Genomic DNA, 72,089 nt, shown 5'->3' with positions numbered 1-72,089 from the left:
TGCAGGAGGTGACATTGCACAAGCAGTTCACCAGAACTGCTTGTGCAATGATAAATGCTTGTGCAATGATGTGAGACGGACATGATATGCTACATCGTATCATGTCTGCTCGCACTATCATAAATTGGCCCCTATGTATCATCCTTATTGATTGAAAATAATCAGTCTGTAAATACTAAAAGTGTGTTAAACCATAAATTTAAAGTAAATTAAAGGGACAGTTTACTCAAACATTTTCTCCCCTTTAATTTGTTCCCAATGATCCACTTAACCTGCTGGAGTGTATTAAATTGTTTACAAGTATTTCCTTTACCCTTATATTGGCATTTGAAATAGTTTATTTAGCCTGTAGTATCCTCACCCATCCTGAAAATTTTTGGCCTCAAGGCCTAGCTGTGTTAACACAGTTGGCAGAAGAAATTACACTCCTAGTGAGTTATAGAAGAGATAAGGTAATACAATGTTATTTTTTGGTTTATGGACATATATAAGATAAAGAAGCGGGTATATGTACACAATGTGATAAAGTAATGAGATCTGATTATACCTAAAAGCTCATCCTATTTTATTAGGTTGTGGCTTCAAAACACAAAATAAGCTAATTTATATACACAAATCAGCCTTAAAAAAGCAAATCTCATACATTTTATACTCTGAAGCTGGTAAAAAAAAGTAATTGGAAACACATTAAGGGAAAAACAATTTTATAGTACAGGTGGCCCTCGTTTTACAATGGTTCAATTTACACCGTTTCAGAATAACAACTCTTTTTTCCAGTCATGTGGCTGCTATTGAAAAGCATTGAGAAGCAGTGCATTTATTAAAATAGCCAGTAGGTGGAGCTGTCCGCTTGTGTTGCAGCAAAGCCAAGCAAGCTGAAATTAATCAGTTTAACCAGACCTGAGCTATCGAGCAGATTTTAAAGGAACAAGATCTTCCTGTCTATAAATCAGTCCAGATTGGAATGCATAGAAGGAACTGTTTGCAGAAAAATGCAAGCGAAGTCTGTGTTGTGTGATTATTTTATTAGGTTTATAATGCTGTTTAGCAAATGTTTTTGTTAATTTAATTATATATTCCGTGTTGTGTGATTATTTTATTAGGTTTATAATGATGTTTAGCATTTAAAGTATTCATTTCAAAGCTTTAAAAATAATGTATTAGATGTTACTTATGACAATTTTGAGAGGGGCCTGGAACCTATCTCCCTCACTTCCCATTGACTTACATTATAAACTGGGTTTCAATTTACAACGGATTCGATTTACAACCATTCCTTCTGGAACCTAACCCTGGCGTAAACTGAGGGCTACCTGTATACTGTCCCTTTAAAGGAATGTTTTTCACCTAGCCCCCAAGGTGTTTAAATGTTTTTGTGGTGTCCTAGCCTACCTGGGATTTTCACACCTTTGTGCAAACTGCTGATTATATCACCAAAGCTAAATAACTGTTAATTGCCAGTTAATTATCTAATATTTCTATTCTCTGTTTATCTTTCAATCTAATGATCAAGTTTATTTGATCTAATTATACTAATTAAATATATGGTGTGCTCTTCTTGTGTAATTATAACTTTAATAATGTGAGAAGACTCAGTGTATATTAGTATTATAAAGTCTCTATTAACTTTTTTTGTGCTAATATTCCCAAAAAGGCCTTTACGTGTGTTAAGTACCTGTTCTCGAAATATAAACTGTGAGGTCACCAGAAACTGACTGATACAGTAGTCCACTCTTAAGGTTACAGTAAAGGACTATTCAAGTAACCTCTTTCTTCACTGTGCAAGGCAAATACTCATTTACATGCTTGACATTAAAGGGACAGTCTAGTCCAAAAAAACTTTAATGATTCAGATAGGGCATGTAATTTTAAACAATTTTCCAATTTACTTTGATCACCAATTTTTCTTTGTTCTCTTGGTATTCTTAGTTGAAAGCTTAACCTAGGAGGTTCATATGCTAATTTCTTAGACCTTGAAGGCCGCCTCTTAAGAATGCATTTTAACAGGTTTTTCACCACTAGAGGGTGTTAGTTCATGTTTTTTATATAGATAACACTGTGCTCGTGCACATGAAGTTACCTGGGAGCCATCACTGATTGGCTAAAATGCAAGTCTGTCAAAGAACTGAAATAAAGGGGCAGTCTGCAGAGGCTTAGATACAAGATAATCACAGAGGTAAAAAATATATAAATATAACTCTGTTGGTTATGCAAAACTAGGGAATGGGTAAAAAAGGGATTATCTACCTTTTAAAACAATAACAATTCTGGTGTAGACTGTCCCTTTAACTTATTGTAATCGGAATCCATCCTCATTACTGATTAACCATATGACTGCCACATGTATCTTTGCATGATGGACATACTTAATAATCACATCAGGACCCTAACATCTAGAAATGTCGTGTTTGTATTTATTTAATTTTTAATATTTGATTTAAAGCCAAACATTGACAGGATTGCTTAATCACAACTGTCATAGGAATCTATTGCAATTTCCATCCACACCACTGCTAAACAGTCTGAATGATATAGTGTGTTGGCATGATGGGCAGACTGGCACCATTTTTCTATTGCTATATGGTCACTTTAAATCTGTTAAGATGAAACATAGGGTTTTCCGCCCCTTTTTAAATGACAGACCACATTGAGTGGAGGGCTGAGTTTAGAGTTAGAGCTATTGGTAGAGATAAGGTAGGTTGAGATTTAACCCCTTGGATGCACAACCAAAGACAAAAATGATTGTAACACAGATGTAAATACGGCATTGCTGAGGCCACATTATATGTATGACAACAATGAGGACATCCATGCTTTATTATTGGGGACCATGGTAGTAAAGCAACCTCCCTGTAGCCCTGAGGGATCTTATGTGCTGATTCCACCCCAATGGGTTTTAAAGTGCAGTAGAGCATGTAAGGTAAACACAAAATTAACGCCCATAAGGCATAACATTTTTTGCCCCTATATAAGTTTTAATCTTCAGGTGATTTCTGTGATAATAATGATCACTGTGGTAATAGTAATCACCTGGTGTGAATAAATGTGCATTCATTTAAGTAGAAGCTCATGGAAGCCCATACCCTGCATGCTCAAAAAAGTTATAGAAATATACCCAGAGGCCCTAATTTATATGAGGCTAACACCTTCTTGCCTTGACTTTTCGGTTTAGAGAAAAAAACACACACACTCTATTATTTGCAACCGTGTTTATTGATTTGTAAAACAAAAAAAAATTATTTACTTTTTAAATTTTCTTTTTAATGAAGGGGTCTTTTAGTGCTTATAATAGGCCCTGCCAAGAATAAATGTGCATTTAGGGCCAGATTACAAGTGGAGCACTAATTTATTGCACGTCCGCAAACTGACAAATTTACTTGTTTGTGTGCTCACCAATAATATCCAGCCATTACAAGTTGCTGGTTATTGCTACTGAAAACTTGTGGTAGCAATTGGAGCTTATAAAATTAACCAGAGATCAGATCTCCAGTTGATTTTATAAATGTGCCCCAAATGCCCCCAAAATACAGTCAGCTAGATTACGAGTTTGGCGTTATGAGTGAAAAAGCATTGTTATGCTTCATAACCATGCTTTTTCCCTATTGCCGCTATTGCAAGTCTTGTAGGTATAGGTGTACGGCACACCTTTTTGGCCGTCACGCAACGTCAGTACCACACTTTTAAAAAAGTCCTTTTTCAATGGGACTTCCATAGCATCGGTATTACGAATTTGCCTGGGAAGCCAAGAAGTGAGCGATACACCCTATAACCACATATCCGAACTGCCATCTAAAGTCAGTAGTTATTACGTTACAAAGCTGTAGCATAAAACTCATAACTAAAGTGTTAAAAAGTACACTAACACCCATAAACTACCTATTAACCCCTAAACCAAGGCCCTCCCACATCGCAAATACTAAAATAAAATTATTAACCCCTAATCTGCTGCTGCGGACATCGCCACCAGTATTAAAATGTATTAACCCCTCTTCCGCCGCTCCCCGACAACGTTGCCACTATAATAAACCTATTAACCCCTAAACTGCCGCCCTCTCGCGTCACAAACACTACATAACCTCTGGTCTCCCACATCACTACATAAGTATATTAACCCCTAAACCTAACCCTAACGTAACCCTAAGCATAAGTCTAACCCTAACACTAACACCCCCTAACTAAATATAATTAAAATAAATCTAAATAAACCTTACAATTATTACCCAAATAATTCCTATTTAAAACTAAATACATACTTACCTGTAAAAAAAACCTAAGCGAGCTACAATATTACTAATAGTTATATTGTAGAGATCTTAGCTTTTATTTTTATTTCACAGGTAAGTTTGTATTTATTTTAACTAGGTAGACTAGACAGTAAATAGTTATTAACTATTTACTTACTACCTAGTTAAAATAAATACAAACTTACCTATAAAATAAAACCTAACCTGCCTTGCACTAAAACCTACCATTGCAATCAAATCAAATAAATTAAATTAATCAAATACAATTATCTAAATAAAAAAACCCACTAAATTACACAAAATAAAAAACGAAATTATCAAAAAAACAAAAAACAAATACTCCTAATCTAATAGCCCTATCAAAATAAAAAAGCCCCCCCCCCCCAAATAATAAAACCCCTAGCCTTTAGCCTTTAAAAGGGCCTTTTGCGGGGCATTGCCCCAAAGATAACAGCTCTTTTACCTGGCAATAAAAATTACAAACACCCCCCCCAACAGTAAAACCCACCACCCACACAACCAAACCACCAAATAAAACTCTCTCTAAATAAACCTAAGCTAACCATTGTCCAGAAAAGGGTATTTGGATGGGCATTGCCCTTAAAAGGGCATTTAGCTCTTTTGCGGTGCCCAAAACCTAAGCTAAAAATAAAACCCACCCAATAAACCCTTAAAAAAACCTAACACTAACCCCCTGACGATCCACTTACAGTTTTCGAAGGCCAGACATCCATCCTCATCCAGCCGGCGAAGTCCTCATCCAAGTGGGCAGAAGTCCTCATCAAAGCCGGCAGAAGTCTTCATCCAAGCAGGCAGAAGTCTTCATCATAGCGGCCATTAAAGCTCAATCCAATCAGCCAATAGGATTTTTTCCCCTTTAATTCCTATTTGCAGAATTCTATCAGCCAATCGGAATGTAAGGGACACCATCTTGGATGATGTCACTTAAAGGTAACTTCATTTTCCAGCGACGATCGGAAGAAGAGGATGCTCCACACTGGATGTCTTGAAGATGGACCTGCTCCACGCCGGATGGATGAAGATAGAAGATGCCATCTGGATGAAGACTTCTATCTGCTTCGATGAAGACTTCTGGCCGCTTGGATGAAGACTTCTGCCCGCTTGGATGAAGACTTCTGCCGGCTTGGATGAGGACTTCTGCCCGCTTGGATGAGTACTTTGCTGGCTGGATGAGGATGGATGTCCGGTCTTCGAAAACTGTAAGTGGATTGTCGGGGGTTAGTGTTAGCTTTTTTTAAGGGTTTATTGGGTGGGTTTTATTTTTAGCTTAGGGTTTGGGCACCGTAAAAGAGCTAAATGCCCTTTTAAGGGCAATGCCCATCCAAATGCCCTTTTCAGGGCAATGGTTAACTTAGCTTTATTTAGATAGGCCTAGATTTGGAGTTTGGCGTTAGCCATGAAAACCAGCGTTAGAGGCTCCTAACGCTGGTTTTAGGCTACCTCCGGTATTTGGAGTCACTCAAAATAGGGTCTAACGCTCACTTTTCAGCCGCGACTTTTCCATACCGCAGATCCCCTTACGTCAATTGCGTATCCTATCTTTTCAATGGGATTTTTCTAACTCCGGTATTTAGAGTCGTGTCTGAAGTGAGCGTTAGAGCTCTAACGACAAAACTCCAGCTGCAGGAAAAAAGTCAGTAGTTAAGAGCTTTCTGGGCTAACGCCGGTTTATAAAGCTCTTAACTACTGTACTCTAAAGTACACTAACACCCATAAACTACCTATGTACCCCTAAACCGAGGTCCCCCCACATCGCCGACACTCGATTAAATTTTTTTAACCCCTAATCTGCCGACCGCCACCTACGTTATACTTATGTACCCCTAATCTACTGCCCCTAACACCGCCGACCCCTATATTATATTTATTAACCCCTAACCTGCCCCCCACAACGTCGCAGCCAGCTACCTACAATAATTAACCCCTAATCTGCCAACTGCAAAGCGCCGCCACCTACGTTATACTTATGTACCCATAATCTGCTGCCCCTAACACCGCCGACCCCTATATTATATTTATTAACCCCTAATCTGCCCCCCTCAATGTCGCCTCCACCTGCCTACACTTATTAACCCCTAATCTGCCGAGCAGACCGCACCGCTATTATTATAAAGTTATTAACCCCTAATCCGCCTCACTAACCCTATAATAAATAGTATTAACCCCTAATCTGCCCTCCCTAACATCGCCGACACCTAACTTCAAACATTAACCCCTAATCTGCCGACTGGAGCTCACCGCTATTCTAATAAATGTATTAACCCCTAAAGCTAAGTCTAACCCTAACACTAACACCCCCCTAAATTAAATATAATTTAAATCTAACGAAATAAATTAACTCTTATTAAATAAATTATTCCTATTTAAAGCTAAATACTTACCTGTAAAATAAATCCTAATATAGCTACAATATAAATTATAATTATATTATAGCTATTTTAGGATTAATATTTATTTTACAGGTAACTTTGTATTTATTTTAACCAGGTACAATAGCTATTAAATAGTTAAGAACTATTTAATAGCTAAAATAGTTCAAATAATTACAAAATTACCTGTAAAATAAATCCTAACCTAAGTTACAATTAAACCTAACACTATACTATCAATAAATTAATTAAATAAACTACCTACAATTACCTACAATTAACCTAACACTACGCTATCAATAAATTAATTAAATACAATTCCTACAAATAAATACAATGAAATAAACTAACTAAAGTACAAAAAATAAAAAAGAACTAAGTTACAAAAAATAAAAAAATATTTACAAACATAAGAAAAATATTACAACAATTTTAAACTAATTACACCTACTCTAAGCCCCCTAATAAAATTACAAAGCCCCCCAAAATAAAAAAAATGCCCTACCCTATTCTAAATTACTAAAGTTCAAAGCTCTTTTACCTTACCAGCCCTGAACAGGGCCCTTTGCGGGGCATGCCCCAAGAAGTTCAGCTCTTTTGCCTGTAAAAAAAAACATACAATACCCAAGCCCCCCAACATTACAACCCACCACCCACATACCCCTAATCTAACCCAAACCCCCCTTAAATAAACCTAACACTAAGCCCCTGAAGATCTTCCTACCTTGTCTTCACCTCACCGGGTTCACCGATCTGTCCAGAAGAGCTCCTCCGATGTCCTGATCCAAGCCCAAGCGGGGGGCTGAAGAGGTCCATGATCCGGCTGAAGTCTTCATCCAAGCGGGGCAGAAGAGGTCTTCCATCCGATTGAAGTCTTCATCCAAGCGGGATCTTCTATGGTCATCCATCCGGAGCGGAGCGGCAGGATCCTGAAGACCTCCGACGCGGAACATCCATCCTGGCCGACGACTGAACGACGAATGACGGTTCCTTTAAATGACGTCATCCAAGATGGCGTCCCTCGAATTCCGATTGGCTGATAGGATTCGATAGGATTAGGGGTTAATCCTATTTATTATAGGGTTAGTGAGGCGGATTAGGGGTTAATAACTTTATAATAATAGCGGTGCGGTCCGGTCGGCAGATTAGGGGTTAATAAGTGTAGGCAGGTGGAGGCGACGTTGTGGGGGGCAGATTAGGGGTTAATAAATATAATATAGGGGTCGGCGATGTTAGGGCAGCAGATTAGGGGTACATAGGGATATTGTAAGTAGCGGCGGTTTACGGAGCGGCAGATTAGGGGTTAATAATAATATGCAGGGGTCAGCGATAGCGGGGGCGGCAGAATAGGGGTTAATAAGTGTAAGGTTAGGGATGTTTAGACTCGGGGTACATGTTAAAGTGTTAGGTGCAGACGTAGGAAGTGTTTCCGCATAGCAAACAATGGGGCTGCGTTAGGAGCTGAACGCGGCTTTTTTGTAGGTGTTAGGTTTTTTTTCAGCTCAAACAGCTCCATTGTTTCCTATGGGGGAATCGTGCACGAGCACGTTTTTGAGGCTGGCCGCTTGCGTAAGCAACTCTGGTATCGAGAGTTGAAGCTGCGTTAAATATGCTCTACGCTCCTTTTTTGGAGCCTAACGCAGCCTTTATGTGGACTCTCAATACCAGAGTTATTTTTATGGTGCGGCCAGAAAAAAGCCGGCGTTAGCTACGCGGGTCGTTACCGACAAAACTCCAAATCTAGGCCATAGAGTTTTATTTGGGGGGTTTGGTTGGGTGGGTGGTGGGTTTTACTCTTGGGCTGTGTTTGTAATTTTTATTGCCAGGTAAAAGAGCTGTTATCTTTGGGGCAATGCCCCGCAAAAGGCCATTTTAAGGGCTATTGGCAGTTTAGTGTAGGCTAGGGATTTTATTATTTTGGGGGGGCTTTTTTATTTTGATAGGGCTATTAGATTAGGAGTAATTCATTTTTTTGATAATTTTGTTTATTATTTTGTGTGATTTAGTGTTTTTTTTGTAATTTAGATAATTGTATTTGATTAATTTATTTGATTTGATTGCAATGGTAGGTTTTAGTGTAAGGCAGGTTAGGTTTTATTTTACAGGTACATTTGTATTTATTTTAACTAGGTAGTTAGTAAATAGTTAAATAACTATTTACTAACTAGTCTACCTAGTTAACCCCTTAACGACGCAAGTCATACAGGGTATGTCGCACACAACCTGGTCTTAAAAGACCAGCGACGTACCCTGTACGACATTAGGGGTTTAAAGCGTCTGGAAGCGATCCTGCTCGCTTCCAGCCGCTTTCCGGTTATTGCAGTGATGCCTCGATATCGAGGCATCCTGCAATAACACCCCTTGGCCATCCGATGCAGAGAGAGCCACTCTGAGGCCCTCTCTGCACAGGACATCGATGGCCGGTATCATTGGTGGGTGGGAGCCAACTTGGGAGGCGGGTGGGCGGCCATCGATGGGCCGGGTAATGTAGAGGGGGGCGGGATCGGGGCCGATGGGGGCGCACACGGGAAGCGGCGGTTGGGCGCGTGCACGGTGCGGGAGCGGGTGGGAACCGCTACAATACAGAAAATCTATTGTTATAAAAGTGGGGAAAAAGTTGTAAGTTTAAGAAATAAATAAATCCAAGCTATCTAGGAGGGGGTTGGTGTTTGGTGGGGGGGGAGCTACACTACAGAAAAGGGGAAAAAATAAAAAAAGCTACTATTTTATACTAAACTGGGTACTGGCAGACAGCTGCCAGTTCCCAAGATGGCGCCCATTAGGGCAGAGGGGGAGGGTTAGAGAGCTGTTTGGTGGGGGATAAGTCAGGTTGGGGGCTAAGGGGGGGTACTACACAGCAGCATATGTAAATAAAAAAAAAAAAGCCTAAATATACCTTTTATTTTAGTACTGGCAGAGTTGCTGCCAGTACTTAAGATGGCGGGGACAATTGTGGGGTGGGGGAGGGAAGAGAGCTGTTTGGGAGGGATAAGGGGGTCTGATGTTTCAGGTGGGAGGCTGAGCTCTACACTAAAGCTAAAATTAACCCTGCAAGCTCCCTACAAGCTACCTAATTAACCCCTTCACTGCTAGCCATAATACCCGTGTGATGCTCAGCGGCATTTAGCGGCCTTCTAAGTACCAAAAAGCAACGCCAAAGCCATATATGTCTGCTATTTCTGAACAAAGGGGATCCCAGAGAAGCATTTACAACCATTTGTGCTATAATTGCACAAGCTGTTTGTAAATGATTTCAGTGAGAAACCTAAAATTGTGAAAAATTTTTTTTTTTTAATTTGATCGCATTTGACGGTGAAATGGTGGCATGAAATATACCAAAATGGGCCTAGATCAATACTTGGGGTTGTCTACTACACTACACTAAAGCTAAAATTACCCCAAAAAGCTCCCTACATGCTCCCTAATTAACCCCTTCACTGCTGGGCATAATACACGTGTGGTGCACAGTGGCATTTAGCGGCCTTCTAATTACCAAAAAGCAACGCCAAAGCCATATATGTCTGCTATTTCTGAACAAAGGGGATCCCAGAGAAAAATTTACAACCATTTATGCCATAATTGCACAAGCTGTTTGTAAATAATTTCAGTGAGAAACTGAAAGTTTGTGAAAAAATTTGTGAAAAAGTGAACTATTTTTTTGTATTTGATTGCATTTGGCGGTGAAATGGTGGCATGAAATATACCAAAATGGGCCTAGATCAATACTTTGGGTTGTCTACTAAAAAAAAAATATATACATGTCAATGGATATTCAGGGATTCCTGAAAGATATTTGTGTTCTAATGTAACTAGCGCTAATTTTGATAAAAAAATGGTTTGGAAATAGCAAAGTGCTACTTGTATTTATGGCCCTATAACTTACAAAAAAGCAAAGAACATGTAAACATTGGGTATTTCTAAACTCAGGACAAAATTTAGAAACTATTTAGCATGAGTGTTTTTTGGTGGTTGTAGATGTATAACCGATTTTGGGGGTCAAAGTTAGAAAAAGTGTATTTTTTCAATGTTTTTCTCATATTTTATATTTTTTTATAGTAAATTATAAGATATGATAAAAATAATGGTATCTTTAGAAAGTCCATTTAATGGCGAGAAAAACGGTATATAATATGTGTGGGTACAGTAAATGAGTAAGAGGAAAATTACAGCTAAACACAAACACTGCAAATATGTAAAAATAGCCTTGGTCCCAAACGGACAGAAAATGGAAAAGTGCTGTGGTCATTAAGGGGTTAAAATAAATACAAACTTAACTGTGAAATAAAATTAAAACCTAAGATAGCTACAATATAACTATTAGTTATATTGTAGCTAGCTTAGATTTTTTTTTACAGGTAAGTTTGCATTTAGTTTTAAATAGGAATTATTTAGGTAATAATTGTAAGTTTTATTTAGATTTATTTTAATTATATTTAAGCTGGGGGGTGTTAGGGTTAGGGTTAGACTTATGCTTAGGGTTACGTTAGGGTTATGGTTAGGTTTAGGGGTTAATATATTTATGTAGTGTTAGTGATGTTGGAGGCCAGAGGTTTAGGGGTTAATAACTTTAGTATAGTGGCAGCGACATTGGGGGCAGCAGATTAATGGTTAATAAGTGTAGATAGGTGGCGGTGATGTTAGGGGTGGCAGATTAGGGGTTAATAACTGTAATGTAGGTGGCGGCGATGTTAAGGGCGGCAGATTAGGGGTTAATAACATTATGTAGGTTGCGGCAATGTTGGGGCGCCAGATTAGGGGTGTTTAGACATGGTTTTTATGTTAGGGTGTAACATCTACCAAAATGCTGGTAGTCTGAACTATAATTATGTCTTATAGAGTGGTGTAAATTGGTGAGTTGTGTCAGCAGGGAAAACAACTATATGATACAGCTACAGTTTTCCCTAGTGACTTATTATAGCCTTCTACTCACAGGCAATGTATCCACATAAATACTTGCAGATGTGAATTGATGGCACAATATAAATACCCAGCATCTACTTGGATTAATGCTAAGTATACGTAAGAAGCAAGGAAGACTAATAAATGGAAGTGAACACAGTAGGTAATATCGACAAAATTAAATATAGCAAAACGAGTGGTACTTGTGCAGCAATATACAAAATTGTAGCAGACAGCTTTGCTGATAAGGTTCAATTCAGAACACAGAAGATTAAGCAGTTTATGCACAATATTAAATAGGATCTTGCAGCAAGCTAGTAATAACGGCTGAGAGCTTATATGATACAACCTGACTGTTAGAGAGGAGTACAGGAGATCCGTTGAAGTTCCTGAGTGCTTGAGCAGTCCTGAGTAGGTTAGGAGATGGATCCTTGCTGGCAGCGTGTGTTAGAGGAGAGGAGGCAATCCGGCCGTAGCTGATGACGTCACCGGTAGGTAATTCAGCTCTCTGTGAAGACGCAGTGTAAACTGTGCAAGTAGCACAAAGATAGAGTTCAGTATTGCTAACAGGTAGCAGGAGGCTGAATAGGCAGCGAAGTGACACTGAGTACCACAACAGAATAATCCAGCAATGAGTTGCAGGAGGCGGAGCCTTAAATAGAGAGCTGGATCCGATCTTAAAGGTACAGGCTGCAGCATTAACGGAAGAATGTGACATAGGGTGTTAGGTTTAAATGTAACTTTTTCTTTTCCCCATAGACATCAATGGGGCTGCGTTACGGAGCTTTTGTTTCCGCGATCGCAGGTGTTAGGCTTTTTTTTGCCAGCTCTCCCCATTGATGTCTATGGGGAAATTGTGCACGAGCACGTCAAATCAGTGCTTGTATTTCGGTGCGGTATGGAGCTCAACGCCACCATATCGCCCGCACAAGCTTGCTTTTTCAAAACCTGTAATAGCATCGCTATAAGGAGGTGAAATACCGCCGCTTTTGTGGTGGACGTTAATTTCCCTATAGCGCTCAAAACTTGTAACCTAGCTGAGTGTTAGTTGTCTTTTACAAAAAAGAAAACTGCACTTAGCAGTTTTTGGGGGCTAAAATCGGCAGCTATGGGGTGTTAGAAAAAAATGGCACTGAAAAATGCCTTTATATTGTTGTCTATGGGAACTGTGTGTTCCCAGTAAATATATATGAAAAAAGCCAAATCTGACACAATCCATGCAAAACTCCAAAAATGAACTGGACAAAATTATTGGCACCCTCAATTTAATATTTGGTAGCACACCCCTTGGGCAAAATAACTGAAATCAATCGCTTCCTGTAACCATCAATGAGTTTCTTACACCTCTCTAATGGAATTTTGGACCACTCATGTTTCGCCAACTGCTTCAGGTCTCTCAGATTGGAAGGGTTCCTTTTCTCAACTGCTGTTTTGAGATCTCTCCAAAGGTGCTCTATGGGATTGAGATCTGGACTCATTGTTCAGTACTCTCGAGTGCTTCCTCTTAAACCATTTCTGGGTGCTTTTTGATTTGTGCTTTGGGTCATTGTCCTGCTCTAAGACCCATGACCTCTGACGGAGACCCAACTTTCTGACACTGGGCCCTACATTGCACCACAAAATTCTTTGGTAGTCTTCAGATTTCATAATGCCATGCACTCCAGTGCCCAAAGCAGCAAAGCAAACCCAAAACATCAGTGAACCTCCACCATGTTTGACTGTAGGTACTGTATTCTTTTCTTTAAAAGTCTAATTTCTTTTTCTGAAAACAGTAGAATGATGGGGCTTTACCAAAAAGCTGTAATTCTGTTGCGTCTGTCCACAGCACAATCTCCCAAAAGGATTTTGGCTTCCTCAGGTAAGTAAATTTTTCTCTTTTGTCCACGTTCAGGGAGATTAGCTACAGTGCCATGGGCTGTAAACTTCTTGACAATGTTGTGCACAGTGGACACAGGAACATTAAGATCTCTGGAGATGGACTTGTAACCTTGAGATTGTCCATGCTTTTCAACAATTTTTGTTCTCAAATCCTCAGACAATTCTTTGCTGCTCTTTCTCAGTGCATTCTCAGTGTGGCACACAAAGACACACAACAGAATTGTTAATTGATACAGGTGTGTTTAATTACAAATTACAGCAGCATCACACACTTTGAATGCAATTATTTATTACAATTTTGAAAAGGTGCCAATGACTTTGGCCTGGAATGTGTCAGATTTGGCTTTTTTTTTCTCCACTTTTCTGTGTCATACCAATACAAACAAAAGAAATAAACAAGAGAATGTCTAAACATTTGTAATTGCAACAATTTTCTGGGTGAAGTGGTGCATTATCTGAAAGAAATGCAGGGTAAAAATATTTTTGGCCATGACTGTGTATATATATATATATATATATATATATATATATATATATATATATAGGTATATATATATTAAAAAAAAAAAAAATCAGATATATGTAGAAATATTTATTTGTGAATTTGTGCAGAACATTGGAATGTGAAATATTCATATTTTCATGTTGGGTTAGCGCACAGGAGACTATGTGATCAGGTTTTTTCACAAATGTTTTTTTCCCCCACTTTTTTTCTCCATTGATTTCTATGTTAGAATAGGTTATCGCACAGGGAATATTCTAAGGTTGGCTTTTTGCGTGCATCGGGTTAGCGCAAGTGCAATACATTTTTACTTTCAACTCGTGATACCAGCACAACCTGACGTGTGCAAAAAGTTTACTTCTAGCGCAATCAGCGCTCTAGCGAAAGCTCTAAATAGCACTTCAATCTGATCACAAATAAGTCTTCCCTGATGCAATACACACCACTGTCGGCTCTCTAAGCATGTATGATGTTTGAATCTTAATCCTCTAGTCAAAGGTAACATATGTGCATATGCTGCTGAAACAGTAGTAACTTTTACTAAAAGAACCTTGCTAATGAAAGTAGCTCTTGTATTACAATTTGAAAGTAATCAGTTTTCGCTTGCATACTCACCAGACAAGCGCAAAAAGCCAGATTTAGAATATTGCACATGTGATAACCTACTCCCCCATAGAAGTCAATAGAGCAGAAAAGTAGAAAAAAAACTAAAACCCTACTTGTGCGCAAACCTGATTGCATATTCTCAAGTACACTTACCCGATATGAAAATATGTATATTTCACATTCCAATGTTCTTCACATAGCAAAATATATGTTCTATTTATTCATAAATACATATTTCTACATATATCTGATGGTATTTTGGTACAATATATATCTATACCTATATATATATATATATATATATATATATATATATATATGATTATATATAGTTATAGATATATACAGATATATATATGGAAATCAGGAGACAGCACTCACTGGTCTTGACAATACTGGATTTATTCAGTGACGTTTCGGGGAATACACCCCTTCATCAGACCAGAGTACATAGAATGAAGCAAACATTTATACTGTTCCATAAGACCCTCCCCCAGTGTGAAATTGCGCCAAAATTGTTGCCATGGCAACCACCAAGTGTCAACAAATCCCTTACAAATGAAAAACAAATGAAAAAAACAAAATATACCACAATATACCAAATAAGTGAACATTGCAACCATGTACATATACAGAGCAAGTGGGAATCATAATGCAAATGGTAGATACAATTAAAGATCAAACAGAATATCAATAGAAAAAAGTATTCAGCATAGATAGATGTTATGGATGGGCAGCAGTTAACAGGACCAATGAGCAATGCTTATAGTAAACATTTCATTACAGGCTTATACTGAGCAAGCAATATATACATATACAGGGCATACTATCCCCATCATACAGGCAGGTAGACAAGATAGCGGAACGACTATACGTAGAAATCACACTGCAGGCATACATTAGCATATATTAGCAGGGGGTGTCCAATTTGTTTTTCATTTGTATGGGGTTTGTTGACACTTGGTGGTTGCCATGGCAACAATTTTGGCACAATTTCACACTGGGGGAGGGTCTTATGGAACAGTATAAATGTTTGCTTCATTCTATGTACTCTGGTCTGATGAAGGGGTGTATTCCCCGAAACGTCACTGAATAAATCCAGTATTGTCAAGACCAGTGAGTGCTGTCTCCTGATTTCCATATTCTACACCATATTCTAGCACCCTGGCATTTGGAACTAAAGTGTTAGTGAGAGTGCACCTGCCAATACCTGCTGTATATCTAACCCTCTGGCTGCACCCACCATTGTTTACTGCATTGGACCCACCACTCAGTTGTTATTTGGAACAGTTGTGTCTTCATTTTACATTCACCACGGTGAAGGACTATTGTGTTCACTTTGCACCAAGTACTGCTACGAGCACCTAAACATCATGGAACCAAGTGGGTTAACACAGGCCACGGCTACTATTCCACCTGAGATTGAGGGTGTTGAAACTTTGTCCTTGAGTGACACAGATGCAGCACGGATATTGTTCGACACTTTATTACCAAGTAACCAAGCAGAAGATGCAATGACTGTATTTAACCAAATCATGAAACTTAAGAAAAAAGAGGTAGATTTAAAACTACACGGAATATACCTCTCTGAATACCACAGGAAAAGACTAATACCTAGGGGTTTCAGAATTAACAACGTACCCACCATTGGCAGACAGAATCCTGAGTTTTGCAAAAAGTGGTGTGCGGTCCTTAACAAATATTCCCTGGATTTAATACTACTAGTAGTGGAGGAAATTAGAAATTTGCTACAAAAGACAAAGGATGATATTAGTATCATTGAAGAGGCTAAAAGTCTGATCTTGCAACAAGATAAGTCTGAGAACTGGACTGAGAAAATAGCAACACAATTACGCGAGTATAACAACGCGCTAGTAGCCTTCAAGAATAAGAAATTGGGCTACGTTATGGACGACTATAAAGACAAAAAAGTTTACCGATGGACCTTAGGACCGGTTGAAAGAACATACTACCAACCCAGGAGACAAAGACGAATCAGGACCTATGGACACCGCCAGTTAAATACGGTGGACACAAGCTCAGGGTCGGACTCAGATGGCACCGTCAACCCACAACAAGAACAACAAAGCAATACAGGCACACAGCCTTTTTTAGGAATTACTACCCGCTCCAGAGGCAGAGGAGAAGACCGCATGTCAGAAGGGGCGGGGTATGGAGGAAGACCACCGTACCAGCGCAGGAGGAGGAGGATGTGACAGTGAACCTGAGCCAACATACCCTGAGTGAACAAGAAATAAAGGTTCTAAAGAAGGGACTATCATTTGTACCTATTACAGCTACAAATAAATTCTCCACATACATTGATACAATGAAATTCCAAAGACAATTGAAATTGGGGGATTACTTCCAAGGGAAAACATTTGAGGACCAGCCCCACTCATTTAAGAAACCAAGTTCATTTGATCCTCCCACTACTAATCCTAGTATAAGGACATACACGAGGATTATACAACAAAAACTGAATGCTGGCTGCCAGATGAAGTATAGAAACAACATGACTACCTCTGACTGGGAGGCCATAAGATCACTTACAGCTGATGATTCAATTGTCATACGCCCGGCGGACAAAGGGGGTGCGATAGTCCTACAAGACTACAAAGACTACAAAATGGAGATTGATAAACAACTGGCAGATACTGCGACTTATATGGCACTGCCCTGCGACCCGACCATTACCTACAAAGCACAGATTGATGCCCTTATTGAACATGGGGCAGAGATGAATTGGATTGACTCAAGATTACGGGACTGGATGATTACTGACTACCCAATCAGACCAATCCTGTATACACTACCTAAAATTCATAAACAACTGGACCATCCACCTGGGAGACCGATTGTCTCTGCCAGGGGTTCACTCCTTCAACCTCTGGCCACGTATATAGACTCCATTCTACAACCTATGGTGACTAATATGAGGTCATACCTGAGAGACTCCACTGCATTAATTAAAGACCTAGCTGCACTAACCGAAATACTACCAGGTGATGTTCTGGCTAGTTTGGATGTAGCAAGTCTTTACACTATTATACCTCATGAAATGGGTATGGATATCGTAAGACGAAGTCTGGAAAAACATCCCTACATTGGACCCCCGGTTGGGTTCATCATTGATTTACTAGCTCTATGCCTGAAGATGAACTATTTCAAATTTGAGAAGAGATTTTATCTCCAGTTGATGGGAACGGCGATGGGCTCCAATATGGCCCCGGCCTTCGCAAATCTCTTTATGGAACACATGGAGGAGAATGTCTTCAAGGTATATGAACATGAACAGGTACTTTTTTATAAAAGGTACATTGATGACATCATCGTGGTGTGGAGAGGTACTACAGAATCATTCCAGGAATGGGTGAGAAACCTGAATACAATGGGTGACCAGGTGAAACTGAAAGAGGTGTCAAGCTACAACGAGGTAGATTTTTTAGATCTAAGAATCTATAAAGAAGACTCTGGCCTGGGTACAACCCTGTTTAAGAAAGAAACTGACCGTAATACACTGCTGCATGCCTCCAGCTTCCACCCTAGATCTCTTATACAAGCTATTCCAAAAGCGCAGCTACTACGGGTTACAAGAAATAACTCTTCTGACATTAGAAGGAATACCCAGCTGAATGAAATGGAGGAAAGGTTCCGGAACAGGGGCTATAATAATGAACTGATTAAGAAAGCTAGAAAGGATATCACAGAGAACAGGACGAGTGTGGACCCCAAGACCAGAATAAATTTCATCACTACTTACTCCCCAGACACAAGGACACTGGGTATGACATTGAAAGAGAAATGGGACATAATTGAATCAGATGCATCATTACCATACCATGGGTATGGCCCTCCAAGAATTGGTTACAAGAGAGGGAGGAATTTAAAAGACATGCTGATGAAAACTGACCCCATTAACAGTTACAGTAAAAAAACCCGACCCACTAAAAAAGGATCATTCAAGTGCCCCAGTTGTGTGACGTGCAATTCAATGCTCCAAGGCAGTCAATTCAGACATCCTCACACGAATGAGTTGTTTAAAATTAAACATTACCTTACGTGTACCACACAATATGTGATATACATGCTAAACTGCAATTGTGGTTTATTCTACATTGGAAAAACTTCTGGTGACATAAAAAAGAGGATGGCGAATCACAGAAGTGCCATACGAGCAGCCATCGATAAGGGGAAGAGTGACCAACCCGTTGCCAGGCACTTTTTGGAGATGGGCCACACGGTATCTGATCTTAGGTTCAAGCTGATTGACCACATCCCACCGCTAAACCGCGGGGGGGACCGTGACAAGCTACTACTCCGTAGAGAGGCTGAATGGATTTATAAATTGAACACAGTCCACCCACACGGCCTTAACATGAGTATCGACTGGCATTGCTTCTTGTGACATCAGAAGACACAGGTACCACCTTTTTGTTCCCTGTAAACACTGTGTTTACTCTCTGTGGTTAGTCCACAGAAACAATTGTGGTTTACTTATCATTTGACTTATTTTTTGACTTTCTGATGTTGTCCATTGCTTTTGGATATTGTGGACATTGATTACCTGGTTTCATCCTTAAGACCCAAACGTGGGCATTTGACATTGAATTCTATGTCTATGTATATACCTGCTATCTATTGGGTTTGTTTATGTGAATACCTGTTTTAATTTTTTTTTTTTTTTGGTGTGTCATAACGGAGGTTGCCTTACATTGTGTATTTAGCCATTGGACATTTGGATATGACCGCATACTATATCTTATATATATCTTTTGTGTATTTTTTATGCATTTGGAGTATACATAGCGATCCCTTGAGTTGTGTTGTGTGTGCCTTTTTCCACCCTTGTTTTAATACAATAGGTTAATTGTTTATTTTTTAATCAATTTGGCTTTTTGTAAACTCAAAATTTGCTTTTTTGATATACTATACATGTACTTTTTTTATCCACTGTGCATGTACTCTTCTGTACAATATGCCCCCTTGATTAATTCTTCCGTTTACCATGCGGTGCTAATGGATCTACCAACTATTGATTAGCTCAATATTCCTGCATTTGACCGTGTTAGGGACTGTGTCTGTGCTATATATAGCAGATCAGTTATTTTTACTTTCCCCATATGAGTTATTTTTACTTTCCCCATATGAATTTTTACTTTCCCCATATGAATTTTTACTTTCCCCATATGAATTTACACACCGTGTAAGGGTGTCCCTTACAATCTCTGGCTATGCGTATCCAGTGATCTCTTTTTCCAGCTGCTCTTGCTGCTGTCTTTAGCTGTTTGTTGCCTGTTGACAACATAGGGGCTTGTCTCCTCTAACCAATTAACTTTCACATAGCGATAGCCTTAGGGGCGTTGCTTAATTACGATACGCATGTGCAGTACTCCAAGCTTTTTGTATCTCCGGTAACACACACAACTCTCAGCGGAACTATATCCCTCTAAACCCATCAGGTATTTATCTTCTCCTTATCTGTATGCATAAAGTGTTTTACTGGTTACTCCATGTTCATGTGCCTTGATAGCCCCTCTTCCTGCCAGCGCTACATTGATACTAATGAGATAAGTCCCAATACATATACCTTGGACACCCCCTGCTAATATATGCTAATGTATGCCTGCAGTGTGATTTCTACGTATAGTCTTTCCGCTATCTTGTCTACCTGCCTGTATGATGGGGATAGTATTCCCTGTATATGTATATATTGCTTGCTCAGTATAAGCCTGTAATGAAATGTTTAATATAAGCATTGCTCATTGGTCCTGTTAACTGCTGCCCATCCATAACATCTATCTATGCTGAATACTTTTTTCTATTGATATTCTGTTTGATCTTTAATTGTATCTACCATTTGCATTATGATTCCCACTTGCTCTGTATATGTACATGGTTGCATTGTTCACTTATTTGGTATATTGTGGTATATTTTGTTTTTTTTCATTTGTTTTTCATTTGTATGGGGTTTGTTGACACTTGGTGGTTGCCATGGCAACAATTTTGGCGCAATTTCACACTGGGGGAGGGTCTTATGGAACAGTATAAATGTTTGCTTCATTCTATGTACTCTGGTCTGATGAAGGGGTGTATTCCCCGAAACGTCACTGAATAAATCCAGTATTGTCAAGACCAGTGAGTGCTGTCTCCTGATTTCCATATTCTACACCATATTCTAGCACCCTGGCATTTGGAACTAAAGTGTTAGTGAGAGTGCACCTGCCAATACCTGCTGTACATATATATATATATATATATATATATATATATATATATATATATATATATATATAGGAATATCTATTTATAAAAACATAGAACATATTTTAATATGTGTAGAACTTTGGAATGCGAACTATATACAGTAAATACACAGTGTAACCCTTTATTGAAAATTAATATTGCATAAATATGCTTTTACATATTTTCATCTACTTAACTGCAAAGGGCTCAAATGCACTTATATATATATATATATATATATATGTCTATATATGTATTAAGGGGTTTATATGGGTAATTATGTCTGTAAATACATATACACATATAAATACATATGTACACACACACACATATATATACATACATACATATCCATGTTTAGATGTACAGTATATATGTATGTATCTCTATGTTAAAGGCCTTTGTCTGTCTTTTTTTTCTTCACTGGAGACCTTATATCTTTGAGCCCTTATAACTTGTTTGTGCAATATTTGTTTGAATTTTTTTATTAGATGAAGTTATGAATGTAACTATACTTTTTAATGTATTTTAGATGTGTTTTGTGACACTTTTTTGTTTTGCAAAATAGTTAACCAGAGCTCTGAGGTTGCGCTAACCTGATGCACGTTTTCTTCAATTGAGCTCAAGTGAACGCGTTTACTTTCAACTTGTAATACAAGCGAAAAACCGGATGCTTGCAAACACCTGCAATAAACCCCTTTACGCTTGTGCGGAACTGTTAGCAGTCCACTTGTAATTTAGCCCTTTATGTTAAAAAAAAATATGAATGAAAAGTCTGGATTTATGAATAATTTCGGATTTTAGAATTCTGGATCTGGGAATTTGTACCTTTATAATGATTTTTAAGAAGTTCCAGATAAACAGCCAGTACAGTTTGCTAAACGTATTACCATCACTGAATTGATTTACAATCAGTAAGTGCATGTCTTATTGTTGTGATGTTTCTTGTAGCTTTTGGAAAACTGTAGAGTGAGTAGTTTTACTCAAAGACACATTTCAGTAGGTGTAATTATTGTGATGTGATTATGTGTGATAACGTTTTTTCTTATTTGCTTAGGAAGACAAGGCTATAAATCCCAACTGTCCACAGCCACATGATAACTGCTTCATATGAAACTGATGGTAACTACACAAAATAACTTTGAAGAGGGGAGAAAAAAAAGGAATATAAGGCACAGATCTCAAAGGGACATATACACTAGATTTTTATTTGCATAAATGTTTTGTAGATGATCTATTTAGCCCATACGTTTTTTTTTTTTTTTAAATGGATAGTTTTGCTTATTTTTAAATAGCATTGCTCTGATTTTCAGACTCCTAACCAAGCCTCAAATTTTTAGGTGAATACCGACGTATACCCACTCCAGCTTGCTTCTGTTTGTGTAAACGGTCTTTTCATATGCAAAGGAAAGGGGAGTGTCTGATATTTCTCACTTGCAGTGGGTGTTCCAGTAACCTTTTAAACAGAGCTAAACTGGAAGCTTCTAAGTAAGGCCTAGATTTGGAGTTCGGCGGTAGCCGTCAAAACCAGCGTTAGAGGCTCCTAACGCTGGTTTTGGCCGCCCGCTGGTATTTGGAGTCAGTGATTAAAGGGTCTAACCCTCACTTTTCAGCCGCGACTTTTCCATACCGCAGATCCCCCTACGCCATTTGCGTAGCCTATCTTTTCAATGGGATCTTTCTAACGCTGGTATTTAGAGTCGTTTCTGAAGTGAGCGTTAGAGCTCTAATGACAAGATTCCAGCCGCCTGAAAATAGCAGGAGTTAAGAGCTTTCTGGCTAACGCCGGTTCATAAAGCTCTTAACTACTGTACCCTAAAGTACACTAACACCCATAAACTACCTATGTACCCCTAAACCGAGGTCCCCCCACACCGCCGCCACTCGATTAAAATTTTTAACCCCTAATCTGCCGACCGCCACCTACGTTATATTTATGTACCCCTAATCTGCTGCCCCTAACCCCGCCGACCCCTGTATTACATTTATTAAACCCTAACTTGCCCCCCACAACGTCGCCGCCAGCTACTTAAAATAATTAACCCCTAATCTTCCGACCGCAAATCGCCGCCACCTACGTTATCCCTATGTACCCCTAATCTGCTGCCCCTAACATCTCCGACCCCTATATTATATTTATTAACCCCTAATCTGCCCCCCTCAACGTCGCCGACACCTGCCTACACTTATTAACCCCTAATCTGCCGAGCGGACCTGAGCGCTACTATAATAAATGTATTAACCCCTAATCCGCCTCACTAACCCTATCATAAATAGTATTAACCCCTAATCTGCCCTCCCTAACATCGCCGACACCTAACTTTAATTATTAACCCCTAATCTGCCGACCGGAGCTCACCGCTATTCTAATAAATGTATTAACCCCTAAAGCTAAGTCTAACCCTAACACTAACACCCCCCTAAGTTAAATATAATTTTTATCTAACGAAATAAATTAACTCTTATTAAATAACTTATTCCTATTTAAAGCTAAATACTTACCTGTAAAATAAATCCTAATATAGCTACAATATAAATTATAATTATATTATAGCTATTTTAGGATTAATATTTATTTTACAGGCAACTTTGTAATTATTTTAACCAGGTACAATAGCTATTAAATAGTTAAGAACTATTTAATAGTTACCTAGTTAAAATAATAACAAATTTACCTGTAAAATAAATCCTAACCTAAGTTATAATTAAACCTAACACTACCCTATCAATAAAATAATTAAATAAACTACCTACAATTACCTACAATTAACCTAACACTACACTATCAATAAATTAATTAAACACAATTCCTACAAATAAATACAATTAAATAAACTAGCTAAAGTACAAAAAATAAAAAAGAACTAAGTTACAGAAAATAAAAAAATATTTACAAACATAAGAAAAATATTACAACAATTTTAAACTAATTACACCTACTCTAAGCCCCCTAATAAAATAACAAAGCCCCCCAAAATAAAAAATTCCCTACCCTATTCTAAATTAAAAAAGTTACAAGCTCTTTTACCTTACCAGCCCTGAACAGGGCCCTTTGCGGGGCATGCCCCAAGAATTTCAGCTCTTTTGCCTGTAAAAAAAAACATACAATACCCCCCCCCCAACATTACAACCTACCACCCACATACCCCTAATCTAACCCAAACCCCCCTTAAATAAACCTAACACTAAGCCCCTGAAGATCTTCCTACCTTGTCTTCACCATCCAGGTATCACCGATCCGTCCTGGCTCCAAGATCTTCATCCAACCCAAGCGGGGGTGGGCGATCCATAATCCGGTCCAGAAGAGGCTCCAAAGTCTTCCTCCTATCCGGCAAGAAGAGGACATCCGGACCGGCAAACATCTTCTCCAAGCGGCATCTTCGATCTTCTTCCATCCGGAGCGAAGCGGCAGGATCCTGAAGACATCCAGCGCGGAACATCCATCCGGACCGACGACTGAACGACGAATGACTGTTCCTTTAAGGGACGTCATCCAAGATGGCGTCCCTCGAATTCCGATTGGCTGATAGGATTCTATCAGCCAATCGGAATTAAGGTAGGAATTTTCTGATTGGCTGATGGAATCAGCCAATCAGAATCAAGTTCAATCCGATTGGCTGATCCAATCAGCCAATCAGATTGAGCTCGCATTCTATTGGCTGTTCCGATCAGCCAATAGAATGCGAGCTCAATCTGATTGGCTGATTGGATCGGCCAATCGGATTGAACTAGATTCTGATTGGCTGATTCCATCAGCCAATCAGAAAATTCCTACCTTAATTCCGATTGGCTGATAGAATCCTATCAGCCAATCGGAATTCGAGGGACGCCATCTTGGATGACGTCCCTTAAAGGAACAGTCATTCGTCGTTCAGTCGTCGGTCCGGATGGATGTTCCGCGCTGGATGTCTTCAGGATCCTGCCGCTTCGCTCCGGATGGAAGAAGATCGAAGATGCCGCTTGGAGAAGATGTTTGCCGGTCCGGATGTCCTCTTCTTGCCGGATAGGAGGAAGACTTTGGAGCCTCTTCTGGACCGGATTATGGATCGCCAACCCCCGCTTGGGTTGGATGAAGATCTTGGAGCCAGGACGGATCGGTGATACCTGGATGGTGAAGACAAGGTAGGAAGATCTTCAGGGGCTTAGTGTTAGGTTTATTTAAGGGGGGTTTGGGTTAGATTAGGGGTATGTGGGTGGTGGGTTGTAATGTTGGGGGGGGGTATTGTATGGTTTTTTTTACAGGCAAAAGAGCTGAAATTCTTGGGGCATGCCCCGCAAAGGGCCCTGTTCAGGGCTGGTAAGGTAAAAGAGCTTGTAACTTTTTTAATTTAGAATAGGGTAGGGAATTTTTTATTTTGGGGGGCTTTGTTATTTTATTAGGGGGCTTAGAGTAGGTGTAATTAGTTTAAAATTGTTGTAATATTTTTCTTATGTTTGTAAATATTTTTTTATTTTCTGTAACTTAGTTCTTTTTTATTTTTTGTACTTTAGCTAGTTTATTTAATTGTATTTATTTGTAGGAATTGTGTTTAATTAATTTATTGATAGTGTAGTGTTAGGTTAATTGTAGGTAATTGTAGGTAGTTTATTTAATTATTTTATTGATAGGGTAGTGTTAGGTTTAATTATAACTTAGGTTAGGATTTATTTTACAGGTAAATTTGTTATTATTTTAACTAGGTAACTATTAAATAGTTCTTAACTATTTAATAGCTATTGTACCTGGTTAAAATAATTACAAAGTTGCCTGTAAAATAAATATTAATCCTAAAATAGCTATAATATAATTATAATTTATATTGTAGCTATATTAGGATTTATTTTACAGGTAAGTATTTAGCTTTAAATAGGAATAAGTTATTTAATAAGAGTTAATTTATTTCGTTAGATAAATATTATATTTAACTTAGGGGGGTGTTAGTGTTAGGGTTAGACTTAGCTTTAGGGGTTAATCCATTTATTAGAATAGCGGTGAGCTCCGATCGGAAGATTAGGGGTTAATAATTGAAGTTAGGTGTCGGCGATGTTAGGGAGGGCAGATTAGGGGTTAATACTATTTATGATAGGGTTAGTGAGGCGGATTAGGGGTTAATAACTTTATTATAGTAGCGCTCAGGTCCGCTCGGCAGATTAGGGGTTAATAAGTGTAGGCAGGTGTCGGCGACGTTGTGGGGGGCAGTTTAGGGGTTAATAAATATAATATAGGGGTCGGCGGTGTTAGGGGTAGCAGATTAGGGGTACATAGGGATAACGTAGGTGGCGGCGGTTTACGGAGCGGCAGATTAGGGGTTTAAAAAAATATGCAGGGGTCAGCGATAGCGGGGGCGGCAGATTAGGGGTTAATAAGTGTAAGGCTAGGGGTGTTTAGACTCGGGGTACATGTTAGAGTGTTAGGTGCAGACGTAGGAAGTGTTTCCCCATAGGAAACAATGGGGCTGCGTTAGGAGCTGAACGCTGCTTTTTTGCAGGTGTTAGGTTTTTTTTCAGCTCAAACAGCCCCATTGTTTCCTATGGGGGAATCGTGCACGAGCACGTTTTTGAGGCCGGCCGCGTCCGTAAGCAACTCTGGTATCGAGAGTTGTATTTGCGGTAAAAATGCTCTACGCTCCTTTTTTGGAGCCTAACGCAGCATTTGTTTGAACTCTCGATACCAGAGTTAATTTTATGGTGCGGCCAGAAAAAAGCCCGCGGAGCGTTAACAGCCCTTTTACCGCTGAACTCCAAATCTAGGCCTAAGTTTTTAAACAGTTTTATACTGGATTTTTATATCAGTATCTGTGCATATTATTCTTTATAGCAGTGTCTATTACATGCAGTAATATGAAGATTGGTGTATACTGTCCCTTTAAAGGGACAGTCTACAATATAATTTTTATTGTTTTAAAAGAACCATTTATTACCCATTCCCCAGTTTTGCATAACCAACACAGTTATATTAATACACGTTTTACCTCTGTGATGACCTTGTATCTAAGCATCTTCTGATAGCCCCCTGATCACATGACTTTTAATTAATTATCTATTGGCTTGCATTTTAGTGCTGTGTTGTGCTGACTCTTAAATAACTCCACGGGCATGAACATAATGTTATTTATATGGCCTACATGAACTAGCAGTCTTCTGTTGTGAAAAGCAAATTAAAAAGCATGTAATACGATTTAGAGGTTTAAAAGGACATGAAAGTCCAAATTGAACTTTCATAATTCAGATAAATAATTTAATTTTAACAGAATTGTCAGTTTACTTCCTTTATCAATTTTAGTTTGTTCGCTTGGTATCCTCTGTTGAAATACATACCTAGATTGGCCCAAGAGCAGCAATGCACTCCTGGGAGCTAGCTGATGACTGGTGGCAACGTACATACAGTTGGGCAAAAAAGTATTTAGTCAGCCACCAATTGTGCAAGTTCTCCCACTTAAGAAGATGAGAGAGGCCTGTAATTTTCATCATAGGTATACCTCAACTATGAGAGACAAAATGTGGAAACAAATCCAGACAATCACATTGTCTGATTTGGAAAAAAAATATTTGTATATTATGATGGAAAATAAGTATTTGGTCACCTACAAACAAGCAAGATTTCTGGCTCTCACAGACCTGTATCTTCTTCTTTAAGAGGCTCCTCTGTCCTCCACTCATTACCTGTATTAATGGCAGCTGTTTGAACTTATCAGTATAAAAAACACCTGTCCACAACCTCAAACAGTCACACTCCAAACTCCACTATGGTGAAGACCAAAGAGCTGTCGAAGGACACCAGAAACAAAATTGTAGACCTGCACCAGGCTGGGAAGACTGAATCTGCAATAGGCAAGCAGCTTGGTGTGAAGAAACCAACTGTGGGAGCAATAATTAGAAAATGGAAGACATACATTACCACTGATAATCTCCCTCGATCTGGGGCTCCACGCAAGATCTCACCCCGTGGGGTCAAAATGATCTCAAGAACGGTGAGCAAACATCCCAGAACCACACGGGGGGACCTAGTGAATGACCTGCAGAGAGCTGGGACCAACGTAACAAAGGCTACCATCAGTAACACACTACGCCGCCAGGGACTCAGATCCTGCAGTGCCAGACGTGTCCCCCTGCTTAAGCCAGTACATGTCCGGGCCCGTCTGAAGTATGCTAGAGAGCATTTGGATGATCCAGAAGTGGACTGGGAGAATGTCATATGGTCAGATGAAACCAAAGTAGAACTGTTTGGTAGAAACACAACTCGTCGTGTTTGGAGGAGAGAGAATGCTGAGTTGCAACCAAAGAACACCATACCTACTGTGAAGCATGGGGGTGGCAACATCATGCTTTGGGGCTGTTTCTCTGCAAAGGGAACAGGACGACTGATCCGTGTACATGAAAGAATGAATGGGGCCATGTATCGTGAGATTTTGAGTGCAAACCTCCTTCCATCAGCAAGGGCATTGAAGATGAAACGTGTCTGGGTGTTTCAGCATGACAATGATCCCAAACAAACCGCCCGGGCAACAAAGGAGTGTCTTTGTAAGAAGCATTTCAAGGTCCTGGAGTGGCCTAGCCAGTCTCCAGATCTCAACCCAATAGAAAACCTTTGGAGGGAGTTGAAAGTCCGTGTTGCCCAGCGACAGCCCCAAAACATCACTGCTCTAGAGGAGATCTGCATGCAGGAATGGGCCAACATACCAGCAACAGTGTGTGACAACCTTGTGAAGACTTACAGAAAACGTTTAACCTCTGTCATTGTCAACAAAGGATATATAACAAAGTATTGAGATGAACTTTTGATATTGACCAAATACTTATTTTCCACCATAATTTGCAAATAAATTCTTTCCAAATCAGACAATGTGATTGTCTGGATTTGTTTCCACATTTTGTCTCTCATAGTTGAGGTATACCTATGATGAAAATTACAGGCCTCTCTCATCTTCTTAAGTGGGAGAACTTGCACAATTGGTGGCTGAATAAATTATTTTTTACCCCACTGTATACCTCTTGTCATTGGCTCACTAGATGTGTTCAACAAGCTCCTCGTGGTGCATTGCTGCTGTGTAGCTGACTTTATCCATGGGGACGATCAAACTGCTATAGAAAATTAATGTTTTTCAACAGAAAAATACCATTAAAATGTATGGGGATTTTTGTAGATAAATCATTAAAAAAATGCAAATGCCTGTTAAACTATTTTATTTTTTATTACATATTTCATTTGCACTTCATATAATATTAATTATATATATATATATATATATATATACATTTATTACTATTATTATATTTTATTTATTAAGTGCCAACATATTCCGCAGCGCTGTCCATGGGTACAATTTATTTAAATAAAAGAATGATAAAAAAACGTGTGAGACACAAGACAAGATTTGAAAAACACATATAGGAGGTATTGAGGGGCCTATTCCCGTGGAAACTTACAATCTAGAAGAAGGGCGAGAAACAGGAGGTAAGGACTGCAAGAGTGAGAATAATGTTAATACAGAGTTAGATGATGGTAATTATTAGTTAAGGGGAATTAATTTGTTACTGAGTTGGGTGGCAGGCTTTCTTAAACAAAAATTTATTTAAGGAGCATTTAAAAGAAGGCAGGTTAGGGGAAAGTCCTGCAGTCTAGCATGCAAAGAGGTTATAATCAAAGATGCAAGGAGCAGGTCATTGTTGGACTTTAGGAGTCTGGCTAAAGTATATTAGTTGATTAGTGAGGATAGGTAGTGGGGAGCAGCATTGGTAAGTGCTTTGTAGGTCAGGGTGAGAATTTTGAATGTAATTCTGCTGTGAATGGGGAGCTAAATGGGGAGTCTTGCAAAAAGGTGCAGTAGATACAGAGCAATGAGAAAAGTGGATAAGCCTGGCAGCGGCATTTAGGATTGATTGAAGGGGGGGGGGAGAGGTTGGAGAGAGGAAGGCCAGTGAACAGGTTATTGCAGTAGTCAAGTTGGGAAATTACAAGGAGTAGATTATTTGCTTTGTAGGGTCAGCACTCAGGAAAGGGGTGAATTTTGGGAATATTGCATAGGTTGTTCTCGCAGGATGAAGAAAGCGATTGGTTATGGGGCTGAAGGACAGATTTGAATAAAGTTTAACTTTGAGGCAGCGGAATTGGTATGATGGGGATATAGTGATCCCATCAATGGGGATAGAAAAGTCAGAAATAGGATTAGAGCTAGAGGGGGCTTAGAAGGAGCTCTTTAGGTGGTGAGAGGCCATCCAGGAAGAAATGCTGCATAGGCAGTCACTGACATGAAAAAGGACAGAGTGAGAGAGAACAGTTGTGGAGAGGTAGATCTAGGTGTCATCAGCATAGAGGTGATATTTGAAGCCATAACTGTTGATAAGTTTAACCAGTGAAGAAGTATATATGGACAAGAGTAGAGGACCCAGGACAGAGCCTTCAGGTACTCCAACAGACAGAGGCATTGAAGAGGAGGAGTTGCCAACAAATGACACAGAAAAGGACCTGTGAGAAAGATAAGAGTGGATCCAATAGAGAGCAGTGTCGCAGGGACCAAGAGAGCCGAGGGTCTGTAGGAGGAGGGGGAGGTCAACTGTGTTGAAGGCAGCTAAGAAGTCAAGTAAGATATTTATAGAGAAGTGACCATTACTTTTAGTAGAAAGAAGATCGTTAGTAACTTTGGTGATGGCAGTTTCAGTTGAGTGTTTGGGGCAGAATCCAGATTGCAGGGGGTCAAGCAAGGAGTCGGAGGACAGGAAGTGGGTTAGGCGGTTGTAATATAGTTTTTCCAGGAGTTTTGATGTTAGTGGAATCAGTGATATAGGGTGGTAGTTTTCAGGAGAATTAGGATCAAGGATCAGTGGGAAAAGGTAGGTATGTAGTAAAAGTGGTGCAAACAGCGCTTAGTTGCAAGTGGGAAACAAAACAAAAACATACAATATGGATATAGTGTAGTTTTGTTATTGCTCTAATACACAAATAGCAAATAGAAAGTATTAGCACGCTCACCTTGCTATACCTCAACGCTTTTAGGTATAGTGATAGCCCAGGGAGAGGGTATTGTCCCTTTGTTATGCCCACTAGATCATGTGGCATAATATATAAAACTAAACAAATTCATACACTTTGCATTTTCTGTCTTAGTCAAAGAAAGAATGTTAAGTACTTTTCACATTGTTTATATTTTGCACGCGATTGTCTGAACTTAAGTTGCATTTTTTTAAAACTACATTACATCTGTAACACTAATGCTATAAACTTTTTGCATGCTGTGACATTTTTACAAGATTGGTACCTCCTAGGCCCAGTGTTAACTAGAACATTTTTAAGCTTTGAGAATTTTCATGACATGTACATCATCTGTAATCCTGTTGTAATCTCTTCACTGCATGCACTAACAAATCTAAACTCCAAAACCAAACACTGGAGATAGAGAAACACACCTATACTGGTGCTATGTACATAACGTACTAACCAAGTCAATCAGCTGTATTATATACCAGCAACTAGCAATATCCATTTCATTTATGGCGTAGATAAAAGCGTGAGACAAAAATCCTACATTTCATAAATGTAGAGCCGGAAAATTATTAATAATTCTATAGCTCATACAGCAACTATAGATGTTATAAAATAATAATAAATTACAAATAATGGTCCTGTATTACACAGGCAGGGTGGGTGAACATTCATTGATGTTGCCCCTGCAAGTCAATTGGTCTTAGAGCTTTATTCTCTAAAGGCTGGAGCTCATGCACATTTCCATATGCAAAGGCAAGACACAAACACATACAGCGTATTGCTCAATAAGACAAGGGTTTCAAAAGCACACTGTAAAAATAGTATTAAAAGTACTCATCAAAATTTGTGTTAACGGTCCACAGCAATATGTGTATTTACGTTATGGAGGGTTTTTTTAACGTTCATGGCAAAAAAAATTATTCAATTTAAGCAGTAAAATTTGTATTTTACATAAGAGATACTTCCTAAAAACTCTTTAAATTTTAACCAAAATGTGAATTTCAAAAGGGTTTGTTATTTTTCTATTGTGAGTCTTGCAGCCTTGCTGTGTGGGCTGAAAAAGCGGCATTCCTCGGGCAAGTATGAAGTTTTGTCACAGTTGTTATTGGAATTTACAAAGCATGTTACTCCTGCAGATTTTGCTGCTTTGTCAACCAATTGTAAGCTGGTGGAAAACATGCACAATAGGTTTATTAAACTTAAAGAACAAGACCTTTTTTTGAAAGTGTAAATTATGCAAAAAGCATAAAGAATTTACTTATATTATAACATTTTCTTTGTATCCTTTGTTGAAGGAGCAGCAATGCACTACTAGGAATTAGGTGACCACATCAAGGGAGACAATGACAACAGGCATATATGTGCATCCACCAATCAGTAGCTAGCTCTCAGTAATGCATTGCTGCTCCTGAGACTTCCTAGCTATGCTTTACAACAAAATATAGCAAGAGAACAAAGTTAATTAGCTAATAGAAGTTAATGGAAAGTTGTTTAAAATTGTATATTCTTTCCGAATCATGAAAGAAAATGTTCACGTCCCTTTAAAAAAGCTCATAACCTTATCTATGTTTAGAAGAGGCTCTAAATCCCTCAGTGCACACCCTTGTGTCTACTGGGCAGACAGGTTTGAAGCACACACAATGTTCAACAATTGTATCTGAATAGCAAAATGACATCTTTACCAGTTTATAGGTGTAGGGAATTTATCATAATTAGAGTTCCAAAAAGAGGATCCTATAGACTGTTATCTCTTTTGTCATTTTTTTATTTAGTATATTTTATGTATTTCTTTTTACCACAAATCAGCGTCAATGGGGCATATTTATCAAAGTGCGAGCGGACATGATACAATGTAGCGTATCATGTCCGCTGCACATGGATAAATGCAGACAGCATACGCTGTCGGCATTTAAATATCATTGAACAAGCAATTCACCAGACCTGCTTGTGCAATACCGCCCCCTGCAGATTCACGGCTGCTAGCAGGGGGTGTCAATCAACCCGATCATATTCGATCCGGTTGATTTCTGTCCGGCGCCACAGAGCAGGCGGAAAAGTTATGGAGCAGTGGAGCTTGATAATTCGGCCCCAATGTATACTACGCATGTGCATTTGGCAACTTCGTTAACTGCCAAATGTGGAAGAAGAAGGACACTTGTGGCCTTTGGCTATTTTCAGAGCCATTTTTTTAACTTTATTACTTCAAACTAAATTGGACAGAGTAAAAGCTTATTTGTATTTATGTTATTAACTCAGTACATATGCCTGAATATAATCAAGCGACATATCAATGCCATATGGTGACCAGTGAAACTTAGATGCTATAATTTACCCTTACCAAAAATGTATAAGTTCATTCTCTGAATTCAAACCAGAGGGGGCCCTGGTCCTCAACTTAAAAATCCAGAAAATATATTTTTTTGGCTAATAGCCTCTCTTTAATGACACCTCTTGGTGGTGATAATACTTTTTCGATAGCTTTCCATCTAAAAGGGTCTGTGTTTTGCCGTTGATGTTTGACAGGTGTTCCCTAATTCTGTATTGCACCTCTCGTGTCATAAGTCCAACATATTGTAAATTACATTCTGTGCAAAAAATTAAGTAGATTACAAAAGTTGTTCTGCAATTTAGACAGAAGTATATTTGGAAAAAGATCTACCCGTCACTGTAGATTCAAACCTCTCACCCATAAGCTTTACAGGAACTGACATTGCTTTTATACATGCCTTTAAAGATAAGCCAAGAGGACTCCCTGGAGATTGAACCTATTAATTTAGTAGGTGCCACAAATTTCCCTATGGACATTTTCTTCTTGTATGCAAATGTGCAACCTTTTTCAACTAAAGTTACCAAACCATCATCTGCAGCTAACACTGTGAAATGGAACCTCACTATTTTGCATATTTAATAGTACTGTTCTGAATAATTTGTTGTAATAGGCCTATGGTATTCTTTGTTAATCCTATTCTAATTGCTCTGTAAAAGATATTTTCTCTCTAGAACTCCTACTTCCATTTGGGCTTTTATTATAGCCACGTTCCCTTAAATGAATGAACAATATATCTGAGTGTCTGTTAAAACGACTCCAATCTGAGCAGTTTCTTTTTAGACGTACAAATTGTCCTTTCGCAACTGCCTTGAAGACTCAACAAGGATGGCAGCTTCTTGCATGTAACAGTGTAGATCCCGAAATGGGTTTTCTATACACTTCAGACTGAACTTTTGATCCTGGTAGACCCCTCAAAGCAATCTCCAAATAATTAATTTGGTGTCATTGTATTCAAAAGTAAAATATATTCTGTCATCATTTCTGTTCACCCATTCTAGAAATTTCCTCCCCCTGCCAGAAGAACAGAAAATCATCCATGTAACGCTTATAAAAAATGATTTAGTGCCAAAAGGGGTTCCCATACGTAAAGATGCATTTAAGCTCCCACCAGCCCATGGAGAGAGGTTTCAAAGTGCAAATTCAGCTATTTAATTTGCAAAAAGAGGTATATATGAGCCATTTCTCATACATTTTATACTCTGCAGCTGGTTTAGCAAGTCATGGGGAACACATTCAGGGAAAAACTATTTTACAGTGAACTGTCCATCCATGGAGCCAGTCGCGCTAACCTTAGACTACTTAGTGCCGCCCCGGGTTCCTGAAGAAAAAGGTTCCCTTTCAGCAGCGCTTCTGATCTTCCTATGCCTCTGAACAGCGCAGCCATTAGCACGCCAAGGCATCTGGAACTCCCACACACAGTGCGGCTTTGACTGCACTGAGAAGTCAAGGTAAGTGCAGCGCTGCTTCAGCAATACTGCGGCACTATACAATATTACTGTGGGGACACACAAGCATTCAGGCATAGCAAGCAAATTATTACTGAGCTGTAAAGGGACAGAGAAAATAAGAAAATAATGCTTTACAAGTCTTAAAGTGAGGAACAGTAACAATTTGCACTTTGCAATCAAACAACGCATTTCAATATAAATTATACAAACTGAATAACTATAAATCCAAGTCTCTTTATAAAACCTAGTCTCTTTATATTTTATAATTCTGTGACTATCATAAACTAAGAAACATTCACAAATGTCCATTGATAACTGCAATGCATGGCAAATCTCAACTGCAGTGCAGTAAGACAACTAAGAGCAATATAACATCATTAAATCATCATTTGAAGTAAAAATTGATGCGGGCCATGGTACCAAACATACTGCAATTTCTACATACAGGTAGATACCTCGGGTGACATCAGGGCGATTACTTAAACAGAGAATTTAGCCCACATCATTTTTCAAGCCATGTCATACGGGGTTCTAAATTGAGGTTTTCTTCTGAGACCCTCTGAGCTGTCGGCTAACAGGTAACTATGTTTTTTCAGAGGTCTTTGTTGAAAGCAGGCTTATTGTATGTTCCCATAATGTTCATAAGAAGTTCCAGTTCAACCACCTTAAATCCAGCTGCATATTTTGCCCCTGTGAAATTTGGGCCTCAGAAATCTGGTTTAACTTGCTTCTACTTCATTGCAGACTTTGAATTCTCTGCAGTAAGGGAGGACTTGACACCCCCAAACTTCCCAAAGTAATGGCCTGCTGGTGAGTCAGCTCATGCCAACAGTTTCTTGCTATTTGGTAGATAATCTTCAGTCTTGGCCACTTTCAGATCATCCAGGTCTCATGCACTTTGAAGAACCAGAGTCTTCTCATTCTCTGACTCAGAGCCATATGCAGTAGCCCCCACTTTTGATGGGCTATCCATGAGGCGCAATAAGTGTTCCTCCATCAAGCCAGTCCCTGTGTCTTGTAAATTTGTGTCACTGAACTCCATACTTTAAATATATAGCTATAAAACTGTAGGCTCCCCAAAGTCAGAAAATAACTTTACATCACAATGTGGCTGTCCTACCCAGGATTACCAGGAAAAGATAAAAAGATCACTTATGTACTGCTGCTAAGGCCCTATCATTCCAGTACTATGGGCTGAGATTAGCAGTTAATACTTAGTTCAACCAATTCAGCGAATGTAATTTTGCAAGAATTAAAGGGACATGAAACACAAAATTTGTCTTTCATGATTCAGATAGAGACTCCAATTTTCACTTTCCAATGTACTTCTATTTATTTAATTTGCTTCCTTCTCTTGTTATCCTTTGCTAAAAGGTTTATCTAGGCAAGCTCAGGAGCAGCAAAGAACATAGGTTCTAACTGCTGATTGGTGGCTGCATATATGTGCTGATTGTCATTATCATTCGAAGCTTGATAATTCGGCCCCTTGGTATCTTTTGTTGGAGAAGCAGCTTTACACTAACTGAACAAATCAGGTCAGCCAATGACAAGAGGTAAAAATGTGCAGTCGCCAATTATCAGCTAGCTCTTAATAGTGAAATACTGCTCCTGAGACTACCTAAATTTGAAAGTTGTTTAAAATTGCATTTTAAACAACTTCAGGCTTGCCGGAAACAAAAGTTATGAAGCAGCGGTCTAAAGACCGCCGCTCCATAACTTGTCCTCCTGCTCTGAGGCCACGGACAGAAATCAATCCAATCGAATACGATCTGGTTAATTGACACCCCCTGCTAGCGGCCCATTGGCCGCGAATCTGCAGGGGGCGGCATTGCACCAGCAGTTCACAAGAACTGCTGGTGCAATGATAAATGATACACTGTCGGCATTTATCGATATGCAGTGGACATGATACGCTATATATCGTATCATGTCCGCTCGCACTATGATAAATCTACCCCATAGAATTAAAATGTCATACACCTATAAAATTGTATTTTAAATACTTTAAGACCACTGCTTCTTTACAGCTGTTTCCAGCGAGCCTGAAGGCTTGCGCGGAAACAGGGGGATCAAGGGGCCATCGACCCTTGATAATTTGGCCCCAGAGAATACAATTTTAAACATCTTTCCAATGTACTTTTGCTTCCTTCTCTTGTTTATCTAGGCAAGCTCAGGAGCAGCAAAGAACATAGGTTCTAGCTGCTGATTGGTGGCTGCATATATATACTGATTGTTATTGGCTCACCCATGTGTTTAGTTAGAAACCAGTAGTGCATTGCTGCTCCTTCAACAAATGATACCAAGAAAATGAAGCAAACCAGATAATAGAAGTAAATTGGAAAATTGTTTAAAATGGTATTCTCTATCTGAATCATGAAATAAAAAATTTGGGTTTTATGTCAGATTTCTGGGGTGTTCACAATGCCAAATTAATTTGCTGTCGCGAATGCGTTTTCAATGAAAAAGCTTTTTCTTGTGTAAAGTATTTGTTTTTCAATAAAAACTGAGAAGTCAACTGAAACCGACAGAGACAATAGCCCAGTGATGATGGCACACATTGGCACTCTAGATGTTTCAGAACTACATTTCCAATCATGCTCAACTGGACTTCAGACTGCCTAAGCATCATGGAAAATGTAGTTCTGAAATACCTGGAGTGCCAAGGTTCACCATCACTGCAATAGCCCATTCAAACTCTAAAGGCTATAGTAAAGCTCTATTCATGTAACCCCTTTCTTCACTGTGGAAATATTAATTTACATGTGTTAAATAAACCTATTGTTATCCAAATCCATCCTCAACACTGATGAACCATATGAATGCCACATGAATTCTGGCAAGATGGGCATATTTCAGTAGTCACATTAGGACACCAATATCTACAAATGGCATGTTTTGGTCATTGAAATGTGTCAAAATTAAAATGTGCATGTGCAAAAAAGCTTTTAGCAAAAAGTTATTACCGTTTTTAAGCAGCTTACACAAATATGCTGTGGAGGCATATGCACTAGTATTCAAGCTCACAGAGCTGGTATTGGTGTGTATTGTGCCTGTGAAGACTTCATTTACATCATATACGCCACCGTTGACTTCCTGAGAAGGTGTAGTGTTTGAATACTGGTGCACGAGCCCTCACAACATATGGGTGTAAGCCTCTGAAAAACAGTAATAACTTTTACTAGAAACATGTTTTGCAAATGGAAGTATATTGCAAAAAATGCTTTTATTTAAAATTTAAATACACCTATGCACATTTTAATTCATGACCTTTCTATCCCTTTAACCCCTTTCACCAATCCGACGTATATATACGTCATGTTGTACATAGCCCATCGTACCGCATAATGTAAGTGACAACCGAGACTTGCTCTTCCTGGGCTGCCGGCATCTGCCTTCATATGGTAAGAGATCACAATCCATGCTCCATTACCATATGAATGTAGACTGCCTGATAATTACAGACAGTGATACAGTATGTGTCACTGTCTGTAATTATCTCCATTTGTGCCTGTGGGAGGTTTGGGAGGGATAGAGGTAGGCTGATGGGTGGCACAGCAGTGGGGGGGGGGGGAAAGATTAAGTGTGGATGAGAGAGGGAGGGAATATGCTACACTACATCTACAGAAAAAAACATACATTAGCGATCAGAAGAAGTAGTGGTTGGGGGGACCTCTATACTACAGAATTAAACAAAAATAAATCTGTCAACTGGGTACAGGCAGATAGCTGCCAGTACCTAAGATGGTGGACACCATTGGGAGGGGTAGCATTAGATAGCTGTATGGGAGGGATCAGGTAGGAGGGAGGGTAAGTGGTGGATCCTCCACTTCCAAAAATAAATAAATATAATTAATTTATTTAAAAAAAACAAAACTCTAAAGCTTAAAACTGGCAGACTGTCTGCCAGTACCTAATTATGGTGGTCAGAAGTGTGGTGAGGAGGGGAGAACTGTTTGGGAGAGATTAGGTAGGTGGGAAGTGACAGATGGGAGGGTAATCTCTGCATTAAAATACTTTACCCATACCAGCTTATTAATTAAACCCTTCACTGCCAATGCATAGTCGCAATTAGTGGCCTTCGAATTGCCAAAAACTAATTGCACAGCCATGCATGTCTGCTATTTCTGAACCATTTATCTTATGACTGCAGTAGTTGTGTGTAAATAATTTAAGTGAGAAACCCAAAGTTTGTGAAAAATGTAACACATTTTGTAATATGATTGCATTTGGTGACATAAAATATATCAACATGGGCCTAGAGCAACACCTTGGGTTGTCTACTAAAAAAAAAAAAAAATAATTATATATATATATATATATATATATATATATATATATAGTTTTAATAGGTAAAAAAAAACAAGACACTATTTCTTTTTAAATGGAGTGATAGCAAAAATGCTAAAAAAATCTTTGGTATTTTGGTCGTTTTTCTCTGAAATTCCCAGTAGCAAAAGGGTTAAGCCAACAATTCCAGCTTTTTCATTTCTCGATTGAAACACAAGATTTTCTCATACGGAAGAGCAAAAGTGTTGTGTTGCATTCCACATAGATGTGCAAAAAAAAAAAACGCAAAACAAGTCAATGGAACGCTTTGTTTAGCCCATACTGCAAGCTGTAAATGTGTGTTTCTACATATCCTACCTGCAAAAAAATAAATATATATATTGAAATAAATTGTGAATTTTATTTATTTTTAATATAGTACACTCTTAATGCTCACAAAGTGCAATTTTAGTTTTGTGTTTTTAATACTGCATGGTTGAGCTAAAAGTTTATTACAATGTTGTTCCTTCTGTAAGTGGCACACATATTTCATAATAAATAACATTTACCTTATAATTAAACAAAACTGTATTGGCATTACATATTTATTGAAAATTTGAAACTGCAGTCGAAAATAGCAAAGTGCTTAAGAATAAATCACATTTTATTGTTAATACCTTAGCTTCTATACAACAAGGCTGAAAATATTTCCTCTCCAGGCATGGAGATCTGAGGCTGGAAAGTATCTTTTAATAAATCCCAAAGAGTTTAGTTTTTGGGTTAGTTGGTAACTAACATTGTCTGCTGACATGAGAGTCTGTAATTAAAACTCTTTCTAAAATATTCCAACTTTATCTGGCACATTGTTATAGCCTTCTGGGCATAGGACTGCATCAATCTTGCCAGTTTAATTAGGTGCCAAATTAAGAATGATTTGGATCAGCTTCATGTGGCAGTTTATCTGGAGGGAATCAGTTATACTATGCACATATAACTTAGTTGTCTTTGCAACTTGTGAACGAATATCTAATGGGAACACCAAATACAGCTGTAGTGTACAGGTGATAGTGATTGAATTTTGTCCTTGAATCCTCTCACTAAGGCCGCAATGCTAAAATCTTATAAAGAGATCCGAATTGTGATCGTTATTACCCGTGGAATGTTACAAAGGGCTGAAATAAGTGTTTGAAGGCCGTCCTGCCAAGAGGCGTTTTACTACACTTCTCTGTAGGAGGCAATGCTTCTCTGACATTGGCAGAATGTTAAAAGTAATATCGCGACCTGCAGTTAATGGCAATACAATTTACATGCGTCAACCGAAGCTTATCCTTTTTTTGCTACAATATAATAGTTAAATAAGGACATTAAAAATAAACCGGAGGATTGTGGGTGTATTGTACTTATCTATGCAGTGTGCAAATCCAGATATTAGTGTGTTGGACTATCACAAGAAGGAATTCAGCTCCGAAAAGTGCCAAATTGTGCGAGCACCACCTTCTTCCACATTTGGATCACAATCACAAATGATCCGAATGCACATGCCTAGTGTGTATGAGTTGTATCTGTGTATTATAATGTCAAATATTGTAATATGTATTTAAAGCAAGTTTGTGATTTAAATAAATGTGTTTTCAACTTTTGGCATTCTTCTCTTTTTAGGAAGAAGATATAGGGGCCGATTTATTAGGGCCTGTATTGCCCCTAATGAAGCTGTTTCCGTGAAAAACTTCAGGCTGGCTGGAAACAGTAGTTAAGAAGATACGATCAGGTTGATTGACACCCCCTACTAGTGGCATTGCACAAGAAGTTCACCAGAACAGGACTGCAGCATGTCCGCCCGGGGTATGATAAATCTACCCCTTAGCGTACTAGTGTATTAATATCACATAGAAAACAATAGCTGCAGTGCATTTTTTCAGCTTTGCACTATTGGAATTTTTTTGATTTGACGGCTTTTTTAAACATTTTTTTATAGCCACTATAAGTTTTCACTGTACTGTACGAGTTTTTGTTCTAATATCACTATAACAAATGCGTTCACTATTAATAAAACGTATGTGGCTGCAATCATGGGCGCCCGCAGAAAATCAGTGGTTTAAAAGTCTCACAAAATGCTACTAGTCCAAGGAAAAAGGTTACTAGTTTGCTAGTACGCTATAGATTTTCACTATTTGCTAAACTTTAATACACATTTATAAAAAAAATGTGTGTGTAATAAAATGAATGTCTTTATCCAGATTCCTTATAAATGAATATAGAAGGAGCATATAGTTGTATTTAATAATTTATTTAGTGATTTGCTAATTTGATTTGTTGCATTATACAGTTATAAAAAAAAAAAAGATTAAACACAAAAGAACCAACATAAGTTAACATATAAAGCCTAAAACTGCTAACAGTACATTACCTAAGATATGCAAAATGTACATTTCTCTATTTGTGCTATGGGCAAAACTCTTAACAAATGATTCCAGTATGAGAGTAAAAGGACTCTGCACAGTAAGGGGCCAAATTATTATTGTGCGAGCGGACAAGATCCGATATTGCTGATCATGTCCGCTGTACATCGATAAATGCTGACAGCATACGCTCTTGGTATTTATCATTGCACCAGCAGTTCTTGTGAACTGCTTGTGCAATACCGCCCCCTGCAGATTTGTGGGGCGCTAGCAGGGGGTGTCAATCAAGCCGATCATATTTGATTGGGTTGATTTCTGTCGATTTCTGTCCGCCGCCTCAGAGCAGGTGGACAGGTTATGAAGAAGCGGTCTTTAGACCTCTGCTTCATAACTTGTGTTTCTGGCGAGCCTTCAGGGGCATCAAGGACACGGGGCATCAAGGACCTTGATAAATATGCCCCTAAATGTTAACTTGGATCAGATTGGCATCAATGAGAGATCTTATATGTTGCTGCTGTTAAAAAATGTAGTGAGAGAGGGAAAATATATAAATGTATATCTATCTATCTATCTATCATCTATCTGCATAGTATTGTGGCAGATGGGAGTCGTTTGAAGACGTCACCTAAGCACCACCAGTCTCTGACCCACGCGCTCATGGCGTTTATGGCGTAACTGTGCTCAATGCTGTGTGTTATGAATTTGGGGATGGTTTGTATATAAAAGGGTAATGTATTCCTGTATGTTAGCTGCTATTTTTGATGTACTGCATTGGACAAAGGGATCAGTCCGGTTCCAAAACATTATGCTCATTTTATTTGATGGACATTGAGGGGGGTAGTTATCAAGCTGTCAACCTCAAATACGCTTGAATTCCGCAGCGTATTTGTGGCGAGGCTGATTCGCCTTAGTTATCAAAGGCTACAGACCGGCAAAAGTAGAATTTTGTGACGTAAGCTTCGATCCGCCGGACTCAGTCCGACACAGATCGATTCTTACGTCACTCCAGATGTTCCGCACACAAGTGCGGCACATTCTCACTACTTTTGCTAGTTATCAAATGACTAGCAGGTACGCTCGGCACTTTTACGGCCCAGCGTACCTGGTTTTCAAACCACCACCCCTGGAGGCGGCGGATCCCATAGGAATCAATGGGAGTCTGACCATAGCGAAAGTACAAGTTCGCTGCTGACAGACATCCCATTGATTTCTATGGGAGCTGTCTGCACCTAACACCCTAACATGTACCCCGAGTCTAAACACCACTAATCTGTCTCCCCCTACACCGCCGCAACTAAATAAAGTTATTACCCCCTAAACCGCCACTCCCGGAGCCCACCGCAAGCTACTCTATACATATTAACCCCTAAACTGCCGCTCCCGGAGCCCACCGCAACTATAATAAATGTATTAACCCCTAAACCGCCACTCCCGGAGCCCACCGCAACTATAATAAATGTATTAACCCCTAAACCGCCGCTCCCTGAACCTGCCGCAACCTATATTAAATGTGTTAACCCCTATCCTGCCCCCCCGACACCGTCGCCACCTATAATAAATTTATTAACCCCTAATCTGCCCCCCTACACCGTCGCCACCTATAATAAATTTATTAACCCCTAATCTGCCCCCCCTACACCGTCGCCACCTATAATAAATGTATTAACCCCTAATCTGCCCCCCCTACACCGTCGCCACCTATAATAAATTTATTAACCCCTATCCTGCCCCCCACTACGCCGCCGCCACTGTAATAAAATTATTAACCCCTAAACCTAAGTCTAACCCTAACCCTAACGCCCCCCTAACTTAAATATTAATTAAATAAATCTAAATAATATTTTTATTATTAACTAAATTAATCCTATTTAAAACTAAATACTTACCTTTAAAATAAACCCTAATATAGCTACAATATAAATAATAATTATATTGTAGCTATCTTAGGATTTATTTTTATTTTACAGGTACCTTTCAATTTATTTTAACTAGGTACAATAGCTATTAAATAGTTATTAACTATTTAATAGCTTACCTAGCTAAAATAAACTAAATACTTACCTGTAAAATAAACCCTAATATAGCTACAATATAAATAATAATTATATTCTAGCTATCTTAGGATTTATATTTATTTTACAGGTAACTTTGTATTTATTTTAGCTAGTTAGAATAGTTATTAAATAGTTATTAACTATTTAATAACTACCTAGCTAAAAGAAATACAAAATTACCTGTAAAATAAATCCTAACCTAAGTTACAATTAAACCTAATACTACACTATCATTAAATTAATTAAATAAACTACCTACAAATAACTACAATTAAATACAATTACATAAACTAACTAAAGTACAAAAAATAAAAAAAGCTAAGTTACAAAAAATAAAAAAATAAGTTACAAACATTTTAAAAATATTACAACAATTTTAAGCTACTTACACCTAATCTAAGCCCCCTAATAAAATAACAAACCCCCCCAAAATAAAAAAATGCCCTACCCTATTCTAAATTAAATAAAGTTCAAAGCTCTTTTACCTTACCAGCCCTTAAAAGGGTCATTTGTGGGGACATGCCCCAAAAAGTTCAGCTCTTTTGCCTGTAAAAGAAAAATACAACCCCCCCAACATTAAAACCCACCACCCACATACCCCTAATCTATGGAACCGAAGTGGTCATCCGGAGCGGAAGAAGTTAATCCTCCAAGCGGCGCTGAAGAAATCTTCCATCCGATGAAGTCATCATTCAGGCGGCGCTGAAGAAGTCTTCGATCCGGGCGATGTCATCTTCCAAGAGGCGCTGAAGAGGTCTTCTATCCGGGCGATGTCATCTTCCAAGCCGGGTCTTGAATCTTCCTCCCGCCGACGCAGAACCTCCTTCTTCACCGACGGACTACGACGAATGAAGGCTCCTTTAAGGGACGTCATCCAAGATGGCGTCCCCTCAATTCCGATTGGCTGATAGGATTCTATCAGCCAATCGGAATTAAGGTAGGAAAAATGATTGGCTGATGGAATCAGCCAATCAGATTGAGCTCGCATTCTATTGGCATTCTATTGGCTGATTAACTTCTTCCGCTCCGGATGTCACTTTGGTTCCATCGCTGCTCGGCTGAGTGAAGACGACTCAAGGTAGGATGATCTTCAGGGGATTAGTGTTAGGTTTTTGTAAGGGGGGTTTGGGTTAGATTAGGGGTATGTGGGTGGTGGGTTTTAATGTTGGGGGGGTTGTATTTTTCTTTTACAGGCAAAAAAGCTGAACTTTTTGGGGCATGCCCCCACAAATGGCCCTTTTAAGGGCTGGTAAGGTAAAAGAGCTTTGAACTTTATTTAATTTAGAATAGGGTAGGGCATTTTTTTATTTTGTGGGGGTTTGTTATTTTATTAGGGGGCTTAGATTAGGTGTAAGTAGCTTAAAATTGTTGTAATATTTTTAAAATGTTTGTAACTTATTTTTTTATTTTTTGTAACTTAGCTTTTTTTATTTTTTGTACTTTAGTTAGTTTATGTAATTGTATTTAATTGTAGTTATTTGTAGGTAGTTTATTTAATTAATTTAATGATAGTGTAGTATTAGGTTTAATTGTAACTTAGGTTAGGATTTATTTTACAGGTAATTTTGTATTTCTTTTAGCTAGGTAGTTATTAAATAGTTAATAACTATTTAATAACTATTCTAACTAGCTAAAATAAATACAAAGTTACCTGTAAAATAAATATAAATCCTAAGATAGCTAGAATATAATTATTATTTATATTGTAGCTATATTAGGGTTTATTTTACAGGTAAGTATTTAGTTTTAAATAGGAATAATCTATTAAAGTATAGTGTAGTGTTAGGTATAATTATAACTTAGGTTAGGATTTATTTTACAGGTAAATTTCAGTTTATTTTAGCTAGGTAAGCTATTAAATAGTTAATAACTATTTAATAGCTATTGTACCTAGTTAAAATAAATTGAAAGGTACCTGTAAAATAAAAATAAATCCTAAGATAGCTACAATATAATTATTATTTATATTGTAGCTATATTAGGGTTTATTTTAAAGGTAAGTATTTAGTTTTAAATAGGATTAATTTAGTTAATAATAGAAATATTATTTAGATTTATTTAATTAATATTTAAGTTAGGGGGGCGTTAGGGTTAGGGTTAGACTTAGGTTTAGGGGTTAATAATTTTATTACAGTGGCGGCGGTGTAGTGGGGGGCAGGATAGGGGTTAATAAATTTATTATAGGTGGCGACGGTGTAGGGGGGGCAGGATAGGGGTTAATAAATTTATTACAGTGGCGGCGGTGTAGTGGGGGGCAGGATAGGGGTTAATAAATTTATTATAGGTGGCGACGGTGTAGGGGGGGCAGGATAGGGGTTAATAAATTTATTATAGGTGACGACGGTGTAGGGGGGGCAGGATAGGGGTTAATAGGTTTAATATAGGTTGCGGCGGGTTCATGGAGCGGCGGTTTAGGGGTTAAACTATTTATTTAGTTGCGGAGAGGTGCGGGATCAGCAGGATAGGGGTTAATAACTTTATTATAGAGGGCGACGGTGTAGGGGGGGCAGGATAGGGGTTACTAGGTATACTGTAGGTGGCAGCGGTGTCCGGGAGCGGCGGTTTAGGGGTTAATACATTTATAAGAGTTGCGGCAGGGTCTAGGAGCGGCAGTTTAGGGGTTAATACATTTATAAGAGTTGCGGCAGGGTCTAGGAGCGGCGGTTTAGGGGTTAATACATTTATCAGAGTTGCGGCAGGGTCTAGGAGCGGCGGTTTAGGGGTTAATACATTTATCAGAGTTGCGGCAGGGTCTAGGAGCGGCGGTTTAGGGGTTAGTAACTTTATTGAGTTTGACAGCTTTTTTGATAACTTAGGCGAACGTATTCAAGGTCCGCGGCGGCAAAGGTAGGCGAGCTTAGGCGGGCGTATTGGGCCGGCGAAGTCAGAAAAGTAGACGGCTTGATAACTACCCCCCTAAAAGCTAAGTTTTAGATTAAATCCACAGAGTGCTTATTTCTGCTTTTTGACTTCTTTCTATAGCACCTTGGTTGTTGATGGATTGTTATATGGAGTGCATCCTTTTGGATTAATATATATATATATATATATACATATATATATATATATATATATATATATATAAGAGCTAGGAAAGGGAGGACACTCTCAGGATTTATATACGTCAAAGTTAGTTTATTTTTTTTCACAACAACATTAGTAAGTCATAAGGATAGGTCGATGTTTCGGCTTACATAGAAGCCTTCATCAAGACAAGTGAACAACTCATATCCTACTGGTGTTGTTGTGTGCGGCTGCAAGTCGCCGTCCAATAGGATTTTTTCTACCTTAATTCCTATTGGCTGATCTATCAGCCAATCGTAATCTAAGGGACGCCATCTTGGATGACGTCACTTAAAGGTACCTTCATTCTGTTTTAGTCATCACCAGAAGAGGATGCTCCACGTCGGATGTCTTGAAGATGGACTCGCTCCGTGCCGGATGGATGAAGATAGAAGATGCCGTCTGGATGAAGACTTCTGCCCGTCTGGAGGACCACTTCTGCCCAGCTTGGATGAAGACTTCTGCCCGTCTGGAGGACCACTTTTGCCCGGCTTGGATGAAGACTTCTGCCCGTCTGGAGGACCACTTCGCCCGGCTTGGATGAAGACGTCTCCCGGTAAGTTGATCTTCAGGGGGTTAGTGTTAGTTTTTTTTCAGGGTGTATTGGGTGGGTTTTATTTTTTAGATTAGGGTTTGGGCGGCAAAAGACCTAACTGCCCTTTTAAGGGCAATGCCCATCCAAATGCCCTTTTCAGGGCAATGGGGAGCTTAGGTTTTTTTAGATAGTATTTTATTTGGGGGGTTGGTTGTGTGGGTGGTGGGTTTTACTGTTGGGGGAGTTGTTTGTATTTTGTTTTACATGTAAAAGAGCTGATTACTTTGGGGCAATACCCCCCAAAAGGCCCTTTTAAGGGGTATTGGTAGTTTAGTTTAGGCTAGGAGTTTTTATTTTTATTTTGGGGGGGGGGGGGCTATTAGATTAGGTGTAATTAGTTTAAATTTCTGTAATTTGTTTATTATTTTCAGTAATTTAGTGTTTTTTTTGTACTTTAGCTAATTTAATTTAATTTAATTTAATTTAGGTAATTGTATTTATTTTAGTTATTTTATTTAATCATAGTGTAGTGTTAGGTGTTAGTGTAACTTAGGTTAGGTTTTATTTTACAGGTACATTTGTATTTATTTTAGCTAGGTAGTTATTAAATAGTTAATAACTATTTACTAACTATTCTACCTAGTTAAAATAAATACAAACTTGCCTGTAAAATAAAAATAAATCCTAAGCTAGATACAATGTAACTATTAGTTATATTGGAGCTAGCTTAGGGTTTATTTTACAGGTAAGTATTTAGTTTTAAATAGGAATAATTTAGTTAATGATAGGAATATTTATTTAGATTTATTTAAATTATATTTAAGTTAGTGGGTGTTAGGTTTAGGGTTAGACCTAGGTTTAGGGGTTAATAACTTTAATATAGTGGCGGCGACGTTGGGGGCAGATTAGGGGTTAATAAATGTAGGTAGGTAGCGGCGATGTTAGGGACTGCAGATTAGGGGTTAATAATATTTAACTAATGTTTGTGATGCGGAAGTGCTGCGGTTTAGGGGTTAATATGTTTATTCTAGTGGGGGCGGCAGATTAGGGGTTAATAAGTGTAGGTAGGTGGTGGCAACATTGGGGCGGAAGATTAGGGGTTAATGAATATAATGTAGGTGGCGGCGATGTTGGGGGCAGCAGATTAGGGGTTAATAAGTGTAGGTAGGTGGCGGCAACATTGGGGGCGGAAGATTAGGGGTTAATAAATATATTGTAGGTGGCGGCAATGTTGGGGGCAGCAGATTAGGGGTTCATAAGTATAATGTAGGTGGCAGCGGAGTCCGGAGCGGCAGATTAGGGGTTAATAAGTATAATGCAGGTGTCGGCGATGTCGGGCGTGGCAGGGGTTAATAAGTGTAAGATTAGGGGTGTTATGACTCAGGGTTCATGTTAGGGTGTTAGGTGTAAACATAACTTATTTCCCCAGGAATCAATGGGTTGCGTTAGTGAGTTTTACGCTGCTTTTTTGCAGGTGTTAGACTTTTTTTCAGCCGGCTCTCCCCGCTGATTCCTATGGGGAAATCGTGCACAAGCACGTTACACCAGCTCACCGCTGACTTAAGCAGCGCTGGTATTCGAGTGAGATTTGGAGCTAAATTTTGCTCAACACTCACTTTTTGTCTTTTAACTACGGTTTTGTAAAAACCCGTAATACCAGCGCTGTATGTAAGTGAGCGGTGAGAAAAAACTGCTCATTAGCACCGCATAGCCTCTAACGCAAAACTCGTAATCTTGGCGAAACATTTTCAAGATTTTTTAAGATCACTGGCACAGTGCACCCCTTTCCCCAGTACCACTTATGCAGAGTGATTTGACAATACAAATAAATATAGAAACCTGTGTTAAGGGTTCAGACATTACTCCTAGCTGCCTTCCACAGTGTGTAAAAGGGGCTCATAGCCTCATACACAAAGTGCATCCCTACATTTTTCAGGGGTTCAGACAAAGTTCCCTGCCTGGGACACATATACACTCACAGCATGGAGGAGGGGGCGTAACCTCATGCAAAACGTTATTCCTTTTAGGAAGCTCCCACCACTGTACAATGCATGCTGGAAATTAGAGTTCCGAGATGCAGAATCACAATATGGAGAGAGAAATAATAAACTACTAATTTCAGAATGCTATGTAACTCACATAATACTTTGAACCTTTTTCTGATCATACATGACACAGAACCTAGTGCAGCGATTGGCAGCACATTTTAAATACATACAATAAAATATATATGTATATATACATAGTGCCGTTTTTTTTTCTAACACCCCACACCAGCTCACATTAACCCCTTTTAACTGCTTCATGCAGTTATGTTTGCATAATTTTCTGATCGCTAATTGCGACTACAAGCTTGCGGTAGCTTTAAACAGCCACTTGTAATGGCTGGTTATTTAACGTGCCCGTTAACGGTGCATGTTAAATTAGTGCTCCATTTGTAATCTCACCCTATGGCCCATAGTTATCAAGGTCTGGTGGACCTGATCCGACACTTCGGATCAGGTCCGCCAGACCTCTCTGAATACGGCGAGCAATAGCATTGCACCAGCAGCTCACAAGAGCTGCTGGTGCAATGCCGCCCACTACAGACTCGCGGCCAATGGGCCGCCAGCAGGGGGGTGTCAATCAACCCGATCGTACTCGATCGGGTTGATTTCCGGCGATGTCTGTCCGCCTGCTCATGGAGCAGCGGTCTTTGTGACCGCTGCTTCATAATTGCTGTTTGTGGCGAGTCTGAGGACTCGCCAGAAACACGGGGCATCAAGCTCCATTCAGAGCTTGATACATATGCCCCAATATGTTTAATGTTAAAACCCATTTTATTTCATATATTTGTACCACTAGATTTTTTAGTTAATTACCTCCTAAAATATTCTATTATAAATGCTATACATATGTATAGACCATTATCTATAATACAACCTCAAACTGTCAGATATAGCTATTATTAAGACAAAGGGGCCTATTTAGACCGCTGCTTCATAACTTCTGAACTCGATAAATATGCCCCAAAACATTTTGTGATGGCAACATAGAAAAATACCTATATGCTAACATTTGTTTTAAACTAAAATAAAAAAAAAATAAAAGTTTGCTGTTATAGCTAAAACATGTCAATATTACCCTCATAAATTTTACTGTGTGAAATCATTTTCAAAACTATGTTAAGCCATATAGACGCTATCCTGAAATTACCTGAATGCACACGATCAATGCAAGTTTAGACAAACCAGAAAATAATGTGATCTTCTCACACAGCATTTAGAAATTCATGCCTTGCTGCTGAAAATCTCCACAGCATCCTTGTCCTCACAAGAAGTGCACATTCCAAGTATGAGAATTTCTCATGTTCTATATTTGAATTGATGAAGACATTTAGGTTAAACAGTAGGTAAGAAGAGAGGAGTGAATAAAAATTAATGGAATCTCAATTTAAATTTAAAATCCTTGACCTGCCTCAGAAATGAGTATCTTGTTTAGGCTTTGCAGCGTGGCAACAAAACATAAATCTAAAATCACTTAAAGGGACACAAAAGTGATTTTTCTTTACTATATATAAAAGAGGGCATTATAGTTGTTTTTTAAATATTTTCTTGTATTGAGAAAAAAATGCTTGTATTTTCTGCCACTGCCCACCAATAAGTCACCAGGAGATCTGCTTTTCACACAAAGAGCAATCAGTTGTTAACACCTAGATACACTTCCTACTAGCTTCCAAATTATAATAAACAACTCTAAAATAAAGTTTTTTTATGCAAACATAACATGCAAAAACTAACTTCACATTTTAGTGGATTGGTAAGTCTTTCTTTCTTTCTTTCTCTGTCTAATACACACTATGGGGCCTATTTACTATGGTGTGAGGGGACATGATCCCATATAGCGGATCATGTCCGCAGTACATCGATAAATGCCGACAGCATACACTGTCTGCATTTATCATTGCACCAGCAGTTCTTGGTGATCGAGTTGATTTCTGTCCGTCGCCTCAGAGCAGGCGGACAAGTTATGGAGTAGCGGTCTTTAGACCACTACTTCATAACTTCTGTTTCCGGAGAGCCTGAAGGCTAGCCGGAAACAAGGGCCTCAAGCTGCAAACAGAGCTTGATAAATATGCCCCTATATGATCAAAAGTATGTGGACACCCAACTAATTATTATTAAGTGTTTCAGCCACACCCATTGCTTACAGGTGCATAGAAATCACCTATCATTTGTTTCATCAATCACTGCAAAGTTCTACTGCCTCTGCAAACAGCATCAGCACAAGACCTTTGTGTCAGGAGCTTCATAAACTGGTTTTCCATGGCTGAGCACCGGTATACAAGTCTCACATAAACATGCACAATGCCAAGCATCGGCTGGAGTAGTGTAAAGCATGTTGCTACTGGACACTGGAGCAGTGGAGATATGTTTTCTGGAGTAATGAATCTTGCTTTTAGCAGTCTGATAGAAGAATTTGGGTGTTGCAGATGCCAGCAGAATGCTACCTACCACAATGCATAATGCTTACTGTAAAGTTTGGTGGAGGCTGGATAATGGTCTTGGGTTGTTTTACAATGTTTAGGCTAGGCCCCTTAGTTCCAGTGAAGGGTCATCGTAATGCTACAGGATACAATGACATTTTAGACAATTTGAGGTTTCCAACTTAGTGACAACTGTGCACAAAGCAAGGTCTATGAAGACATTTGGTGTGAAGGAACTGGAGTGGCCTGCACATAGCCATGAACTCAACCCCATTGAAAACCTTTGAGATGAACTGGACCGCTGATTGCAAGCTAGACCTTAAAGGGACATTCCGGTCAAAAATTTAAATGCACATAAATTAATTACTTATTTGAATATAAACATATTTGCGATATACATGTATCTGCAAAAATGCTTCTAGTAAAAGTTATCACTGTTTTAGTGTTTTTTTCTCTGCACGTGCATGTGAAGCATAGCTAGATATTCTCAGTGCACCCACATTTCAAATACTACAGCTGCTGAGAGCACCAGTGGGGCTTGTATCATGCCAGCAATTAACACATTGGCCTCTAGTTATCAACGTGTCTACTTACCTGCCATCGCCGGCCCCAATACGCCCGCCTAAGCTCGCCTCACATCGCCGCCGCGGACCTGAATACGCTCGCCAAAGTTATCAAAAAAGCTGTCAAAAAGCCGCGCACCAAGTACGATGAGCAGCGGACTGTGATAGTTATCACTCATCCGATCTTGCTGCTCTTCGGCTTTTTCCCAGCTTTATTGATAAGCTGTCACTAAGCACCCACACTAAACTACACTGTTCTACCCCCTATACCGGCGCCCCCCGCAACTAAATAAAGTTATTAACCCCTAAACCGCCGCTCCTAGACCCCGCCGCAACTATAATAAATGTATTAACCCCTAAACCGCCGCTCCCGGAGCCCACCACCACTCTAATAATCTGATTAACCCCTAAACCGCTGCTCCCGGACCCCGCCGCCACCTACATAATACCTATTAACCCCTATCCTGCCCCCCCTATACCGCCGCCACCTATAATAAATTTATTAACCCCTATCCTGCCGATCCCGTACCCCGCCGCAACTAAATAAATTGTTTAACCCCTAAACCGCCGCTCCCGGACCCCGCCGCCACCTATATTAAACTTATTAACCCCTAATCTGACCCCCCCTACACCATCGCCACCTATAATAAATTTATTAACCCCTATCCTGCCCCCCGATACCGCCGCAACCTATTTTTTTTTTTTCTTTTTATTTTGCCCCAAAAAAAAAGAAAGAACAATTAACAATAGGTGTTTCCAACATAAAAGCAGATACAGTAACAAAGTGCTTCCACAAATGAACGTTAATACAAAGCAGAGTACAATCTCGCTTAGAAGTTAATAGGCACCTTCAGCGGATAGAAATGTACACCTAACCACTCAAAAAAAGACGGTTCTGACATGGCATTTTTTCTTAATACATAAAAACCCTTACCAAAACTATAATCTCCATTAATGCTATATTCTCTAGATCCTATCCGACACACACACAGGGAAAAAGAAGAAAGAAAAAAGGGGAAAAAAAACAAACAAACAACCCCCCCACTCTCCCCTACCAGTTTCCACCACAATCTTTCAAGCAAGCAGCCACTCACCTCTAAGGTTAGCTTCCAATAAGTAGAGAGAGTTCTTAAACGGCTGCAGGACCAATTTTTGAGTTTCCTGATCTAAAGATTTGATAAAAATCCCCCATTTATTTAAGAAGAACCTTATATTATTATCTATCTGTGCCTGTACTGAGGCTTGTTCTAGAAACATTTGATATGTTATCCCATTTTTAAATTCAGAAAATCTGGGTTCTTTATTAGACTGCCAGTGTTTTAGTACCAGTTTCCTACCAAGCAATATCATTGTATTTATTAATAAATGGCTAGGGCCTGCTTCTTCCTGGTTTACTAGGAAAAAGACTACATGTTTACTTACTTGAAAGTGTTGATTTAAGATTTTGGTGACCCAGAATTAAATTTTCCCCCAGAATCTTTGAATTACTGGGCAGAACCAGAAGAGATGGAACATATCTGCTGCAAAGTACTTGCATTTACTACAAACTATCTTCTCATGTTTTTTATCCCACCGAGCCTGCCAGCTGGGTGTATAATAACATTGATACCAGATCTTTAACTGTTGTTCTTTAAAATATTCCCCTCTCATTGCCTTTGCTACCCTATCTCCAGAGTTCTTAATTAAGACTGAATCTTGTGAGTTTTCACCTACTAGATCCCATTTAAGTTCCAAATATCTTTTATTGCTTTGTTCTTGAGAGGTGAGTAGGGCATAATATGAGTGCGTGATAGAAAAATTTCCTGCTTGAAACAGACTAATTGTCTGCCTTAATATATCATTGTCCCATTCTATTGCCTTTATTTTCCTACACTGATCAGCATAGTGGCGTATTTGTAAATAAGAAAAGAAAAGGCGATTTGGTATATTATATTCAGATTTACATTCATTAAAAGTTTTAATCGAGTTATCTTCTTTTTTGAGTAACTGTGCAATATAGTTAATCCCTAGATCTGACCAGGCATTAAATCTAGCTGAGTCATAGCCTACCTCGAATTCAGGATTACCTTTGATAAAAAAGATGATCCTCTATGGCTAATCCCAATTTTAGCGCAAAATTGACGCCAAGCCCGTATTGGTTGGTCTATGATTAACATCCCCCTTGTTTCTATAGGAATTAGTTTTAAAGGCATGTGTGTTAATGCTTTAAGGGCATAGGGTACTACTAGGGCTCCTTCAATTTCAAGCAAGGAGAAATGTCCTTTGTCAGAAAACCAGTCCCAAACAAATTTTAAATTGGAGGCTATATTATACAACTCAAAATCGGGAAGAGCCATGCCTGCAGCCTCTTTCCTGGCACACAAATGTTTCAGCGCTATCCTAGGCTTTTTTTTGCACCAAATGAATTGTGTTATTAATTTATTGATTAACTGACAGTCTTTCCTCAGTAATAAGAGTGGGAGGGCCTGAAAGATATATAAAAATTTGGGAAGAGAGATCATTTTTATTAAGTGTATTCGACCCATAAGAGATAGGGGCAGGTTCTTCCATCTTTCTAAATCTGCCTGGAGTGATGCAATAGCTGGTGCAAAATTTAAATTATACCATCTCTTGAAGTTAGATGCAAATTTTATCCCTAGATATGTAATATGATCTTTGGTCACTTTAAAAGGGGTTTCTGGAGAACTTTTTAGTTTGATAAGCCACATAAGTTCCGATTTTTCTTTATTAATTGCAAAGCCGGAAAAGGCCTGGAAAGTTTCTAAGGCTTCCACAATTATAGGCAAATTATATTGGAGATTTTGAGCAAAGATAAGAAGATCATCGGCATATATAGCTTGAGTTATTCTGTGTCCTTCGATGTTGATCCCTAACAATTCTTGCCTAAACAATATTGCCAGAGGCTCTAACGCCAGATTAAAAAGCAGCGGGGATAACGGACAACCTTGTCTCGTTCCTCGGTGAAGCGTGAATTGTTCTGAGGTTAAGGAGTTAACACTTAGAATCGCCCCTGGATTAGAGTAAAGTAAGGCAATAATTTGAGAGAATTTACCCTGGATACCAAAATTATTAATAGTTGTCAGCATATGATCCCAGAGTAGCGTATCGAATGCTTTTTGTGTATCAATCGAGATAATCGCAGCATCTTCTGTAAGCTTTTCTCCCCTTTCTTTTTTTAGTTCACAATAATTAATTGCTATCTCTAGTTTCCTAAGATTTTTAATAAGTGTCCTTCCTTTAATAAAACCAGTTTGGTCAGGATGGACCAGTTCACTAATCACTTTTTGAAATCTGTCTGCTAAAATGTGGGTTAGGACTTTGTAATCCACATTTAGCAAAGAGATGGGTCTATAAGACTCCATTAATTCTTTATTTTTACCTTGTTTATAGATTAAGATTATTCTAGATTCTGTAAAATATTTAGAAGGTATTTGATTATCTTGTAGGAAACCATTGAAAAGCTCACATAGAGTAGGGGTAATCGAATCTGCAAGAATTTTATATAGTTCTCCTGGGAGATCATCCGGGCCTGGCGCTTTGTTTAACTTCAGTTTCACAATAGAGTTTTTAATCTCCTCTTCCTTAATTGGAGAGTTGAGGAGATCCAGGTCATCTTTGGCTATTTGAGGTATTTTAATCCTATCCCAAAAGAGATCTTTTTTTATTTTATCTATAGGTTGAGCCTGATATAGTTGTTTAAAGTAGTGCGTAAATTCCTCTAAGATATCATGAGGGAGAGTACAAGTTTTGTGTTTAGTTTTAATTATTGATATAATACTATTAGTTTTCCTTGTACTTACCAATCTGGCCAAGAATTTCCCTATCTTATTACCGAATTGCATGTAATCACTGTTTCTTTTCAGCTCGTGCTGAATTTCTTTTGATATATGCCAGTTGTCTCTTTGTTTTTTGGCTTCCAGGTAATTTCGCCAGTTATCTTGACTGTTATCTGCAACATATTTTTGAAAATTATTAATAATCTGCTTAGAGAGTTGGATCCAGTAAGCATCATTTTTCCTTTTGACTTTTATCATATAAGCCAGAATTTCTCCCCTTATCACGGCTTTGAAAGCTTGCCATAAAGATTCTATATTCAGTACTGATCCTCTATTCTCGTTATAATAAGAGTTCCATTTCTCTAGCAAAAAACCTCGAAATTTTAAATTATTATAAAAATATGTTGGAAAATATAATCTGTGGTTTCCTAGTTTAGGATTCATAATTGACATAGAAATAATAATAGGGGCGTGATCCGAAATTGTGATAGGCAAGATTTCGACTTTTTTTGCCAGAGAAAACAGTTTGTCACTGATTAGGAACATATCAATTCGTGATAGAGATTTATACACTTTAGATAGACACGTAAATTCTTTACTGTCTGGATAGATATTCCTCCAGATATCTAATAAGCCTAGATTGAAGCAGAATTTTTAAAAAATTTTTGTATCCTTACAGCCTGATATAACTTCTTTCCCCCTCCGATTTCTATCTAGAGTGCTGGATGCTACCAGGTTCAGGTCTCCTCCTAGAATTATGTTTTGGTTATATTCCAATAATTTGTTTTGAAGAGGTTACCCAAAACTCGTTTTTTTTTGCATTTGGACCATATACATTGCATAACACGAATCTTTTTGAGCCTAGTTCTACCTCTAGTATAATATATCTCCCTTGTTGATCAATTTCTTGTTTCAGAATTTTATATTTTAATGATTTCCTAAAAATTATAGCTACCCCTCTTTTTCTCTGCACTCCTGCCGAATAGATAACTTCGCCCACCCATCCCCATTTAAGTTTTTGACTTTCTAACTCATTTAGATGGGTCTCTTGTAAAAAGCCAATATCAATTTTAAGTTTATTAAAGTGTTGTAGTACTGCTTTCCTTTTGACCGGGGAGGTAAACCCTCCCACATTCCACGATCCTAATTTACATGATTCCGTCATATCTTATGCTTCTTTCCTGCTTCTAGGAAGAGACATAGGAGGACTAAGAGGGGGCTGTTGGCTCAGTGATGTTTAATAAGGAGGGCAATTGGTTTGAGGCAAAGTGAATTAACTCTCGTTCAGATACTGTTTCAGAGACTCCAATCACTCTTACATTATTCCTCCTGGATCTATTTTCTAGATCCTCAACTTTGTCACTTAGATATTTGACTTGTTTCTGAATATATGCTAAGTCCTTATCTTTCTCTATGTCTCTGTCTTCCAGATCTGATATCCGCTGTTCTGCTAGACCAATTCTGGTAACCATCTGCTTAATCTCCTGTGACACTGAGTCTATACTTATTTGGATTGCCTCAAATTTAGGGAGAAACAATTCACTTATTTGTTTCAATAATTCAGAGTTATTTACTGTTTCGACCACATTTTCTTGTGCTACCTCCTGACTGTTTTCAGTGCTGCGTCTTATTAACTTTTTTTCCTGCTGCCTTCTACTCGCCATGATTGTTGTTTTATTATTTATTGAAGGAAGAAGGAATTTATCCATAAAGAATGGTTGTGAGAGACTTAGAGCTTTCTATTTACCCCTATTTAATCCTAGTTAGGAGACCTCACCTTAATTATCTAGTTTGAAATTGACTAAAGACTTTTACATTAATGGTGACCTAGAACTATTGATCTTATCATTATCCCCTGCACAACAATGCTTATAACAAAATGCCATTAGTGAAAATTATCCAAACAATGCAGAAATATGAAGAACAATACAAGGAGGGAGACGAGAAAAAAATAAAAACAAAAGTCAATCAGATACTCAAGTGAATTCTTTTCCTATCTGTTGCTTCTGCCCAGATTCCCCCTCTGAATTGGCAAAAGATGAAAAGGCTGTGTCCGCTTGCTATCCGCAGGAAATTAGAAAGTTTTTTGTTTTTTCTTTTTTGGTTCCAGACTTCGATATCCAATCTGTGCAGGGGAGATAAAAGACAAAGGCCTCCTCATGTGTGTATCTGTCACTTCCCCTTTTATCCCATCATAGAATAAACACAGGATACTCACATTCTGATAAGGCACTCTCTCGTGCCGTTAGTTGCAGGCTGGACCTTCAGCAGCAGCCCAGCTCGCTGTTTCCCTTGGCAAAATACAAAATACATGTGTAAATCTGTTTAAAGTGCACCTGAGGATTCAGATTAAACTTTCACAGAATACTCACAAAAGTTGCGGCACCCAGATGTGCCTAGTAAGGCAGGCTAGGCCTTTTTCAGCAGCCCAGCTCGCTGTTTCCACGTTTATCTGCGTTGTAGAAGTATAGCAGCATCAAAAAATGCCAAGTTGGACAGTCTGAGCCTTTTGCAACGACCCAGCACGCTTTATAGCACCGTCTCCTATTCGTATTATCAGCGGGGGAGATAGAGTAAGATCACTCTTGCACATCCAGGCCACCTATCAGTTAGATTTTCCAGCACAGGAGTCCTTTTAATATAGCTTTAAATATATGTGCAGTGGGCCATGGCATACTAAACTTACAATACCCTGTTCTCCACAGACCTAATAATGATAGGGGGTTTCAACACTGCTAGCTATTGCAGTGAGAATGCGGCACGCCTCTAGGATGTAAGAAATTTAGAGCCAGATCCTGGAAGGCTTCGCAAGGGGGACCAAACAGCTACACGGTGGTATAAGAATTGTTGCTAGCAACACTTCAAGAGAGAATACAGGTTTAAATTTTACCTTGCGTTGTCCTCCCCCTTGCTCGCCTCGCCTAAGGATCTGGGCTGATACGCCTAAGTAGTTGGCCTTGTAGGTGGGACTGAGTCGACCGGCTGTGGATCCCGGTCCGTAGCCCACTTCCACCCCGCAGCCAAACTTTTTAGCGGGCTCTAGCTTGTGCGAGGACGCCTATCCAGTGGCGTCTCGCTCAGCCCGGCTTGGCGAGGATCCCAATGCGCCACGTCACGCGTACGTCAGTGCGTGCCGATGCCCCGTTCCCGTCCGCATTTGCACAGCATACCGCCGCAACCTATAATAAAATTATTAATCCCTAAACCTAAGTCTAACCCTAACCCTAACACACCCTTAACTTAAATATTAATTAAATAAATCTAAATAAATATTACTCTTATTAAATTAGTTATTCCTATTTAAAACTAAATACTTACCTATAAAATAAACCCTAATATAGCTACAATATTACTAATAATTATATTGTAGCTATTTTAGGATTTATTTTTATTTTACAGGCAAATTTCAATTTATTTTAACTAGGTACAATAGCTATTAAATAGTTATTAACTATTTAATAGCCACCTAGTTAAAATAACTACAAATCTACCTGTAAAATAAAAACTAACCTAAGTTACAATTACACCTAACACTACACTATCATTAACTAAATTATTCCTATTTAAAAATAAAAACTTACCTGTAAAATAAACCCTAAGATAGCTAAAATGTAATTAATAATTATATTGTAGCTATTTTAGGATTTATATTTATTTTACAGGTAACTTTGTATTTATTTTAACTAGGTAGAATAGTTATTAAATAGTTATTAACTATATAATAACTACCTAGCTAAAAGAAATACAAAATTACATGTAAAATAAATCCTAACCTAAGTTACAATTAAACCTAACACTACACTATCATTAAATAAATTAAATTAATTAACTACAAATACTTACAATTAAATACAATTAAATAAACTAACTAAAGTAAAAAAAATAAAAAATTACAAGATTTTTAAGCTAATTACACCTAATCTAAGCCCCCTAATAAAATAACAAAGCCCCCCAAAATAAAAAAATGCCCTACCCTATTCTAAATTACGAAAGTTAACAGCTCTATTACCTTACCAGCCCTTAAAAGGGCCTTTTGCGGGGCATGCCCCAAAGTATTCAGCTCTTTTGCATGTTAAAAATAATACAACCCCCCCAACATTAAAACCTACCACCCACATACCCCTACTCTAACCCACCCAAACCCCCCTTAAATAAACTTAACACTGTTCCGATCAGCCAATAGAATGCAAGCTCAATCTGATTGGTCGATTGGATCAGCCAATCGGATTGAACTTGAATCTGATTGGCTGATTGGATCAGCCAATCAGATTTTTCCTACCTTAATTCCGATTGGCTGCCAATCGGAATTCGAGGGACGCCATCTTGGATTACATCACTTAAAGGAACCTTCATTCGTCGGGTAGAAGAGGATGGCTCCGCGTCGGCTCGTTTGAAGAAGGCTCCGCTCCGCTCTGGATGGATGAAGATTGAAGACGCAGCCTGGATGAAGACTTCTATCGAATGGAAGACCTCTTCAGCGCCCCTTGGATGAAGACTTCTATCGGATGGAACACATCTTCAGCGCCCCTTGGATGATGACTTCGGCCCGGCTGGGTGAAGACGACTCAAGGTAGGGAGATCTTCAGGGGGGTAGTGTTAGGTTTATTTAAGGGGGGTTTGGGTGGGTTAGAGTAGGGGTATGTGGGTGGTGGGTTTTAATGTTGGGGGGGTTGTATTTTTTTTAACATGCAAAAGAGCTGAATACTTTGGGGCATGCCCCGCAAAAGGCCCTTTTAAGGGCTGGTAAGGTAATAGAGCTGTTAACTTTCGTAATTTAGAATAGGGTAGGGCATTTTTTTTATTTTGGGGGCTTTTTTATTTTATTAGGGGGCTTAGATTAGGTGTAATTAGCTTAAAAATCTTGTAATATTTTTTTTATTTTTTGTAACTTATTTTTTTTATTTTTTTGTACTTTAGTTAGTTTATTTAATTGTATTTAATTGTAGGTATTTGTAGTTAATTAATTTAATTTATTTAATGATAGTGTAGTGTTAGGTTTAATTGTAACTTAGGTTAGGATTTATTTTACAAGTAATTTTGTATTTCTTTTAGCTTCTTTTATAGTTAATAACTATTTAATAACTATTCTACCTAGTTAAAATAAATACAAAGTTACCTGTAAAATAAATATAAATCCTAAAATAGCTACAATGTAATTATTAATTACATTGTAGCTATCTTAGGGTTTATTTTACAGGTAAGTATTTATTTTTAAATAGGAATAATTTAGTTAATGATAGTGTACTGTTAGGTGTAATTGTAACTTAGGTTAGTTTTTATTGTACAGGTAAATTTGTCTTTATTTTTACTAGTTAGCTATTAAATAGTTAATAACTATTTAATAGCTATTGTGCCTAGTTAAAATAAATTTAAATTTGCCTGTAAAATAAAAATAAATGCTAAAATAGCTACAATATAATTATTAGTTATATTGTAGCTATATTAGGGTTTATTTTATAGGTAAGTATTTAGTTTTAAATAGGATTAATTTAGTTAATAATAGTAATTTTATTTAGATTTATTAAAATAATATTTAAGTTAGGGGGTGTTAGGGTTAGTGTTCAACTTATGTTTAGGGGTTAATTAGTTTAATATAGATGGCGGCAGTATAGGGGGGGCAGGATAGGGGTTAATAAATTTATTATAGGTGGCGACGGTGTAGGGGGGCAGATTAGGGGTTAATAAGTTTAATATAGGTGACGGCGGGGTCCGGGAGCGGCAGTTTAGGGGTTAATAATTTTATTATAGGTTGCGGCGGTATAGGGGGGCAGGATAGGGGTTAATAAATTTATTATAGGTGGCGACAGTGTAGGGGGGCAGATTAGGGGTTAATAAGTTTAATATAGGTGGCGGCGGGGTCCGGGAGCGGCAGTTTAGGGGTTAAACAATTTATTTAGTTGCGGTGGGGTACGGGATCGGCAGGATAGGGGTTAATAAATTTATTATAGGTGGCGGTGGTATGGGGGGCAGGATAGGGATAGGTATTATGTAGGTGGCGGCGGGGTCCGGGAGCGGCGGTTTAGGGGTTAATCAGTTTATTAGAGTGGCGGTGGGCTCCGGGAGCGGCAGTTTAGGGGTAATACATTTATTTAGTGGCGGCGGTGTAGGGGGGGCAGATTAGGGGTGTTTAGACTCGGGTACATGTTAGGGTGTTAGGTGCAGACGTTTCCCATAGGAATCAATGGGATGTCGGGCAGCAGCGAACATGAACTTTCGCTATGGTCAGACTCCCATTGATTCCTAAGGGATCCGCCGCCTCCAGGGCGGCGGATTGAAAACCAGGTACGCTGGGCCGAAAAAGTGCCGAGTGTACCTGGTAGTCATTTGATAACTCCCAAAAGTAGTCAGATTGTGCCAAACTTGCGTTCGGAACATCTGGAATGACATAAGAATCGATCTGTGTTGGACTGAGTCCGGCGGATCGAAGCTTACGTCACTATATTCTACTTTTGCTGGGCAGCAGGGCTTGATAACTTAGGCGAATCAGCCTCGCCACAAATACGCTGCGGAATTCCAGCGTATTTGTGGTTGACGGCTTGATAACTAGAGGCCATTGAGTCATTACCAAATGGTACAAACACCTTAGGCTCTCTGAGCAAGTGCTGTGTTAAAAATGCTGGTGCACGGTGCATACTTAAACACACTTTTGAAACAGCTATAACTTTTATTAGAAGCATTTTTGCTAATACATGTACATTACAAAAATGCTTTGTTCAATACCGAAATGCACCCATGTGGTATCCAATTTTGGCTGGAATATTCCCTTTAACATCTAGCATCAGTGGCTGACCTCACAAATGCTCTCTTGGCTGAATGGGAAAGCATTCCCAGAAGGGTTGTGGCTGTTAGATGTGATGGTCAGGTGTCCACATACTTTTAGATGGTTGCACTGTACACATAAGCATATTAGTATGATACCTGAAAGATGAAATAAATAATTCTTAGGTTTAATGATCAAAGTGTAAACTGTATATAAAATACTCTAACATGATTGCAATATTTTTTATCCCCACCTGGGCATTTACCAGGTGTCATGTGACTCCAAGAAGTCAGTAAACCTTAAAGGGACATGAAACCTAAAAATTTTCTTTCATGATTCAGATAGAGAATACAATTTTAAACAACATTCCAATTAACTTCTATTATTTAATTTGCTTCCTTCTCTTGTTATCCTTTGCTGAAATGTTTATCTAGGCAAGCTCAGGAGCAGCACAGAACCTAGGTTCTAGCTGTTGATTGGTGGCTGCATATATATGTCGATTGTGATTAGTGATGTCGCGAACTTAAAATTTTCGGTTCGCGAACGGCGGACTCAAACTTCCGGTATTGTTCGCGAACGCACGAACCGCCATTGAATTCAATAGGCAGGCGAACTTTAAAACCTACAAGGACTCTTTCTGGCCACAATAGTGATGTAAAAGTTGTTTCAAGGTTACTAACACCTGGACTGTGGCATGCTGCAGGGGGATCCCTGGCAAAACTCCCATGTAAAATTACATAGTTTATGCAGAGTCTGCTTTTAACCCATAAAGGGCCTAAATCACCTAACATTCCCAAATTGTTTGCAATAACGTGCTTTAAAACATCAGTAATGATGTCGTATCTATCACGTAGTGTAAGGGTTACGGCCGCATCACAGTGACAGAGCTAACTCCAAGTGTAACGCACTGCAATCAACCGCAAACAGTCCACTTGCAGAACCACGAGATAGGTAGATTTGATAGATAGATACATAGATTACATAGCTCAATCGATGCAATATACATATGATCGATACACTGTACATAGCTCCATAGATGCAATATACATTTGATAGATACGGATTACATCGATCAATAGATGCAATATACATTTGATAGCTATGAATGTTATCGAATCAAAGATGCAATATACATTTTATAGATACGAATGACATCAACCAAAATATGTAATATACATTTTATAGATACGAATTACATTGATCAAAAGATGCAATCTACATTTGATCGATACGTTTGATAGTTCGATCGATTTGATATATAAATAAATTGATTTGAAATATATATGAAACTGAGGATTAAGAACAACAATCAAATTTTTTTTAATTTTAATTAGTAACAATACTGTGACAACAATTATGATTGGTGTAAATAGTTGGCAAGACGGCCTGGCACACAGGCTGGCAGGCAGGAGGTAAATGCAATTCAAGGACACTAGGAGACTGAATACTGACAGTCAAAACAGTGATGATTGACAATTTTTGAAATACTGTTAAAAGAAATATGATTGCTGGGAATAATTGGCTAGGTGGGCCTGGCACACAGGCTGCAAGGCAGGAGGAAAGTGCAATTCAATGGCACGAGCAAACTGAGGATTCAGAACAACAATTACCAAAAAAATTAATTTTTAATTATTAAGAATACTGTGACAACAAATATGATTGGTGTAAATATTTTGAAAGTCGGCCTGGCACACAGGCTGGCAGGCAGGAGGAAAATGCAATTCAATGGCACTAGGAGACTGAATATTTGCAGTCCAAAAATTATGATTTTTATTTTTTTATATACTGTTACAAGAATTATGATTGGTGCCACTAATTGGCTAGTTAGGCATGGAAAACATGCTGGCAGGCAGGAGGAAAGTGCAATTCAATGGCACGAGCAAACTGATGAATCACAAGCGATCAATTTGGAATTTTAAAGATTAACAATACTTTTACAACGACTAGGATTGGTGGCACTAATTGGCTAGTTTGTGCCTGGCACACAGGCTGCCAGGCAGGAGGAAACTGCAATTCATTGGCACTAGTAGACTGAATATTTGCAGTCCAAAAAATTATGATTTTTAATTTTTTTGATACTGTTACAAGAATTATGATTGGTGCCACTAATTGGCTAGTTGGGCCTGGCACACAGGCTGGCAGATATGAGTCGTGGATGGTAGGTAGGGCAGCAATTTAACACAGTATGCTGTGTAAGTGACAAAAACACAGGCCTGATAGAAAATTAAGTTAGATTACACTAGCAAAATATTTTAAAATTTTAGATTTTAATATTAAAATTATGTTAAGAAGTGCAATACACATATGAGTGGTCGCACTGGCTGGCTGCTACATAGGGCAGCAATTAACAACAGTATGCTGTGTAAGTCAGATAGACAGTTAGACACAGGCCTGATAGAAAATAAAATTAGATTACCCTAGCATAATGATTTAAATACTTTTTTTTGGGAATTTAAAGAAAAAGGTTAAGCACATACATATGAGTCGTGGTTGATAGCCTTGGAAGGGCAGCTATTAAAAACAGTAGGCTCTGTAAGTCAGATACACACACGCCTGATAGAAAATATTATTAGATTACACTAGAAAAATGATTTAAATTATTTTTTGGGGGGGGAAATTAAAAAAAGGTTAAACACATATGAGTCGTGGCTCATAGACTAGGGAGGGCAGCAAGTAAACACAGGCTCTGTATGTCCGCAAAACACACAGGCCTGATAGAAAATGATATTAGATTACACTATCAAAAAAATATAAACTTTTTTTTTTATATTTAAATTAAGGTGAAGAAGATATGAGTGGTGGCTGCCTGGCACAGACCAATTAACCAAAAGACTGAAAAAAATGAGGTATATTAATGCTGTGTTAGCCTGACAGACACAGGCCTGATAGAAAATGTAATTAGATTACACTAGCAAAATTATTTAATTTTTTTTTAAATTTAAAATAATGTTATAAATGGATATTAACACTGGTGGCTGGCACAGAGCAATGAACCAGAGCTGTGAGCCTTAAACACACAGGCTGAAAGCCAGGCACATGCTAATAAAAATACGGAAAAAAAAACGGTACGAAATATAGCCCTAAAAAGGGCTTTTTGGGGTGCTGTCCTTGCAGCAGAGATGAGTGGAGTCCTTCTGGACTGTAGTGGACACTAAATACACTAGCCTAGCTATGTATTTCCCTATAATGTCAGGAGCACAAACACAACACGTCCTCTCACTAAGAAAGCAAGGTCGTTATGAGTCTAAAATGGCGGCTTCCGAGTAGCTGGGAGGGTCTGTGAGGGAGTGTCTGATGTTGATTGGCTCTAATGTGTCAGACGGCTGTGATATACAGGGTCAAAGTTTCCTCAATGATGACACATAGGGGGCGGATCGAACATCGCCATGTGTTCGCCCGCAGCCGCGAACGCAAACAAGCTATGTTCGCTGTGAACCGTTCGCGGGCGAACAGTTCGGGACATCACTAATTGTGATTGCTTGGTTCACACATAGAAACCATTAGTGCATTGCTGCTCCTTCAACAAATTATACCAAGACAATGAAACAAATTAGATAATAGAAGTAAATTAGAAAGTTGTTTAAAATTATATTCTCTATCTGAATCATGAAAGAAAAAACTTGGGTTTCATGTTCCTTTAAGCTAGCAATAGCTGATTAATGCATGGCCAAATGGCATAAGTATGCATCACTTGACACATGCTTGTCTGTAAATTCTCACTGCAGTTATATAGTAGTTATGCCTATGGTATGGAGTGAGCTGTGCAGGTTTCCTTTTTTTCTCTTTCTCCATAATAACAACAAATAGTCTACTGCACATTTGTGTGTAGGAGTATGTATAATGCTGTATACAGTAGTTTGGCATGCTTACAGACAGCCTCACCTTTAATGTGTTCTTTTTAGCAATTTTGTGATTTAAATATTAACTGTACTCTACCTATAAGTATGCCTTTAACATTGGTTAGATGGAAAGCTAAATTCATTACTCATCATGCCTCTAATAATATTAAATATTTACCAGTCTATTAAGAGCTTTATTTACTCCTTTCATCAAGGATATGTGCCTATAAAGCACTCATAAATGTTTCTATTAAAAGAGATGTAACTTACAGTAGAACATTTCATTATATTGCTGGGTGGGGCAGTTCCAGGTATAGCATTGTAAAGGTACTAAATAGTAGTCAACTTAACGTGTTTTCATTTCTTTAGCAAGCGCTTACATTGGAACTTTTTTTTCTGATGTTAAACACTTGCTACTGGCATGAAGGGGTTAAAATAAGAAAAGAATAAGGTTTAAAAATACAAAATGTGCTGTTGTGTAGTAATAAATTAGCATATGAATAGAATAAATACAACTATCCAGTCTGCTTCAGTTTACCAGCTTTCTAAACACCATCGAATAAAAGGGACAACATTTTTATTGTTATACTTGGCAGCAGATTTAATCTCTCTTAAATTAAATCCATTGGAGCAAAGGAGAATTTATTCATATATTATTTAGATTATGTATCTAACATTCATATCTGTTCCTCCTTCCTGCCACATTATAAAAGGTTGATCTGCTGCTGTGAAAAAATAGCTTCCTGTTGTATTTAATTCTTGTATAAAACTTACAAGGTATCTTATTTAAAGTGGTTGTTACAAACATAAAATAATATAGAACTGTTGCTGATATTAGATGCAGAGACAATTGGTATTTTAAAGGGACATGAAACACAATTCTTTTCTCTCATGATTCGTATATAGAGCAACTTACTATTATTAAATCTGCTTCATTCCCTTGATATCCTTTGCTGAAGGAGCAATATTGCACTACTGAGAGCTAGCTAAACACATCTAGTCAGCCAATCACAAGAGACAAATGTGTACAGGCACCAATCCCCAGTTAGCTCCCACTAGTGTAGGATATGTACATATTCTTTTCTTAAAGCAGATCCAAAGAGAACAAAGTACATTCGAAAATAGAAGTGAATTTAAAAGTGCCTTAAAATAACATGCTATGGCCTAGATTTAGAGTTTGGCGGTAGCCGTCAAAACCAGCGTTAGAGGCTCCTAACGCTGGTTTTTACCGCCCTCTGGTATTTGGAGTCAGTCATTAAAGGGTCTAACGCTCACTTTTCAGCCGCGACTTTTCCATACCGCCCTCTGGTATTTGGAGTCAGTCATTAAAGGGTCTAACGCTCACTTTTCAGCCGCGACTTTTCCAGTCCCACGCTTGGGCTTGGATCAAGACATCGGAGGAACTCTTCTGGATCGATCGGTGAACCTGGTATGGTGAAGATAAGGTAGGAAGATCTTCAGGGGCTTAGTGTTAGGTTTATTTAAGGGGGGTTTGGGTTAGATTAGGGGTATGTGGGTGGTGGGTTGTAATGTTGGGGGGGGTATTGTATGTGTTTTTTTTACAGGCAAAAGAGCTGAATTCTTTGGGGCATGCCCCGCAAAGGGCCCTGTTCAGGGCTGGTAAGGTAAAAGAGCTTTGAACTTTAGTAATTTATAATAGGGTAGGGCATTTTTTTATTTTGGGGGTCTTTGTTATTTTATTAGGGGGCTTAGAGTAGGTGTAATTAGTTTAAAATTGTTGTAATATTTTTCTGATGTTTGTAAATATTTTTTTATTTTTTGTAACTTAGTTCTTTTTTATTTTTTGTACTTTAGTTAGTTTATTTCATTGTATTTATTTGTAGCTATTGTATTTAATTAATGTATTGATAGTGTAGTGTTAGGTTTAATTGTAGGTAATTGTAGGTATTTTATTTAATTAATTTATTGATAGTGTAGTGTTAGGTTTAATTGTAACTTAGGTTAGGATTTATTTTACAGGTAATTTTGTAATTATTTTAACTATTTTAGCTATTAAATAGTTATTAACTATTTAATAGCTATTGTACCTGGTTAAAATAAATACAAAGTTACCTGTAAAATAAATATAAATCCTAAAATAGCTATAATATAAATATAATTTATATTGTAGCTATATTAGGATTTATTTTACAGGTAAGTATTTAGCTTTAAATAGGAATAATTTATTTAATAAGAGTTAATTAATTTCGTTAGATTTAAATTATATTTAACTTAGGGGGGTGTAAGTGTTAGGCTTAGCTTTAGGGGTTAATACATTTATTAGAATAGCGGTGAGCTCCAGTCGACAGATTAGGGGTTAATGTTTGAAGTTAGGTGTCGGCGATGTTAGGGAGGGCAGATTAGGGGTTAATACTATTTATTATAGGGTTAGTGAGGCGGATTAGGGGTTAATAACTTTATAATAATAGCGATGCGGTCCGCTCGGCAGATTAGGGGTTAATGAGTGGAGGCAGGTGGAGGCGACGTTGTGGGGGGCAGATTAGGGGTTAATAAATATAATATAGGGGTCGGCGGTGTTAGGGGCAGCAGATTAGGGGTACATAGGGATAATGTAAGTAGCGGCGGTTTACGGAGCGGCAGATTAGGGGTTAAGAATAATATGCAGGGGTCAGCGATAGTGGGGGCGGCAGAATAGGGGTTAATAAGTGTAAGGTTAGGGGTGTTTAGACTCGGGGTACATGTTAGAGTGTTAGGTGCAGACGTAGGAAGTGTTTCCCCATAGAAAACAATGTGGGCTGCGTTAGGAGCTGAACGCGGCTTTTTTGCAGGTGTTAGGTTTTTTTTCAGCTCAAACAGCCCCATTGTTTCCTATGGGGGAATCGTGCACGAGCACGTTTTTTAAGCTGGCCGCGTCCGTAAGCACCGCTGGTATCGAGAGTTGAAGTTGCGTTAAATATGCTCTACGCTCCTTTTTTGGAGCCTAACGCAGCCATTCTGTGAACTCTCAATACCAGCGGTATTTAAAAAAAAGCCAGCGTTAGCTACGCACCCCTTTGGCCGCAGAACTCTAAATCTAGGCGTATATCTGTTCTGTATCATGCAGGTTTAATTTTGACTTTTCTATCCCTTTATGCTTTTGGACCAGAATATACAGATTTAAAAAACAAGCTCAGATTACTGAATTTACTTGGCTTGCTCAAATATATATTTTTTTTAAATCATACCACAATACCTTTGTAGCTTTAAAGGGACATTAAACCCACATGTTTTCTTTCATGATTCAGATAGATAATACCATTTTAAACAACTTTCTAATTTACTTCTCTTATCTAATTTGCTTCATTCTCTTGATATGCTTTCCTCAATAGCATATCTAGATAGGCTCAGTAGCTTCTGATAGGTGGCTGCACATAGATACCTCATGTGATTGGCTCCCCAATGTGCATTGATATTTCTTTAACAAAGGATATCTAAAGAGTGCAGCAAATTAGGCAATATAAGTAAATTGGAATGTTGTTTAAAATTGTATTCTCTATCTGAATTAAATTTTTGGGTTTAATGGCCCTTTAAGTACTGAAAAAGAAATGAGGCAATAGAGCAGCACTAGTAAATAAAGAGGCCAATGTATCAAGCCGTCAATCAGCCCCATTGCATCTGTTGCCGCATGAGCCTTGAGGCTCGCCGGAAACAGGAGTTAAGAAGCAGCGGTCTTAAGACCGCTGCTCCTTAACTCGTCCACCACCTCTGGGACGGCGGACAGCAATCAACCCGATTGGCCGCGAAGCTGCAGGGGGCGGCATTGCACAGATGTCAAAAAATACCTGGCTGACTTGGGAGGGATATTGGAGTTTATGGAAGAACAGATGGAATTGCAAATATCAGGCTCTGATGTTATAAACCGCAAAATCAAAACTCAAGAGTTTCAAATTGCCTTTCTACAATCAAAATGAGAAGATCTGGATAATAGGGGATGGAGACAAAATATACGCATTAGAGGCATACCAGAAGAAATCACTAATGATCACCTACCATGCCTACCTGCAGAAAATGTTTAAAGCTCTCCTAGATAATCCACAATCACCAGCTCTTCTTATGGACAAAGACCACCAAGATTTACAACCACCTCCAAAGAATACTGACCAAAGGATATTATAATCAAGTTCCACAAATACACAGATAAAGAGCTTATTCTGTCTGCTTCTAGGAAGAAACATCCTTTTTCATTTGTGGAGACCCCACTTCAATTCTTTGCAGATCTCAGTCCGCTCACCCTGAAAAATCATCGAGAAATAAGATTCCTCACCCTTCATGTTAGAGAACACGGCTTTCAAGTTAGATGGGGTTTTCTTTTTCACCTATGAGTTATTAAAAACAACAAAGCTATCATCTATCGCTACATGGAGGATCTAGACAAATTCTGCAGTCAACTTAACATTCCTAAGCCTACCTTACTACCACTAGACCCGGACGACAAGCAATCACAAACAGAAGTCTCTCCACCTACAAAGCTACCTCCAAAATCCCAGCGCCAACAATGGGTGAAAAAGAAAAAAAGCAAGAATGACGAATCAAGTTCCAGACACAGAAAACCAACATAATGACATCACTTTAAGACTTGAAAATCGTCTGAACTGCATAGGTTAATTCATGGTCGATCACGACCACTCTTCTGACGTGCAATACAACGAATCTCTACATGTTTGGACTCTATGGTATCCTTTTTACGGTTATAATTGTTTTTTGTTCTTATTAGAAGGTATTATTCTATATCATATGTTTTGTTATTGTTAATTACTAGCTAGGTCTGCTATGACTATCTTAAAGGTGCACTTTAATAAGGATTACAAAACCTTTTTTTTAACACTTATATATGGCTAATTTGCTGTGCATGTTTACTTATCTGGTAATGATTACCCCCTCATTACTAACCTGTATATTAAGCAGGTTTTTGTTAAATTTTAAAGTTATTTTTTTCAACACACTATTTATATTTTACTTTATGGATGGTGCCAACCATACTGTACTGCTGTTTTTGTATAAGAGATGATTTGTGACCACTCTGAGTGGTCACAGATCATCTCTTATACAAAAAAAATCTTCTTGTTCTACCAGATTCTTAGAACTTAATTATAAAGTATTGACAAGGTGGTACCTCACCCCCGCTAGACTAAAAAAGCATATTTCCCAGAGTTTCCAATTTATGTTGGAGAGGATGTGGTCAAAGGGGCTCGAAGCATCATATCTAGTGGCAGTGCCCTATATTACAACCATTCTGGTCCACAATTGAACTCTTTATCAACATTTTTTTTTTTTTTAATAATGTTTTTATTGAGGTTTAAACAATACAAAGACAAAATAAGCACCAAATAAACACAATTCACTACGCATATCCGCCAACAAATTGAAAATTAAGCATCTGTAAGGAGAGATATACATTATAATATTATATTCCTCAAAATATTATAGGCTTCAAGGGAGCCTCAAATTTACATACCCCTAATGCAAAGAGACATATAATTTGACCTCCAAACTATACAAAGATTACCCAAACAACCCTGGGCAATTACTAACCGGTCTCAGGAGGGTCCTATGGCTGCAGCAACATACACCCTTTTAAATGTACATAATGTAGCGCAGATATCATCTAGTGGATTAGGGGTGCCTTACTTAGTAGAACTAAAGGAAATGTTTAAGGTGCTAATTAATAAACCTCTTGTTTTGCCCTCTAAAATATTACAGGCCTCTCTCGGGCCTTATCTACCCATGTACACCATATGAGGGTTTCAATAAAATGGTCTTTATGTTAGCCTCCTAACTTTCTAGAGGCCCCTTGTGGGCCTTACACAGTTATAATCCGACATAGGAGGTGTATATAATTACACAGGGGGGGGGGGGTACATAGTGA

Source organism: Bombina bombina, chromosome 2, assembly GCF_027579735.1.
Source record: "Bombina bombina isolate aBomBom1 chromosome 2, aBomBom1.pri, whole genome shotgun sequence".
NCBI classification, from domain to species: Eukaryota; Metazoa; Chordata; class Amphibia; order Anura; family Bombinatoridae; genus Bombina; species Bombina bombina.
Note: the sequence above shows the minus strand (reverse complement) of the source record.